Source organism: Oncorhynchus keta, chromosome 30, assembly GCF_023373465.1.
Source record: "Oncorhynchus keta strain PuntledgeMale-10-30-2019 chromosome 30, Oket_V2, whole genome shotgun sequence".
Taxonomy (NCBI): domain Eukaryota; kingdom Metazoa; phylum Chordata; class Actinopteri; order Salmoniformes; family Salmonidae; genus Oncorhynchus; species Oncorhynchus keta.
This window is the reverse complement of record NC_068450.1, coordinates 21,578,613-21,650,701: the sequence shown is the minus strand read 5'-3', so window position 1 is coordinate 21,650,701 and position 72,089 is coordinate 21,578,613. Positions and strand designations below refer to the sequence as shown.

Below are 72,089 nucleotides of genomic sequence, written 5' to 3'. Positions count from 1 at the left end.
TCTGTGAGCTCGCAATGAGTCGTCGAGCCACGGAGCGGGAGGGGAGGACCGAGCCGGCCTGGAGGATAGGGGACATAGAGAGTCAAAGGATGCAGAAAGGGAGGAGAGGAGGGTTGAGGAGGCAGAATCAGGAGAGAGGGGCAATCTGCAGGTGCTACATCCATTTATTTTACTTGATTCTTGAAGAACATAATTTATAAATGCCTCGTGAGCTTAGTTCAACCGTCGAAACCAAAATGTAAGCTTGTTTAACTCCAATGTTTGTTAACAAAGTACATTTAAACAAACACTATACAGCCTCAAAACGTGGCAAAACAGAGCAAAACCAAGACGTGAGGTCGAAGGATGTAACGATAGTCTTATGAATTAACGGGCCAAGGCTCAGCGTATGTAGAGTTCCACATGTTTATTAAATGAAACTCACAAAAACAATGAAGACCAACAAAACGTGACTTTCTGTAGAGCTCACAGGCCTCAACACAAAAACCAGATCCCACAAAACCCCAGTGGGCAAAGGCTGCCTAAATATGATCCCCAATCAGAGACAATGATAGACAGCTGCCTCTGATTGGGAACCATACCAGGCCAACATAGAAATACAAAAACTAGAGTACCCTCCCTAGTCACACCCCGGCCTAACCAAATTAGAGAATAAATGGCTCGCGTGACAGTACCCCCAAAGGTGCGGACTCCGGCCACAAACCCTCCGGGTGGGCATCTAGCCTCGGTGGCGGCTCTGGTGCGGGATGTAGACCCCGCTCCGCTCATGGATCCGTCAGCTTCGGTGGCGGCTCTGGTGCGGGGATCGTTGCCGGAAGTTCCGGACCGTGGATCGTTGCCGGAGGAACTGGACCGTGGATCGTCGGCAGAGGTTCTGGACCGTGGATCGTCGCTGGAAGCTCCGGACCGTGGATCTTCACCGGAGGAACCGGACCGTGGATCTTCGCCGGGCCTCTGGACCGTGGATCGTTGCTGGAAGAACCGGACTGTGGATCATCGCCGGAGGCTCTGGACCGGGAACCCTCGCAGGAGGCTCTGGACTGGGGACCCTCGCTGAAGTCTCTGGACTGGGAACCCCCGCAGGAGGCTCTGGACTGGGAACTTTCGCAGGAGGCTCTGGACTGTGGATCTTCGCTGGAAGAACCAGACTGTGGATCATCGCCAGAGGTTCCGGACTGGGAACCATCGCAGGAGGCTCTGGACTAAGAACCCTCACAGGAGGCTCTGGACTGGGGACCTTCGCAGGAGGCTCTGGACTAGGAACCCTCGCTGAAGTCTCTGGACTGGGAACCCCCGCAGGAGGCTCTGGACTAAGAACCCTCGCAGGAGGCTCTGGACTGGGGACCTTCGCAGGAGGCTCTGGACTAGCAACCCTCGCTGAAGTCTCTGGACTGGGAACCCTCGCAGGAGGCTCTGGACTGGGAACCTTTGCAGGAGGCTCTGGACTGGGAACCCTTGTCTCCGGTGCGTATCCACAGCCCAGTACGTCCTGTGCCAGCACCCCGCAGTTGCCGGGCTAGGGTGAGCATCCAGCCAAGAAGGGTGGTGCCAGCTCTAGTTTCCAGACCTCCAGTGCCCAGTATATCCTGCGCCGGCTCTACGCACAGTGTAGCTCCACGGACCAGGCCTCCTGTGTGTCTCCCCAGCCTGGTGAGTCCTGTGCCTGCTGCACGAACGAAGCCTCCAGTGGTGATTCATGGCACAAAGCCCCCAGTGATGATCCATGGTACGAAGCCTCCAGTGATGATCCATGGCACAAAGCCTCAAACGACGGCCTCCAGTCCGGGGCCTCAAGCAACGAGGGTCCCCAGTCCGGGGCCGGCAGCGAGGGTCCCCAGAATGGGGCCCGCAACGAGGGTCCCCAGTCTGGGGCCCGCAGCGAGGGTCCACAGTCCGGGGCCCGCAACGAGGTTCTCCAGTCTGGGGTCGGCGGTGATGGTCCCCGCACCAGAGGTGCCACCAAAGTGGTGTGAGCCAGAGGTGGAGCGGGGTCTACGTCCCGCACCAAAGCCGTCACCGCGGATAGATGCCACCCGGACCCTCCCCTATAGGTTCAGGTTTTGCGGCCGGAGTCCGCACCTTTGGGGGTGGTACTGTCACGCCCTGACCTTAGAGAGCCTTTTTATGTCTCTATTTGGTTTGGTCAGGGTGTGATTTGGGTGGGCATTCTATGTTCTTTATTTCTATGTTTTGTTTTTCTATGTTTTGGCCAGGTATGGTTCTCAATCAGGGACAGCTGTTTATTGTTGTCTCTGATTGGGAATCATACTTAGGCAGCATGTTTTGCCACCTTAGGTTGTGGGATGTTGTTTTTATTAGCTCTGTGTAGCCTTCAGAACGTGACGTTCGTTGTTCTTTTGTTGTTTTGTTTGGTGTTCGGATTAATTAAAGAATCATGAACACTTCCACGCTGCACCTTGGTCCACTTCTTCCGACGAGCGTTACATAGATGACTGAAAGATATTATTCAGGTGAATGAAAGATAACATATATTCAGATGACTGAAAGATATCATCTAAATACTCTCCTGCAACCCGCCTCACCCAATATGGCGTGGATTTTTCTTTTTTTCCTAAAGTATTTATATTTACTTCGGATCTGGAAACCCTCAACTGAAGCTAGCCAGCTAACTACCAGCTATCAGTCAGCAAACCATTGCCAGCAGTCATCAGCTAACCTTCAGCTCGGAAAGATCCCGTCAGTTCGAACAACGTGACTCTAACCAGGGCATAACGGACCTGTTATTTTTATCCCCGGATTCCTACCGCAAACTGAACATTTTCATCTGGATCTTCACAACTAGCTAACCTCAATCCCGGATGACTACTCCTGGCTAGCGTTTCCATCCCAGAGCAAGCACAAATTAGCTTGAAGCTAGCCCGACCAGAGCTCCTGGGCTACCCACCGAAGTATACTCCTGGGCTACAATATCCGGACCCCTTCTACAGCCAGTACGGGGCATGGAACCCCGCAGATCCCCTACGACTGGAATACCGACATAATCTGCCCGAGGACTCCCAACAGGCCCCTCAGGCACGACGCCCGCTGAAGGCCCATTATGCTAACCAGCTAGGCCTGCTAGCTACCTAGAGCTACTTGGAACCCTACTAATTCCACAACTGGTCTATCAACGTCACCGCACAAAGAGGCAAAACCAGACTTACCCCCATCGCGATGTCCCCCAAAGGCTAACTCTCTAGCCCCTGCTATCTGCTTGCTGGCTAACCCGGTCGGCTAACTGCTAGCTTGCCTGCCCGGTCTGCTAACTGCTAGCTCTTGCTAACTGCTTGCTTGCTAACCCGGTCTGCTAACTGCTAGCCCCTGCTAACTGCTTTCTAACCCGGCCTGCTAACTGCTAGCTTGCCCCGGTCTACTAACTGCTATTTTCCGGCCCCGGCCTGCTAACTGCTAGCTTACCTTCCCGGTCTGTAACTGCTAGCCCATGCTAACTGCTTGCTTGCTAACCCGGCCTGCTAACTGCTAGCTTGTTTAGCCCCGGCCTACAAACTGTTAGCTTGTTGGCATCGGCCTGCTAACTGTCTGAATCGCTGTGTCCCCAGCCAGCCCAACCACTCACTGGACCCATATATTCACTTGGCTAAGCATTGCCTCTCTCTAACATCAATATACCTTGTCCATTACTGTCCTGGTTAGTGATTACTGTCTTATTTCACTGTAGAGCCTCTAGCCCTGCTCAATATGCCTTAATCAACCATGTTGATGTCTTAGCCGTGTCTGAATCCTGGCTTAGGAAAACCACCAAAAACCTTGAAATTTCCATTCCAAACTATAACGTATCTAAGTCTGTACCCAAACAATTTGAGCTTTTACTTCTAAATTCACCTATCCAGAAACAAGTCTCTCACTGTTGCCGCTTGCTATAGACCTCCCTCTGCCCCCAGCTGTGCCCTCGATACCATATGTGAATTGATTGCCCCCCATCTATCTTCTGAGCTCGTGCTACTAGGTGACCAAAACTGGGACATGCTTAACACCCCGGCCATCCTACAAACTAAGCTTGATGCCCTCAATCTCACACAAATGATCAATGAACCTACCAGGTTCAACCCCAAATCAGTAAACACGGGCACCCTCATAGATGTCATCCTAACTAACTCGCCCTCCAAATGCTGTTTTCAATCAAGATCTCAGCGATCACTGCCTCATTGCCTGCATCCGTAATGGGTCTGCAACCAAAAGACCACCCCTCGTCACTGTCAAACGCTCCCTGAAACATTTCTGCGAGCAGGCCTTTCTAATCGACCTGGCCGGGGTATCCTGGAAGGACATTGACCTCACCCCGTCAGTAGATGATGCCTGACTATTCTTTAAAAGTGCCTTCCTCACCATCTTAAATAAGCATGCCCCTCTCAAAAAATGTAGAACTAGGAATAGATATAGTCCTTGGTTCACTCCAGACCTGTCTGCCCTTGACCAGCACAAAAACCTCCTGTAGCGTTCTGCATTAGCATCGAATAGACCCCATGATATGCAACTTTTCAGGGAAGTTAGAAACAAATATACACAGGCAAGCTTTTTCAAACAGAAATTTGCATCCTGTAGTACTAACTCAAAAAAGATCTGGGACACTGTAAAGTCCGTGGAGAATAAGAGCACCTCATCCCAGCTGCCCACTGCTCTGAGGCTAGGAAACACTGTCACCACCGATAAATCCACTATAATTGAGAATTTCAATAAGCATTTCTCTACGGCTGGCCATGCTTTCCACTTGGCTACCCCTACCCCGGTTAACTGCCTGGCACCCTCCACAGCAACCCGCCAAAGCCCCCACCATTTCTCCTTTACCCAAATCCAGATAGCTGATGTTCTGAAAGAGCTGCAAAATCTGGACCCCTACAAATCAGCCGGGCTAGACAATCTGGACCCTCTCTTTCTAAAAAATATCTGCTGAAATTGTTGCAACCCCTATTACTAGCCTGTTCAACCTCTCTTTCGTATCGTCTGAGATTCCCAAAGATTGGAAAGCTGCCGCTGTCATCCCCCTCTTCAAAGGGGGTGACACTCTAGACCCAAACTTCTACAGACCTATATCTATCCTACCCTGTCTTTCTAAGGTCTTCGAAAGCCAAGTTAACAAACAGATTACTGGCCATTTCGAATCCCACCATACCTTATCCGCTATTCAATCTGGTTTCAGAGCTGGTCATGGGTGCACCTCAGCCACGCTCAAGGTTCTAATCGACATCATAACCGCCATCGATAAGAGACATTACTGTGCAGCCGTATTCATTGACCTGGCCAAGGCTTTCGACTCTGTCAATCATTCTTATTGGCAGACCCGGCAGCCTTGGTTTCTCAAATGATTGCCTCACCTGGTTTACCATCTACTTCTCTGATAGAGTTCAGTGTGTCAAATCGGAGGGACTGTTGTCCGGTCCTCTGACAGTCTCTATGGGTGTGCCACAGGGTTCAATTCTTGGGCCGACTCTCTTTTCTGTATACATCAATGATGTTGCTCTTGCTGCGGGTGATTCTCTGATCCACCTCTACGCAGATGACACCATTCTGTATACTTCTGGCCCCTCCTTGGACACTGTGTTACCTAACCTCCAGATGAGCTTCAATGCCATACAACTCTCATTCCGTGGCCTCCAACTGCTCTTAAACGCAAATAAAACTAAATGCATGCTATTCAATCGATCACTGCCAGCATCTGCCTGCCCGTCCAGCATCACTACTCTGGACGGCTCTGACTTAGAATACGTGGACAACTACAAATAGCTGGGTGTCTGGTTAGACTGTAAACTCTCCTTCCAGACTCACATTAAGAATCTCCAATCCAAAATTAAATCTAGAATCGGCTTCCTATATCGCAACTAAGCATCCTTCACTCATGCTGCCAAACATACCCTCGTAAAACTGACCATCCTACCAATCCTCGACTTCGGCTATGTCATCTATAAAATAGCCCCCAACACTCTTCTACTCAACAAACTGGATGCAGTCTATCACAGTGCCATCCGTTTTGTCACCAAAGCCCCATACACTACCCACCATTGCGACCTGTACGCTCTCGTTGGTTGGCCCTCGCTTCATACTCGTCTCCAAATCCACTGGCTACAGGTTATCTACAAGTCTCTGCTAGGTAAAGCCCCGCCTTATCTCAGCTCACTGGTCACCATAGCAGCATGCGCTCCAGCAGATATATCTAATATAATAATAATATAATAATAATAATAATATCTCACTGGTCACCCCCAAAGCCAATTCCTCCTTTGGTCGTCTTTCCTTCCAGTTCTCTGCTGCCAATGACTGGAATGAATTGCAAAAATCTCTGAAGACTCACATCTCCCTCACTAGCTTTAAGCACCAGCTGTCAGAGCAGCTTACAGATCACTGCACCTGTACATAGCCCATCTGTAAACAGCCCATCTATCTACCTACCTCATCCCCATACTGGTATTATTTATTTATTTAGCTCCTTTGCACCCCAGTATCTCTACCTGCACATTCATCTTCTGCCAATCTACCATTCCAGTGTTTAATTGCTATATTGTAATTACTTCGCCACCATGGCCTATTTATTTCCTTAACTTACCTTGGCAGGGTAGCCTAGTGGTTAGAGTGTTGGACTCGTAACTGAGAGGTTGCAAATTCAAACCCCTGAGCTGACAAGGTACAAATCTGTTGTTCTGCCCCCGAACAGGCAGTTAACCCACTGTTCCTAGGCTGTCATTGAAAATAAGAATTTGTTCTTAACTGAGTTGCCTAGTTAAATAAAGGTTAAAAAAATACAATTGCACTCACTGTACATAGACTTTCTTTTGTTCTACTGTATGTTTTGTTTATTCCATGTGTAACTCTGTGTTGTATGTGTCGAATTGCTACGCTTTATCTTGGCCAGGTCGCAGTTGCAAATGAGAACTTGTTCTCAACTAGCCCACCTGGTTAAATAAATGTGAAATAAAATAAATAAAAACTAATAATGAAACATATATTTAGATGAATGAAAGATAACTGTCACGCCCTGACCTTAGAGAGCCTTTTTTATTCTTTATTTGGTTAGGTCAGGGTGTGACATGGGTGGGCAAATCTATGTGTTCTATTTCTTTGTTGGCCAGGTATGGTTTGTATGATTGGAGATCATACTTGGGCAGCCTGTTTTCCACCTGAGTTTGTGGGATCTTGATTTTGTTAGTTGCTCTATAGCCTGCAGAACTTTACTGTCGTTTTGTATTTTTTTGGGGGGGGCGGTGTTCATTTTGAATAAAAGTAAGATGTTCGTCTACCACGCTGCACCTTGGTCTAATTAATCTAACGGCTGTAACAATAACATATATTCAGATGACTGAAAGATAACATATATATTTAGATGACTGTCAAGACAACTTGTTTTGTTGATTAAATTGTTGAAATTACTCATACAATTCAAGAACCCTTGTCAGTATCCACACAATTTAAGAGCCATCATCAGTATCCACGAAAATGATCAAGAATCATGGATATCCTCGAGTGAAATGTTTGGGCCTAATTTATTTTGAAAATATGTATATTTTTGACAACTGAGATCCAATGTATTTTTATATTCTTACAAATAAATACAAATGTAAAATCATCTCAGTCTTGTTTATTTGCATCTGTGTTTTGATTCATAATTTGTTATACTTTCTTGATTTGAAAACAAGTTTTAACTGCAAAAAAAGGACGGTAGCACACAGAAACATTTTGAACCTGCATAATAAAGCTAAGCAATATATGTCTTGCTGGAGAAGTGGAAGTGTTCATAACCATAAACTGGACTAAGATTGAGAACTTTGATTCACCATGGAGTCACTTCCCACCGGGTAAAAACTGGTTGAATCAACGTTGCTTCCACGTCATTTCAAGCAGAAAAAAAGATCAATGTGCTGAGGTTGAAACAACGCGGAAAAGTGATTGGATTTGAAAAAGGAAATCAAAGTAAGGGATTTAGTATTTTTTTCACCCAACTGTCTCCCTAAATCCAATGACATGGTGACATGTTTTGTTGTCTTCACGTTTGTTGACAACTCAACCAAATGTTATTCAAAACTAGACGTTGAACTGACATGTGTGCCCAGTGGGTTCATTCACATTTGAATCTCTTGAAATGTGTAATTCGATGCTTGGTGTGGTATAGTTTCACCTTTATTTTTCTTTCCCATGGAAATCTCTAAAGAGGAAGTTACATTTGCACTTGTAAAAGGCACATCGTTCTTATTTTCTCGACTGGCAGTTTGACAGTCTGCTGCAAGTAAGTGCGAATGTTATCCAAGGCGCGTATGGTGCAGGTTTGCCAGATTTACCGCCATGTGAAAATAAGGACCACAATGGAAATAAGCTGTTAAACTTTATTGTGTTATCGTTGCTGATTTTCTTAAATTGTATGTGGAGGCGTCACCAGCTGGAAGGGCCTTATGTATGGATTTCACAAATTGTCAAATAAATGAAATCAGTCAAAGTGAACCAAATCGAGGGATCTTGCATGATAATGATTTTCACATGTTGTTACTAGGCCTACTTGTGGCTATGGGTTAGTCTGAGAGCCTTAGCCATGACATCAATGATATTCTATACTGCTGCGGTGCCACGGATGCAGAGATATGATTATTCAGTGAGGATTGGTAGACCTCGTCCGCAGGCTGGATTGGGAGAAAGTGTCTGGGCTATCATAGAATAATGTTTCACAATTTTCTACAATAATGACTTGGCTAAAGTGGTCCTTAAAGTGTACATTAATTGACATGATTTACATTCATGTTTTAGCCTAACGTTTAATGTAGCGTACGCCTTCACTTTATTCCATTCTATGAATAGCTACTTTGTTCAATTGCTGTGCCAGTCTTAAATTGAGGCATTTCAGAGGGTGAGGTTTGGTGGAGGAATATTGGTTTGCAGACCAACGCGCCGTTTTCAGGCCCATTATTCATGCTGGTTAAATCCTCTTCAGGGGGGCAATGAAGGGGGAATGGTCTTACTCCGCTGGACATTAATTGCGGGGGACGCTGCACAATGCGGTCTCCGCTGTGCTCTATCCACTTTTCATTGAAATAGAAATGGGGACCGGAGCTGCGGGGGTGCACGCTTTATGTGGGCGGGGACACACCCCTTTGCTCAAGCGCAATGCTACCAGTGCGGTTTGAATGAGATTCTTCCGGTTAACATCTGGTCGCATGGTCCCGCTTGCCTGCCTCTGTAATTAGAGTAAATGTCTCGCTCCAGCAAACGACTCCCCACCTCGTTAACTCAAGTCGTGGCAAGAGCACCACGGGGTTCCTAAACATTTAACGGGAGCAAGGCTAAATGTGTATCTTTAAACCAATGTGGGGTAAAAACTTGGAAAAGTATGTTATGGGAGAAATGACTTAAAAAATTATGTTGGGATTATATTATCAGAATTTAATTTGCCAAGCCCGGAATCCCCCATGTTTGAATGACGCGTTACCTGGCTTAAAGTGAATATATAATTGACTTTATGATCTGATTAAATAACATTTACGAATATTTTGCAACACAAACAACTGTCAGGGACCTGGAGATGGAGTCCAGCAGCATCATGATAATTTTGGCTACCATGGCAGTCAGTACACGTACAACAGTACAGTGTAACGTTTGAAATTGGCCGAAATCTGTAGCCTTTTGTAAAAAAGTATGTGCTCAATAGCTATTAAACCAACATTGGGTTTATCATTGTAGCAACTTTGAAGCTGAGGATGTTAGGGAGTCAATGGGATCAGTAGCGCCATCATGTGGCACAAAGTAGTGGTGTAGAACGCTAAAAAAGAGACTTCTATTACATGGGCATACATTATTTAGTGCCTCAACAGGCTGGGAAAACAATTTGTAAATATATGTTGCATAATAATTATTCAGTGAATTTGCATCATTCACCATTAGTTTGATTTATTTTGTCCCCAACTTCTAGACTAGCCATATTAAGTAATTCATGGAATTTGAATAGTTGCTGTGGCAAGATTTTAGCCTGGTTGACACCAGACCACGTAGCAGAACTCGAATTGTGTAATCACTGTTGTCTGGAATGATCCAGTCTGTCAATTTAGCCAGGAAAGTAACATTATCGGCTTCTGCATAAAATTCAACAAAAATATAACACATGGCCATGGCCCTGATAGCAATACATATTTCACTCACTCATCCCAGTCACACTGGCTGGCTCATGGGGCACCAACAAAGTAATCACTTCTGTCAGTCTCTGGCCATCTTCCCCACCGTGCCCCAGCTCCAATACATATATATGTTCCAAATAATGTCTAGACACTGCACTGTATTTCACTAGTGACCAGCAAAAAGACGGACAACAAAGCATTTAATCACAAAAAGAAAAACAATGTATTTATTATAATAACAGCAACAGAAGTCACACTAACAAGCAGCTGCATACAATAAGTACAAAGGACAATAAGTCATTGGATTTATGGCGACATTGTTGGGTGAGTAGTAAAGCTCTGCGGCTGGATTCAGTGCTTTTCTTTCTCCCTGTATGTGTGTGCATCCATGCCATCTGTTGGTCAGACCTTGCCCACAGCCAGGCCCTGAGCCCTCTGGTACTCTTGCTGCAGACTAGACAGGACCTCACGATGCTGATCAGACTTCTTCTCCATGTCCTTTAGTAGAGTCTCATATCTTTGACTACAGCCCAAAACAGACAGAAAAATGTTACACTTCTGGATTAAATACTTTAGGCAATAAGCGGTTGTTATTTCAGACACCTTGTGGAGTTATTAAAATGAATAAACATTATCTTTCAGACTCACATCTCCCCATTTATGTATTCTAGCCTCTTTGCCACTGTGGCTTTGGCTTCCTCCAAGTCTTGCTTCACCAGAACTGGACCTATAAGCTTGTAAACTGTGTTCTGGGTGTCCAACAAGTCCAACTCCTGAAAGACGGAAAGGAAGTGTATCAGCAACGGAATATGTACTGGGATTCATTCATACTTACTGAACATTCATTGTGAAAGGATAGAGACGTGTACTCACCTCTTTGACTATATTATTCTCTGTCACCTGAGCCTCCAGTTTCTGCCTGGCTGACATGCTCTTACTAACATCTAAAGGGAATAAAAGCAACGTTAGCAAATCAGTGTGGGTCTTGACATGCACATGTAAACAATAACAACGTTGGGTACAAGAGGACCAGTGATACTGAGTGATGTAAATAGAACATAGCTATTATCCATTTCTATGGTCATGTCTATGGTAATACTATGCTGCATAGGGTGTAGCCAACTGTACAAACGATTGATCTTACGACGACCTATCGTAAGATCCTAAGACCGATCCTATGGGATGGAAGATCAGAGGGGTATACTACAAAGCAGGTTCAAGATGTTAACCAGTTAACTTGCCTGATTATTCTGAAACTGAAATAACGTTTTTTTTTAAATAAAGATACGCTTTAAATGGGTATGGAAGATCAGGTAGCAAAAGGGCAGTTGTCTAACGTTAGATTTCAAGAATAATGCACATTTTGCAAGTTACTTGTTACTTGACCTAATAGCTAGCTGTTACAGTATAACCAGACAGATGTCAATTTCTAGCTAGCTGCTGAGGTAACAATAAATGACCATGCCAGCAGAGATGTACCATACATGTAACATTACAGCTATAGCTCACGTTAGCTAGTTAGCGAGCTAACGTTAGCTACATACCTTTTTGCATCTGCTGGTATTTTTCTAGCTCCGATTGTAATTTCTTCTGAATCGCCTCTGCCATGTCTACGGTGTTTCTTATCAAGCCTTTGTTTATTTTAAACTGAAACAAAAGCAGTTCCTTATATCTAGCAGAAACAGAATATCGTGCGTGGCTAGCTCAGGAACAACCCTTCTTCTTCGATAAGATTTAGCGGCGATTGGCATCCAATACATTTTGCATTACCGCCACCTACTAGACAGGAGTATAACTCCTTTATACTTGCTTGAAAATAAAAATAAATAAACAAATACCTTACCATCTAACAGTACACGCACTAAAAACTCACCACCCTACTCCACTATTTACATATATATAGTCATGCCTCAGGCCAAAAGCCGGAAAGGACGGGACACCACCACTCTTCTGAAGTCAAATCTCATACACCCAAATACCTATCTGCAGCTGCCACCACAACCTCAATTTTCTGCGACTTACATACAATCCCTGCAGTACAGTAACCATTTCTATAAATGCTAAAAATCCAATCTTTCTGAAGCATATATCACTATCCTTCTGTACTGGTACAGGTCTACTGCTCACACCACTCTTCTCAGGATCCCTCCCCTTGAACCATCTTCCTCTACTTTCTTCACTGCCTCAGCATAAGACAACTTCTGCACTACTCTAACCCTGGAAACCTCAACCTGCCTCTCTCACAGGTTGATCCCCAGCTCCATGGGCACCCCACCCCACCCCTACAACTAACATATACCACTACTTTCCCCATGCTACACATTCCTTTGTCTTCTGCACACTTCTCACACATAGGAACCTCCCTCCTACACACTGCTGCCACAAGCACATAAGCTTGACACCTGTAACAATGTAATTTAATGTATTTGGCAAAAAAAGTTTGTACAGGATAATTTATATATCCTAACATCACTTTTTTGGGCAAGCATCCCTTCTTCTTATTCTTCTTTGTAATTGGGTTTAGCGGTGGAACAACCCATTTTTGGAGAAAAAAAGATTAAAGTAACTACTTCCAGGTAAAAATGTTTAAAGAAACTTTAGAATAGAAGTCCTTGTTTGAAAACTGTAAAGGAAGCAAAGCTGATATGAAGGGTAGCATAATTCGATCCTAAATCAAACATATATTCAATGTGTGCTCTGTAATGGACTAAAAAGGCTGTTAATCTCTTAATCCACGAGATCAGAGAGGAAGAGGCGAAGGGTAAAGGTTTTACTCAGCCCAAAATCTTTGCATGAAAATAAACCTACGATGTGAAGGATTTTTGAATGGAGGCCATTGAGAAATTGTCGAATTTGGTCAACAAAAAAATGGAATTGCTTATTTTCTATGTGAGGCTTATTTTGTCAAATAATAAGGTTGTTAGGAATGCACTGATATAAGTAAACGCAGGTGGCATTTCAGGCAAATAAAAACAACTTTATATCTGAGTGGTGCCTGTTAGAGAAAGATAGAGGACTCGTTTTAGCATGGACATTGCCATTGAAGGCTTCCACCATTTTAAAGTAGTCAACTGGGTGGGGCTTCCTATGATTTGGGAGACATTAGCCAGTGAAAAAGAAGGCATTTGACTACTTTGGGGAAATTATCAGGGGATGTAGTATTTAATTATGGATTTCATTTCCTTCGTGAGATTAGAATATTGAGAACATTGGGTAGGTTTCGACCTTCCGTCTCTTGTCTACACTAAAGGTCCAGTTGGTTGCGGTAAAGCACCTTAAAGTTGGTTGCCATCCGACATTTTTAAAAATCCCCAGAAGAAGAAGAAGGGATCAATATTCCACTTCCGGGTTCATCTTCATCGCTTACGACATTTTGTAGCGACACTGTTCATTTCCTTTCTTTCCTCATGAAGATGGCTTCGTCTTTTTGGAAAGGTGTTGTATGTGTTGGTCTATTTGCCTTGGCTCATGCAGCTTTCTCAGCCGCTCAACGTAAGTGCGATATCAAAAAAGAAGATGATCATATCTGGGTTTTTATTTTGCTCTTTAGATCAAAATCCACATAGATATCAGCCATGCAGTGAACTGCGGCCTGTTAACTAGCGCGAGCTAGCTAGCTAATTTCCATTCCACATCAATCAAAACAGTTTAGCAAGCAATGGAAATTAGTTAATATGCCAGACATATCTAACTACTAACTAGCTATTTAGTTAGTTAACTACTTAGTATATCATATTATTGTCACTGCAAGCAGCTACAGTAGCTAACAATGGGCTTTTTCAACATTGCAGCCGATAGTGCAGGCGACTGCTGACTGATCTACAAATCACCTTGTATCATAAATAAATAGTCATTGTTTGTAGATCAGTCAATGTCTGCTTGCCAACGCGATATGTTAGTACAATGTTAGCATGAAATATATATATATATTTTAATTGACTAACTAAGCCTTCGTTAAAATGAAAACAAGGACCCTCTGCTCCCCAAGTCCAAGTACTAACAGTTATGCAAATTAGATTGCAAAATCTGGGGTGTAATCATTAGTCCACAGTTCCGTTTTGCAAATAAAAATTGGACAAATTCAGAAAGGCGTTTCGTTTGCTTCCGTTTAAAAAGGAGTGAATATACCTCTGTTATGGATGGAACGAGGCTACCAACTTGTTTTGGTCTTAACTGTAACCACATTGCTTCCAGTGTGATAAATGTTATTCTCTTCTACCACCAGATCGATCCTACATGCGTCTGACAGAAAAAGAAAATGAAACCCTACCAGTAGATGTAAGTTATTTAATACTGTTGTATAATACTGCTAGTTAATTTTATATTATTTATTATATTCGTTGATGTTTATCTATTGTATTCATTGCTCCGTTTGCCATATTTTCATTTTGTTTTGCAGATTGTCTTACAGACTTTGTTAGCGTTTGTTCTGACCATTTATGGTATAGTCCACATTGCGGGAGAGTTCAAAGAAATGGATGCCTCCTCAGAGCTGAAAAACAAGTAAGCCACCATTTCATATTAGTCATGGACTTTCCTATATGGATAACCCTATGTTGTTATTGACCCATCTCACTGAAAACATGAGTATAGTTTAAACTAGACTCAATACCCTCTTCCCATTTTTCAGGACATTTGACACGTTGAGGAACCACCCATCTTTCTACATGTTCAATCATCGGGGTAGGGTGCTCTTCCGCTCCCCTGACCAAGAGGCTTCCGCTGTCCCGAACCCACAGGCCCTGCCCAACCCCCTGCGGCTTCGCAAGCTGGATCATTTGCACTGAGACTGGCCTTCTCTGCCCACATGTCTTTATTTCTGTGCAGATGAGCTTATTGGTTAGATGGAGGGAAAAGTAATTTCTCCCACTTTTAATTTGTCTTTGTACATATATTAATATGCTGTACAAATTTGCATCTTTCCATGAATGTGGTTACCATATTTAACTCCTGACTGTGCCAACCAACCCCCCAGTTTTCAGGCATATTTGTTTGTATATAATTGTTATTGCTTAGGAGTTGTAAGGATTTGACACCTCATCCCCTACCTCTTCCTAACAGCATGGGGGAAATTTTCCCCTTTGTTGGACAAGGGGCATAATAGAATGATTTCTGTTTTGTTTACCACGCATATGTCTATCATGAGCAGCTGTCTGGAACTATTTATTTCATATTTTATCTGCAGATATGAGATTTGTTTTATGGAGTAAAAAGCCTTCACTTCAGTTAAAGAATTCATGACCATTCATTATGCCGATCTGTTGCAAAACGTTTCTTAAATGGGAGCAAATGAAGCGAGGAGGGACTAATCTGAAATTGTCCAATTGAAACACTCTTGTTTAAATGATTACACCCCTGATCTCCTGGAGTTTGAAATTAGGCTTTTGAGTTTATTCTGTATGCAATAAAGAGTTATTACAGTCGGAGTCACAAACGTCAAGCCTGAAGGGTGCAGCATGGAAAGCAGAGTAAGGCAGTGTTCCAGAAATGTTAATGATACTATGAACACTAAGTAGAGACTAATGGTACATTTATTTGAGCCTATGTGTTTTTTTTCTTCATTTTACATTTTGGTTAAGATTAACTCCCTGTTTTTAACTTAATAAAATCATACTGAGATTTTATCAATGTCCGGCTGCATGTTCTTTTGATGCATTTATCCTCAAAGGTAACTAAATGCATGTAATATCTTGCACATCCACTACAGTTTATATATATATGAAAGTATGTGGACACCCCTTCAAATGAGTGGATTTGGCTATTTCAGCCTCACCCATTGCATAAAATCTCCATAGACAAACATTGGCAGAACGGCCTTCCTGAAGAGCTCAGTGACTTTCAATGTGACACCGTCATAGGTTGCCACCTTGCCAACAAGTAAGTTCGTCATATTTCTGCCCTGGTAGTGCTGCTCTGGTCAACAAAATGTTATTTGTCATATGTGCCAAATACAAGTGTAAACGTATTTTAAATTTAACTTGGCAAGTCAGTTAAGAACAAATTCTTATTGACAATGATGGCCTACCGAGGAACAGTGGGTTAACTGCATTGTTCAGGGGCAGAACAACAGATTTTTTTTTACCTTGTCAGCTCGGGGATTTGATCCAGCAACCTTTCTGTTACTGGTCTAATGCTCTAACCACTAGGATACCTGCTGCCCGACCATACAGTGAAATGCTTACTTTACAAGCCCTTCACCAACAATGCAGTTTTAATAAAAAATCATTAAAGAGCAGCAGTAAATAACACTAGCGTGGCTATATACAGGGGGCACTGGTACAGAGTCAATGTGGAGACTATATACAGGGTGTTACGGTACAGAGTCAATGTGGAGGCTATATACAGGGGGCACTGGTACAGAGTCAATGTGGAGACTATATACAGGGTGTTACGGTACAGAGTCAACAGTGGAGACTATATACAGGGGGTACTGGTACAGAGTCAATGTGGAGGCTATATACAGGGGGCACTGGTACAGAGTCAATGTGGAGGCTATATACAGGGGGCACTGGTACAGAGTCAATGTGGAGACTATATACAGGGTGTTACGGTACAGAGTCAAAGTGGAGACTATATACAGGGTGTTTCGGGTACAGAGTCAACAGTGGAGACTATATACAGGGGTACTGGTACAGAGTCAATGTGGAGGCTATATACAGGGGGCACTAGTACACTAGTACAGAGTCAATGTGGAGGCTATATACAGGGGGCACTGGTACAGAGTCAATGTGGAGGCTATATACAGGGGGGTACTGGTACAGAGTCAATGTGGAGACTATATACAGGAGGCACTGGTACAGAGTCAAATGTGGAGACTATATACAGGAGGTTACGGATACAGAGTCAATGTGGAGACTATATACAGGGGTACTGGTACAGAGTCAATGTGGAGGCTATATAATAATAATAATAATATGCAGGGGGACACTCATGGTGCAGAGTCAAATGTGGAGACTATATACAGGGTGTTACGGTGTTACAGAGTCAACAGTGGAGACTATATACAGGGGGTACTGGTACAGAGTCAATGTGGAGGCTATATACAGGGGGCACTGGTACAGAGTCAATGTGGAGGCTATATACAGGGGGCACTGGTACAGAGTCAATGTGGAGACTATATACAGGGTGTTACGGTACAGAGTCAAAGTGGAGACTATATACAGGGTGTTTCGGGTACAGAGTCAACAGTGGAGACTATATACAGGGGGTACTGGTACAGAGTCAATGTGGAGGCTATATACAGGGGGCACTAGTACAGAGTCAATGTGGAGGCTATATACAGGGGGTACTGGTACAGAGTCAATGTGGAGGCTATATACAGGGGGTACTGGTACAGAGTCAATGTGGAGACTATATACAGGAGGCACTGGTACAGAGTCAATGTGGAGACTATATACAGGGTGTTACGGTACAGAGTCAATGTGGAGACTATATACAGGGGGTACTGGTACAGAGTCAATGTGGAGGCTATATACAGGGGGCACTGGTAGAGTCAAATGTGGAGGCTATATACAGGGGGCACTGGTACAGAGTCAAATGTGGAGACTATATACAGGAGGCACTGATACAGAGTCAATGTGGAGACTATATACAGGGGGCACTGGTACAGAGTCAATGTGGAGACTATATCCAGGGTGTTACGGTACAGAGTCAATGTGGAGACTATATACAGGGGGTACTGGTACAGAGTCAATGTGGAGACTATATACAGGGTGTTACAGTACAGAGTCAATGTGGAGACTATATACAGGGGGTACTGGTACAGAGTCAATGTGCGGGGGGCACCGGTGTCGAGGTAATTGAGGTAATATACACATGTAGGTAGAGATATTAAAGTGACTGCATAGATAATAACAGAGTAGCAGCAGCGTAGAAGGGGGGGTGCAAATAGTCTAGGTAACAATTTGATTGGCTGTTCAGGACTCTTATGGCTTGGGGGTAGAAGCTGTTTAGAAGCCTATTGGACCTAGACTTTTTGCTCCGGTACCGCTTGCTGTGCGGTAGCAGAGAGAACAGTCTATGACTAGGGTAGCTGGAGTCTTTGACAATTTCTAAGGCCTTCCTCTGACACCGCCTGTATTAGAGGTCCCAGGCAGACTAAATAACTTTTTTGCCCACTTTGAGGACAATACAGTGCCACTGACACGGCCTGCAACGAAAACATGCGGACTCTCCTTCACTGCAGCCGAGGTGAGTAAGACATTTAAACGTGTTAACCCTCGCAAGGCTGCAGGCCCAGACGGCATCCCCAGCCGCGCCCTCAGAGCATGCGCAGACCAGCTGGCCGGTGTGTTTACGGACATATTCAATCAATCCCTATACCAGTCTGCTGTTCCCACATGCTTCAAGAGGGCCACCATTGTTCCTGTTCCCAAGAAAGCTAAGGTAACTGAGCTAAACGACTTCCGTCATCATGAAGTGCTTTGAGAGACTAGTCAAGGACCATATCACCTCCACCCTACCTGACACCCTAGACCCACTCCAATTTGCTTACCGCCCAAATAGGTCCACAGACGATGCAATCTCAACCACACTGCACACTTCCCTAACCCATCTGGACAAGAGGAATACCTATGTGAGAATGCTGTTCATCGACTACAGCTCGGCATTCAACACCATAGTACCCTCCAAGCTCGTCATCAAGCTCGAGACCCTGGGTCTCGACCCCGCCCTGTGCAACTGGGTACTGGACTTCCTGACGGGCCGCCCCCAGGTGGTGAGGGTAGGCAACAACATCTCCTCCCCGCTGATCCACAACACTGGGGCCCCACAAGGGTGCGTTTTGAGCCCTCTCCTGTACTCCCTGTTCACCCACGACTGCGTGGCCATGCACGCCTCCAACTCAATCATCAAGTTTGCGGACGACACAACAGTGGTAGGCTTGATTACCAACAACGACGAGACGGCCTACAGGGAGGAGGTGAGGGCCCTCGGAGTGTGGTGTCAGGAAAATAACCTCACACTCAACGTCAACAAAACTAAGGAGATGATTGTGGACTTCAGGAAACAGCAGAGGGAACACCCCCCTATCCACATCGATGGAACAGTAGTGGAGAGGGTAGCAAGTTTTAAGTTCCTCGGCATACACATCACAGACAAACTGAATTGGTCCACTCACACAGACAGCATCGTGAAGAAGGCGCAGCAGCGCCTCTTCAACCTCAGGAGGCTGAAGAAATTTGGCTTGTCACCAAAAGCACTCACAAACTTCTACAGATGCACAATCGAGAGCATCCTGGCGGGCTGTATCACCGCCTGGTACGGCAACTGCTCCGCCCTCAACCGTAAGGCTCTCCAGACGGTAGTGAGGTCTGCACAACGCATCACCGGGGGCAAACTACCTGCCCTCCAGGACACCTACACCACCCGATGTTACAGGAAGGCCATAAAGATCATCAAGGACATCAACCACCCGAGCCACTGCCTGTTCACCCCGCTATCATCCAGAAGGCGAGGTCAGTACAGGTGCATCAAAGCTGGGACCGAGAGACTGAAAAACAGCTTCTATCTCAAGGCCATCAGACTGTTAAACAGCCACCACTAACATTGAGTGGCTGCTGCCAACACACTGACACTGACACTGACTCAACTCCAGCCACTTTAATAATGGGAATTGATGGGAAATGATGTAAATATATCACTAGCCACTTTAAACAATGCTACCTTATATAATGTTACCTACCCTACATTATTAATCTCATACGCATACGTATATACTGTACTCTATATCATCGACTGCATCATTATGTAATACATGTATCACTAGCCACTTTAACTATGCCACTTTGTTTACATACTCATCTCATATGTATATACTGTACTCGATACCATCTACTGTATCTTGCCTATGCTGCTCTGTACCATCACTCATTCATGTTTCCTTATGTACATATTCTTTATCCCCTTACACTGTGTATAAGGAATTGTTAGTTAGCTTACTTGTTGGTTATTACTGCATTGTCGGAACTAGAAGCACAAGCATTTCGCTACACTCGCATTAACATCTGCTAACCATGTGTATGTGACAAATAAAATCTGATTTGATTTGATTTGGATGGCAGAAAGCTTGGCCCGGTGATGTACTGGGCCGTACACACTACCCTCTGTAGTACCTCGCTGTCAGAGGCCGAGCAGTTGCCACACCAGGCAGTGATGCAACCCGTCAGGATGCTTTCGATGGTGCAGCTGTAAAACCTTTTGAGGATCTGAGGACCAATGCCAAATCTTTTCAGTCTCCTGAGCGGGAATAGGTTTTGTCGTGCCCTCTTCACGACTGTCTGGTGTGCTTGGACCATGTTAGTTTGTTGGTGGATGTGGACACCAAGGAACTTGAAGCTCTCAACCTGCTCCAATACAGTCCCGTTGACGAGAATGGGGGCGTGCTTGTCCTCCTTTTCCGGTAGTCCACAATCATCTCCTTTGTCTTGATCACGTTGAGGGAGCGGTTGTTGTCCTTGCACCACACGGTCAGGTTTCTGACCTCCTCCCTATAGGCTGTCTCATCACTGACGGTAATCAGGCCTACCACTTTTTGTCATCAGAAAACTTAATGATGGTGTTGGAGTCGTGCCTGGCCGTGCAGTTATGAGTGAATAGGGAGTACAAGAGGGGACTGAGAACGCACCCCTGAAGGGCCCCCGTGTTGAGGATCAGCGTGGAAGATGTGTTGTTACCTACCCTCACCACCTGGGGTCGGCCCGTCAGGAAGTTCAGGAACCAGTTGCAGAGGGAGATGTTCAGTCCCAGGGTCCTTAGCTTAGTGATGAGCTTTGAGGTCATTATGGTGTTGAACACTGAGCTGTAGTCAATGAATAGCATTCTCACATAGGGGTTCCTTTTGTCCAGGTGTGAAAGGGCAGTGTGGAGTGTAATAGAGATTGCATCATCTGTGGATCTGTTGGTACGGTGTGCAAATTGGAGTGAGTCTACGGTTTCTGGGATAATTGTGTTGATGTGAGCCATGACCAGCCACTTTCTCATGGTTTCTGGAGGGAAATGCTGTAGGAATGCTCAACCGGTGTCGCTCATCCAGCTGACAGAAACTTTCAACCGTTTTTTCCCATTAAGCAGCGAGTCGGAGTCTGAGGCCGAGCCTTCTCTTGTCTCTACTCCTCCCGTTACTGGATCTGAGACGCCGAAGCTTCCCACCATTATCTCTGACAAATTGAAAACCCTAGTCATTGGCGACTCCATTACCCGCAGTATTAGACTTAAAACGAATCATCCAGCGATCATACACTGTTTACCAGGGGGCAGGGCTACCGATGTTAAGGCTAATCTGAAGATGGTGCTGGCTAAAGCTAAAACTGGCGAGTGTAGAGTATAGAGATATTGTTATCCACGTTGGCACCAAAGATTTTAGGATGAAACAGTCAGAGGTCACCAAGTGCAACATAGCTTCAGCGTATAAATCAGCTCGAAAGATGTCTTGGCATGGAGTAATTGTCTCTGGCCCCCTCCCAGTTAGGGAGAGTGATGAGCTCTACAGCAGAGTCTCACAACTCAATCGCTGGTTGAAAACTGTTTTCTGCCCCTCCCAAAAGATAGAATTTGTAGATAAATTGGCCCTCTTTCTGGGACTCAACCACAACACAAACAGGACCAAGCCTGGCCTGCTGAGGAGTGACAGACAACATCCTAGCTGGAGGGGTGCTCTCATCTTATCAACAAACATAGACAGGGCTCTAACTCCTCTAGCTCCACAATGATGTAGGGTGCAGGCCAGGCAGCCGGCTGTTAGCCAGCCTGCCAGCTTAGTAGAGTCTGCCACTAGCACAGTCAGTGTAGTCAGCTCAGCTCAGGAGCATCAAAAGTCATGCTATAAATTCACAGACAACACAAAGATTCCTTGATGCCCTTCCAGACTCCCTCTGCCTACCCAAGGACGTCAGAAGACAAAAATCAGTTAACCACCTAACTGAGGAACTCAATTAAACCTTGCGCAATACCCTAGATCCTGTTGCACCCCTAAAAACTAAAAACATTTCTCATAAGAAACTAGCTCCCAGGTATACAGAAAATACCCAAGCTCTGAAGCAAGCTTCCAGAAAATTGGAATGGAAATGGCGCCACACCAAACTTGAAGTCTTCCGACTAGCTTGGAAAGACAGTACCATGCAGTATCGAAGAGCCCTTACTGCTGCTCGATCATCCTATTTTCCCAACTTAATTGAGGAAAATGAGAACAACCCTACATTTCTTTTTGATACTGTCGCAAAGCTAACTAAAAAGCAGCATTCCCCAAGTGAGGATGGCTTTCACTTCAGCAGTAATAAATTCATGAACTTCTTTGAGGAAAAGATCATGATTATTAGAAAGCAAATGACAGACTCCTCTTTAAATCTGCGTATTCCTTCAAAGCTCAGTTGTCCTGAGTCTACACAACTCTGCCAGGACCTAGGATCAAGAGAGACACTCAAGTGTTTTAGTACTGTATCTCTTGACTCAATGATGAAAATAATCATGGCCTCAAGCTGCATATTGGACTCTATTCCAACTAAACTACTGAAAGAGCTGCTTCCTGTGCTTGGCCCTCCTATGTTGAACATAAGAAACGGCTCTCTATCCACCGGATGTGTACCAAACTCACTAAAAGTGGCAGTAATAAAGCCTCTCTTGAAAAAGCCAAACCTTGACCCAGAAAACATTAAAAAACTATCGGCCTATATCGAATCTTCCATTCCTCTCAAAGATTTTAGAAAAGGCTGTTGCGCAGCAACTCACTGCCTTCCTGAAGACAAAAAATGTATACGAAATGCTTCAGTCTGGTTTTAGACCCTATCATAGCACTGAGACTTGTGAAGGTAGTAAATTACCTTTTAATGGCGTCAGACCGAGGCTCTGCATCTGTCATCGTGCTCCTAGACCTTAGTGCTGCTTTTGATACCATCGATCACCACATTCTTTTGGAGAGATTGGAAACCCAAATTGGTCTACACGGCAAGTTCTGGCCTGGTTTAGATCTTATCTGTCGGAAAGATATCAGTTTGTATCTGTGAATGGTTTGTCCTCTGACCAATCAACTGTACATTTTGGTGTTCCTCAAGGTTCCGTTTTAGGACCACTATTGTTTTCACTATATATTTTACCTCTTGGGGATGTCATTCGAAAACATAATGTTAACTTTCACTGCTATGCGGATGACACACAGCTGTACATTTCAATTAAACATGGTGAAGCCCCAAAATTGCCCTCGCTAGAAGCCTGTGTTTCAGACAAAAGGAAGTGGATGGCTGCAAACTTTTTACTTTTAAACTCGGACAAAACACAGATGCTTGTTCTAGGTCCCAAGAAAGAAAGAGATCTTCTGTTGAATCTGACAATTAATCTTAATGGTTGTACAGTCGTCTCAAATAAACCTGTGATGGACCTCGGCGTTACTCTGGATCCTGATCTCTCTTTTGACGAACATATCAAGACTGTTTCAAGGACAGCTTTTTTCCATCTACGTAACATTGCAAAAATCAGAAACTTTCTGTCCAAAAATGATGCAGAAAAATTAATCCACGCTTTTGTTACTTCTAGGTTAGACTACTGCAATGACCTACTTTCCAGCTACCCGGATAAAGCACTAAATGAACTTCAGTTAGTGCTAAATACGGCTGCTAGAATCCTGACTAAAACATTTTTTTTTTATCATATTACTCCAGTGCTAGCCTCCCTACACTGGCTTCCTGTCAAGGCAAGGGCTGATTTCAAGGTTTTACTGCTAACCTACAAAGCATTACATGGGCTTGCTCCTACCTATCTCTCTGATTTGGTCCTGCCGTACATACCTACACGTACGCTACGGTCACAAGACACAGGCCTCCTAATTGTCCCTAGAATTTCTAAGCAAACAGCTGGAGGCAGGGTTTTCTCCTATAGAGCTCCATTTTTATGGAATGGTCTGCCTACCCATGTGAGAGACGCAAACTCGGTCTCAACCTTTAAGTCTTTACTGAAGACTCATCTCTTCAGTGGGTCAAATGATTGAGTGTAGTCTGGTCCAGGAGTGTGAAGGTGAACGGAAAGGCTCTGGAGCAACGAACTGCCCTTGCTGTCTCTGCCTGGCCGGTTCCCCTCTTTCCACTGGGATTCTCTGCCTCTAACCCTATTACAGGGGCTGAGTCACTGGCTTACTGGTGCTCTTTTTTGCCGTCCCTAGGAGGGGTGCCTCACTTGAGTGGGTTGAGTCACTGATGTGATCTTCCTGTCTGGGTTGGCGCCCCCCCTTGGGTTGTGCCGTGGCGGAGATCATTGTGGGCGATACTCGACCTTGTCTCAGGATGGTAAGTTGGTGGTTGAAGATATCCCTCTAGTGGTGTGGGGGCTGTGCTTTGGCAAAGTGGGTGGGGTTATATCCTTCCTGTTTGGCCCTGTCCGGGGGTATCATCGGATGGGGCCACAGTGTCTCCTGACCCCTCCTGTCTCAGCCTCCAGTATTTATGCTGCAGTAGTTTATGTGTCGGGGGGCTAGGGTCAGTTTGTTATATCTGGAGTACTTCTCCTGTCTTATCCGGTGTCCTGTGTGAATTTAAGTATGCTCTCTCTAATTCTCTCTTTCTTTCTCTCTCTCGGAGGACCTGAGCCCTAGGACCATGCCTCAGGACTACCTGGCATGATGACTCCTTGCTGTCCCCAGTCCACCTGGCCGTGCTGCTGCTCCAGTTTCAACTGTTCTGCCTGCGGCTATGGAATCCTGACCTGTTCACCGGACATGTTACCTGTCCCAGACCTATTATTTGACCATGCTGGTCATTTATGAACATTTGAACATCTTGGACATGTTCTGTTATAATCTCCACCCGGCACAGCCAGAAGAGGACTGGCCACCTCTCATAGCCTGGTTCTTCTCTAGGTTTCTTCCTAGGTTTTGTCCTTTCTAGGGAGTTTTTCCTAGCCAACGTGCTTCAACACCTGCATTGCTTGCTGTTTGGGGTTTTAGGCTGGGTTTCTGTACAGCACTTTGAGATATCAGCTGATGTACAAAGGGCTATATAAATACATTTGATTTGGATTTGTTGCGCTACCGAGTTCCAAACTGCCTCTGGAAGCAGCATCAGCACAATAACTGTTCATCGGGAGCTTCACAAAATGGGTTTCCATTGCTGAGCAGCCGCACACAAGCCTAAGCTATGCTCAAAGCCAAGCGTCGGTTGGAGCTGTGTAAAGCTCGCTGCCATTGGACTCTGGAGCAGTGGAAACACGATCACTGGAGTGTTGAATCACACTTCACCATCTGGAAGTCCAGCGGACAAATCTGGGTTTGGCGGATACTCGAAGAACGCTACCTTACCAAATGCATAGTACCAACTGTAATGTTTGGTGGAGGAGGAATAATGGTCTGGGGCTGTTTTTCATGGTTCGGGCTGAGCCCCTTAGTTCCAGTGTTGAGAATTCCTATGCTACAGCATACAATGACATTCCAGACAATTCTGTGCTTCCAACTTTGTGGCAACAGTTTGGGGAAGGCCCTTTCCTGTTTCAGTATGACAATGCCACCGTGCACAAAGCGAGGTCCATACAGAAATGGTTTGTCGTGATCGGTGTGTGGAAGAACTTGACTGGCCTGCATAGAGCCCTGACTTGAACTCCATTGAACACTTTTGGGATGAATGGGAATGTCGACAGAGAGCCAGGCTTAATCGGCCAACATCCGTGCCTGACCTCATTAATGCTCTTGTGGCTGAATGGAAGCAAGTTCCCACAGTAATGTTCCAACATCTAGTGGAAAGCCTTCCCAGAAGAGTGGAGGCTGTTCTAGCAGGAAAAAGTGGACCAACTCCATATGATTATGGAATGTAATGTAATGTAAATGAATGAGATGTTTGAGGAGCAGGTGTCCACATACATTTGGTCATGTAGTGTATATCTGTGAATCAGGATGCAGTTGTTAGGTTACAGATTGATACTTCAGGGCTCTCAGTCAAGGCTGTAATACATGTACATCCCAAATTGCACCATATTCCCTATATAGTGCAATACTTTAGACCAGAGCTGTATGGTCCCTTGACAAAAAGGGTGACATTTTGGATGTAGACATGATTAGATGTATAGGTTTAAAATCAGTAACTTTCCAGACTGAAATCTCAATGATAACCCAGACGACCGAGTTTGTATATACTTCTAGTATATTCCACTAAAAGCTAAAAGTGGGCTACATTTAGACTGTTATCTCATTTGACATTTCCAACAAGCAATTGTACATGACACAATTTCACTTACTAAGTGCACAACATATCTAATAATACACTTCATAGTACATTTAGTCATTTGTTTGTTTTATTTTTTGTTTATTTAAAAAAGAATTGTACATTTTCAATGTTATATATATAACAGTTAACAAAATGGCCTTTATACAACTTTTACTCTCAAAATATTCTCTTTTTTTATGTTCTGGTATGAACACCATCCAAAAATAGTTTAGATTTATGAACAATAAAATACAATCTTTCATTTTAAAAAGAAACTTTGGGGGGGGGAAGACAAAAGGGAAATGGGTAGCTTGTGTTTGTTCTCTGAAATACAGAAGGTTGGTTGTTCCCAAGCTGTGCTAGTCCAGAAAAAGGTGACCGACGAACGGGGAGCAGAGATTTTGGTTGACCACACAGTTCTTCCAGGGGAGAATCAATGGGGAGACTGTGACACTTGGGGCGCTTCCAAAATGGCACCCTATTCCGTATATAGTGCACTAGAGTGCCGAGGAGAAGGCAGGGAGAGAGAGAGTGGAGACAGCAGGCCAGGCTCCAGTCCCTCAAGATGGACCCCAACAGCTAGCGTCCTCTCAGTGAATGCACCAATGTTTTACTGAACCAAGTCCACACGTTACTGAACATAACCTACATGAAGTGTGCTATTGCTTTGAGAACAGCTCCCATGCTGGGACAGTTGATCCATGGAGGGCATCTTAGGTCAGTATGTGATTTGACATGGTATTATTGTCCTGCAGGCCCATGCAGCACAAAATACCCACAGCACTCCAACACCTAGAAGACTTGAGGTAGATCAGATTTCTCATGTGAGCCACAACGCCTATGTAGTTAGTACACAGTGTGTTTCTTACATCAAACATAAATAGGCTAATGTTAAACCTTCTGATCAGTCGGCAGATATCCTTATTGCTCTAAACTGTAATGTGAGCACAGTTGTCCTACAGCTGTATGGTCAATAGTCATTACCAGTATTACTAGTAATTACATGTAAAATTGCTGTAATAAGAGTTCCATTATTACATGCCTCACATGAAAAATCCTTCCTGTCTTATAATGACTAATCAGAACTGCACTAAGACCTGGTTTAAAAGGTGCGTGTGTGTGAGTGTGTGTGTCATAGAGAAATATAGAGAACTAGTGCCCAAAAGCCAGTTTGAGCATGGGCAGCGCCATTAAGGACTTTCACCATTTTGAAGTAGTCAGCTGGGTGGGACTTCCTATGGGTTCAGGAAGGATCACATGAAGGGACAAGCCAAATAATTACACTTGTGAGCAAAACCTTGGCTTTATACCTGTTCAAACAACACATTCTAGAGGACAGTATGCGCCCTTTCAGTTTGTTTACCAACTCATAGAAGTAGTAGAATAAGAAAATGGGCTACTTCAAAATGGAGATGGCCTCAATGGCACTGCCCATGCTCTCACAGACAGCATAAAGAGACAGATACAATGATGCGATGTCTATCTAAGTCTATGGTGTGTGTGAATTAATCAATGTCTGTGGACAAACCGAATTAGCCATATGGTCAGCAATGGCATCAGTCACTATTGGAGTGGATTACATCCAGAGTCTCTTAACTTATCTCCACATTGGTCTGGCTCTGGCACTACCCTCCTCCTCCCTCCCGAATTATAACCCCTGACCCTTCCATCTCCATGTGTGAGTGCTGTTGAGGCACAATGTCACAACACATAGATAGGGAGGGATCTCAGCCCTCTGTCGTCTCCTCTCTTGCCTCCTTCTTTCAACTTTACATCCTATGGGGTGTTGTTGGACCATGTGTAAGTCATATCTTATTAAGGAGAGTACCCTGTTCCTGTCCATGTCTTGTTAAGGAGAGTATCCTGTTCCTGTCCATGTCTTGTTAAGGAGAGTACCCTGTTCCTGTCCATGTCTTGTTAAGGAGAGTACCCTGTTCCTGTCCATGTCTTGTTAAGGAGAGTACCCTGTTCCTGTCCATGTCTTGTTAAGGAGAGTACCCTGTTCCTGTCCATGTCTTGTTAAGGAGAGTATCCTGTTCCTGTCCATGTCTTGTTAAGGAGAGTACCCTGTTCCTGTCCATGTCTTGTTAAGGAGAGTATCCTGTTCCTGTCCATGTCTTGTTAAGGAGAGTACCCTGTTCCTGTCCATGTCTTGTTAAGGAGAGTACCCTGTTCCTGTCCATGTCTTGTTAAGGAGAGTACCCTGTTCCTGTCCATGTCTTGTTAAGGAGAGTATCCTGTTCCTGTCCATGTCTTGTTAAGGAGAGTACCCTGTTCCTGTCCATGTCTTGTTAAGGAGAGTACCTGTTCCTGTCCATGTCTTGTTAAGGAGAGTACCCTGTTCCTGTCCATGTCTTGTTAAGGAGAGTACCCTTGTTAAGGAGAGTACCCTGTTCTGTCCATGTCTTGTTAAGGAGAGTACCCTGTTCCTGTCCATGTCTTGTTAAGGAGAGTACCCTGTTCCTGTCCATGTCTTGTTAAGGAGAGTACCCTGTTCCTGTCCATGTCTTGTTAAGGAGAGTACCCTGTTCCTGTCCATGTCTTGTTAAGGAGAGTACCCTGTTCCTGTCCATGTCTTGTTAAGGAGAGTACCCTGTTCCTGTCCATGTCTTGTTAAGGAGAGTACCCTGTTCCTGTCCATGTCTTGTTAAGGAGAGTACCCTGTTCCTGTCCATGTCTTGTTAAGGAGAGTATGTCTTGTTAAGGAGAGTATCCTGTTCCTGTCCATGTCTTGTTAAGGAGAGTACCCTGTTCCTGTCCATGTCTTGTTAAGGAGAGTACCCTGTTCCTGTCCATGTCTTGTTAAGGAGAGTACCCTGTTCCTGTCCATGTCTTGTTAAGGAGAGTACCCTGTTCCTGTCCATGTCTTGTTAAGGAGAGTATCCTGTTCCTGTCCATGTCTTGTTAAGGAGAGTACCCTGTTCCTGTACATATCTTTGTGATTCTGAGCAGGGACCCCTGCAGGCCACTTCTTCACTATCTACCATGGTCGTTGTTGAGGCGGACAGCAGGGAGCTGCAGCTCCTTCTCCTCAATCAACTCCAGAGCTGTCTCCAACTGCTGGATCAGCACCCGCTTCTTAAACCTGGGAGGAGAGGAAAGAGAGAGAGAAAGAGAGAGAAAGAGAGGGGGGAAAAGGGATGGAAAGAAAAAAGAACAGATGAAAAATGGAAGGAAACAGAGGCCATGAGGTTTGCAACTGCATTGCAGTGGAGGTGTTATACGACCGGATGCAACGACTGCTTTGACGAAGCAGAATAATGACTGCAATGTACTTATGGCCAACCATTTATGTCTGCAGTGTACAGTGTACTGACAGCACTAAACCTGGGGAGGAATCGCAGTTAGAGCTCTAAATGGGTAACAGCAGTGAAGTAAGTAGCTTACTATGCTTTCAAATGAAGAATTACTATGCTTTCTAATCAAAAACAGTGTCCTTATCTTAAGTTGCATTTTTTATTGCATTTCTTAACTTGCATTTTGTATTTCCAAATATCATACAGACCGGTGTAACCACCCTTGCTGAAAATTAATATAATGAATGAATGATGAAAGCAAGATTGCAGCAATATTCTCCTACACAGTGGAGCTTAGTTACACTGTGTTGTTTTCATTGTTCTCAGTCTGTACTGTGGGTAGTCTGGTGTAAACAGACAGATGGTGTGTCAGTCTGTACTGTGGGTAGTCTGGTGTAAACAGACAGATGGTGTGTCAGTCTGTACTGTGGGTAGTCTGGTGTAAACAGACAGATGGTGTGTCAGTCTGTACTGTGGGTAGTCTGGTGTAAACAGACAGATGGTGTGTCAGTCTGTACTGTGGGTAGTCTGGTGTAAACAGTCCATATGGTGTGTCAGTCTGTACTGTGGGTAGTCTGGTGTAAACAGACAGATGGTGTGTCAGTCTGTACTGTGGGTAGTCTGGTGTAAACAGACAGATGGTGTGTCAGTCTGTACTGTGGGTAGTCTGGTGTAAACAGACAGATGGTGTGTCAGTCTGTACTGTGGGTAGTCTGGTTTAAACAGACAGATGGTGTGTCAGTCTGTACTGTGGGTAGTCTGGTGTAAACAGACAGATGGTGTGTCAGTCTGTACTGTGGGTAGTCTGGTGTAAACAGACAGATGGTGTGTCAGTCTGTACTGTGGGTAGTCTGGTGTAAACAGACAGATGGTGTGTCAGTCTGTACTGTGGGTAGTCTGGTGTAAACAGACAGATGGTGTGTCAGTCTGTACTGTGGGTAGTCTGGTGTAAACAGACAGATGGTGTGTCAGTCTGTACTGTGGGTAGTCTGGTGTAAACAGACAGATGGTGTGTCAGTCTGTACTGTGGGTAGTCTGGTGTAAACAGACAGATGGTGTGTCAGTCTGTACTGTGGGTAGTCTGGTGTAAACAGACAGATGGTGTGTCAGTCTGTACTGTGGGTAGTCTGGTGTAAACAGACAGATGGTGTGTCAGTCTGTACTGTGGGTAGTCTGGTGTAAACAGACAGATGGTGTGTCAGTCTGTACTGTGGGTAGTCTGGTGTAAACAGACAGATGGTGTGTCAGTCTGTACTGTGGGTAGTCTGGTGTAAACAGACAGATGGTGTGTCAGTCTGTACTGTGGGTAGTCTGGTGTAAACAGACAGATGGTGTGTCAGTCTGTACTGTGGGTAGTCTGGTGTAAACAGACAGATGGTGTGTCAGTCTGTACTGTGGGTAGTCTGGTGTAAACAGACAGATGGTGTGTCAGTCTGTACTGTGGGTAGTCTGGTGTAAACAGACAGATGGTGTGTCAGTCTGTACTGTGGGTAGTCTGGTGTAAACAGACAGATGGTGTGTCAGTCTGTACTGTGGGTAGTCTGGTGTAAACAGACAGATGGTGTGTCAGTCTGTACTGTGGGTAGTCTGGTGTAAACAGACAGATGGTGTGTCAGTCTGTACTGTGGGTAGTCTGGTGTGAACAGACAGACAGACAGACAGACAGACAGACAGACAGACAGACAGACAGACAGACAGACAGAGGGTCTCACCTGGCAGCCTCCTTGATCGCGTGATGGATGAAGTACCTCTGGACCGTCACAGACCCCTTCACCTCCTCCAACAGCCTGAATATGGTCTCATAGTCTGGGAACAAGGACAGGCACAGTCAGGGATCAGTGGAGGTGGTCCAGCAGATGGAAGATAAGGGACTTTTCTAGTTTTGTCCAGAGCCCTACACTATAAAGGGAATAGGGTTCCGTTTGGGACACGACTCAGCACTTTTCTAAGTAGTATGTGTATCACGACTCAGTACTCTTCTAAGTAGTATGTGTATCACGACTCAGTACTCTTCTAAGTAGTATGTGTATCACGACTCAGTACTCTTCTAAGAAGTATGTGTATCACGACTCAGTACTCTTCTAAGTAGTATGTGTATCACGACTCAGTACTCTTCTAAGCAGTATGTGTATCACGACTCAGTACTCTTCTAAGTAGTATGTGTATCACGACTCAGTACTCTTCTAAGAAGTATGTGTATCACGACTCAGTACTCTTCTAAGTAGTATGTGTATCACGACTCAGTACTCTTCTAAGAAGTATGTGTATCACGACTCAGTACTCTTCTAAGTAGTATGTGTATCACGACTCAGTACTCTTCTAAGTAGTATGTGTATCACAACTCAGTACTCTTCTAAGTAGTATGTGTATCACGACTCAGTACTCTTCTAAGCAGTATGTGTATCACAACTCAGTACTCTTCTAAGTAGTATGTGTATCACGACTCAGTACTCTTCTAAGTAGTATGTGTATCACGACTCAGTACTCTTCTAAGTAGTATGTGTATCACGACTCAGTACTCTTCTAAGTAGTATGTGTATCACGACTCAGTACTCTTCTAAGTAGTATGTGTATCACGACTCAGTACTCTTCTAAGTAGTATGTGTATCACTACTCACTGCGGCCAGGTTTGCGGACCTCCTTGATGACCCGTGTGCGCAGCTCAGCATTGCTGCCATCTAGTGGGGCTATGGTGACCGCCTCAGGCTCAGCTTGGTCTGCTCCATTTTCATCTCCCTCCAGCTCTCTCTCCTGGTCCCCCTCACAGCTTTGCTGCTGTCTCTCTGATGGGGGATGCTCATCCAGGCCACCCTCCCCTAACCTGTCCTCCTCCACGCCACTGTCCTCCCCACTGTCCCCCGCACACATCCCAGGCCTCTCACTCTCTCTCTCCTCCAGGATGAGTGCATTTGTGCCCCCTCCCACACCGTCCACCACCACTCCAGGCCAGCCGTCCCCTGATTCAGGCCCCACACCCCCCTCCCCGTTATTCTCTGTGCCCAGCATGCTGTTCCCCTCTGCTCCTGTGGGGGGCAGAAGAGCACATTTCATGACATTATCAAGATGATGAACACCCACACCAGAGAAACTGTCTTAAATGAAGATCCATTTAATATTGAGGTTAAAGTTTTATGTCTGCATGTCATTTTCTGACCACTAACTAACACTTTCAGTAGAATGAGATCCGCCATTTCCATACTGTATGTGTCCAGTTCTATTACACTCATATAGCAATCAATACAAACTGAAATCCATGAGCATACTACATATCATTAAAAACATTATTTAAACAAAAACAAATGTTTAAGTATCAGTCAGGATGGAAGGGAATTTCTCTGGGAGTTGAGAGAAGAGGAAGTGTTGATGGTCTCGGAGGGATCCAGTCAGTCGGCGTCAGAGAGACAGTCAGGCCCGAAGCCTCCGCAACTCACCCCTACCTTTGTGCAGTGGGATGGGCTTGATGCCAGGCTGGCCCTGGACCCCGTTCCCATTGGACCCCTTCCCCACTACATGGTTGGTGATGATTGGTGGAGTCTGGGGCCGACGCAGTAAAGGGGACATGCTCCGCCTTCTCTTCAGAGCAGCCCCCGAGTTGGGGTCCCCAGTAACGCCTCTCTTCTTGCTTTGGGGACCCGTTACAAACTCATCTGCCTCATCAATCATCATCCCCTGGGATCAAGAACAAAGAAACCAAGGGGTTGTAGGCAAAAGTCTTGCAAACAATCATTATGATGTCATACTATTATCACTGTTGTTTTTGCTGATCTCTGCCGTGTGTGTATGTTTGTACCTTCTTGTCCTGTTTGAATGGGTTGCCGAAGGTGTGCAAGCGTTTGGGTTGGTCAGGGTCGATCTCTCTCAGAGGAGAGGGCATCATCTTTAGATACTCCTGATAGTTGCCCATCTGAACCATGGGTATACTGTGAAGGTAGTCTAACAACCAGCACATAGTCAATGTCAAAACAAATTCATTTAATTTCAATCAGCATAAAAGCCCACTGTTGTATTCATTAAAACATTCTTAGGATGGCTAGTATCAACAGTTTATGTGACATTTTTCCACTTCTTACATAATCTTTTCATACTGTAGTCAATAGACTGACAAGAATAATCTAACTGATGATTCATTCTTTAGATTCAAAGCCTTTGGGGAAGGGGGCACTAAGCTGACATATGGAATTTTACTATGGATCATTTAGCTGTTTGATTTTGAATTTTAGGACCTCTTTAGGTATAAATAATAATATAAAACAATGTTTTGATAAAATATAGATGTTCGCCTTTACTACTATAGCCCATAGAAACACATTGAATAACACATTCATTAATTTCAAAAAGACAGTCACAAAATAAATCATAAGAAACAAGGTTTTGAAGTGTCTGTCCTACATCTTTTTATCAGGAGATATATATATATATATATATATATTTTTTTTTTTTTTTTTTTTTTTTTTTTTTTTTTTTCTCACATATTTAAGCCCTTTTTTTGGGTTGGCACAAAACTACCTTCATACTTCCATTTCTTTTTTTAAAACGGAACCGGTTCATTTCAGACCCATGACACGTGTGGGGGTCGTAGAGCAAAAACAGAGAACACCATCATGTTCATGAGAATCTCCCCTTTCCACAATGGGGTTTGTAGTCCAAATGGTTCGGACGCTACCTAACAGAAGGTGGCACATCGTCGGTACCGACAAGTCTCCTGACACCTGGTGGGGACCGTAGAGTAAAGGTTTGTAGGTCAAACCATTCGGACACTACAGACGATTACACAAAAAAAAACTGATTTTCAGGATGTCTCATGGTCTGACAAACACCGCTCTCGCTCTGTCACCTTTCACCACAGATGGGATGTCTCATGGTCTGACAAACACCGCTCTCGCTCTGTCACCTTTCACCACAGATGGGATGTCTCATGGTCTGACAAACACCGCTCTCGCTCCGTCACCTTTCACCACAGATGGGATGTCTCATGGTCTGACAAACACCGCTCTCGCTCTGTCACCTTTCACCACAGATGGGATGTCTCATGGTCTGACAAACACCGCTCTCGCTCTGTCTCCTTTCACCACAGATGGGATGTCTCATGGTCTGACAAACACCGCTCTCGCTCTGTCTCCTTTCACCACAGATGGGATGTCTCATGGTCTGACAAACACCGCTCTCGCTCTGTCTCCTTTCACCACAGATGGGATGTCTCATGGTCTGACAAACACCGCTCTCGCTCTGTCTCCTTTCACCACAGATGGGATGTCTCATGGTCTGACAAACACCGCTCTAGCTCTGTCACCTTTCACCACAGATGCAGAAGTGCGACACCGGCGGGCAGATGCGGTGGATTGAGAAGCATCCAATGCAAAAAAACTGATATCTCTCGCTTAAACTGATGGATTTTGATGGGGATTTTTTTTGTTATGTAACTTTGATTGACGCACCAGTGCATCAACCGGCTCTAGGGGGTTAAGCAGCTTTCACGCCTGCCTACCTTCATCTTGTCCTCTGATAAGTTTCTGAGTAGTCCTCAGAAGGTTGGAGCGCATCCGTGTCAGCTGATCCAGAAGGTTCCTCCTTGGGATGTCATAGGCGTTTCGATACGCCTGAGGCTTTAGATCCTGAAGAGATCGGAAGTAATGAGATACAGAAACCCTGTCTGCCACTTCAATCTAGGAACATCGTCTGTGTCCCAAATGGAACCCTATTCACTGGGCTCTGGTCAAAAGTTGTACACTATATATGGCATAGGGTGCCATTTGGGATACAGTTATCCTCTCAGGCATCTCAGCGTTTCACCCTGCCAGTTCTGTACCTTATTGAGCAGTGCAATCTGAAAGCCGGCAAACTCCTTGAAGTTGATGTCTGCAAGGCGGAGGGACATCTCTCCAGTGATACCCTGCAGCAGCTGCTTGAAGTCTTTGCGGTGGGCCAGGGACAGGGTGTTGGAGTGGTTCTTCACCTTTATCCCAGTCTCTTGGGGAGCCTTCTTCCCTACAGACACGATCAGGCGATCCGACTCCATCTTTGCCTGCAGACAGGGAAAGAGACAAAGACAGGTTCTTTATTCACTAATTCACACCAGCTGGGTGTGCTCCTAACGTGTATTCAGACCTACATAAGTGACCCTTATAAGTTAAACACATATCACGTTGTACAAACTTTGAAATCTATAGATATATACTAAGTCTAGGTGTGCGTCCCAAAAGGCACCCTATTCCCTATATAGTGTACTACTTTGGGCCCTGGTCAAAGTAGTGCACTACATAGAGAATATGGTGCCATTTGGGATGCTACCCAGGTGAAGGGAAGCCACACCTGCTGGCTAAGCTTCTTTAGGTAGGAGATGACACTGTAGCTGAGGCCACAGTCCATGTTGTCGGAGATGAGGTTGGGCGCTCCCATCATTCGCAGTGCCTTCTTCAATGGCTGTATGGAAACACAGACAGAGCCCATAGAGAAAGTGCATCACCATCAAACAAACATGAAATACATAAAGCACATATGGATACAAATATATATTTACATATATGACATTGACCAAGAACAGTACATTACCAAGAGAAAGTAAGGAGGCATGGTCTTCAGGTAGATCTCAAAGGCCTGACGCCACTTTAGGTTTGGCTTCAGTTTGTGCACTTTAAACAGGTCATCTGTGAAGACAGCAGGGTTGGGGGTTGGGAAGAGGAAAAAGACCTGAGACAAGCATAATCATCCAAGAACACCCAGAGATGGGCAATCAGAAAGTATCTTGTTACAAAATACCCTTAAGACCAATGTATCAAAATAATCTACACAAAACTGTATATTTTTTATTTATTTAATTGAAATACATACATTTGCACATAGCAACCTTAAATAAGTCATAAAACAACCTGTGACCTTCGGCTTACACGAACAGTACCAATAGCCAAGTTCATATATTGTTAGTCTTCAGAGCTTTGTGGACCCTATTACTCAACATACATTGGTGTCAGAAATGAGATTCCATACCTTACCATGAGTATCACGTAATCAGAGGTGCAGATGGAGGCATAAAGGGGTTTGATATAAAGTTGAGGTACAGGACTCACTTCCCAAATGACAGAGAGTGTAGTGATAGTATGGCAATATCAAAAAACAAGAGTTCACTTCCACCTTTGGGACCATATTCACGGCATTATCCTCACTCCTCCTCTACCAACACCTCTCAGGGCAACACGATAGTGACCTAACATTTCTTAAACAAATGTAGCAAATTTGGGGTAATATGGGGTCAAAATTCTGAAGCATTATAATATTTACATTTACATTTAAGTCATTTAGCAGACGCTCTTATCCAGAGCGACTATATATTTTGAAAATAAAAAATACCATTCTCCGAAGTATGTTCTTCCAAATACATGGGGATATTGGTCAGGTACTCAGGCCTTCCAAATACATGGGGATATTGGTCAGGTACTCAGGCCTTCCAAATACATGGGGATATTGGTCAGGTACTCAGGCCTTCCAAATACATGGGGATATTGGTCAGGTACTCAGGCCTTCCAAATACATGGGGATATTGGTCAGGTACTGAGCCCTTCCAAATACATGGGGATATTGGTCAGGTACTCAGGCCTTCCAAATACATGGGGATATTGGTCAGGTTATCAGGCCTTCCAAATACATGGGGATATTGGTCAGGTACTCAGGCCTTCCAAATACATGGGGATATTGGTCAGGTACTCAGGCCTTCCAAATACATGGGGATATTGGTCAGGTACTCAGGCCTTCCAAATACATGGGGATATTGGTCAGGTACTCAGGCCTTCCAAATACATGGGGATATTGGTCAGGTACTCAGGCCTTCCAAATACATGGGGATATTGGTCAGGTACTGAGGCCTTCCAAATACATGGGGATATTGGTCAGGTTCTCAGGCCTTCCAAATACATGGGGATATTGGTCAGGTTCTCAGGCCTTCCAAATACATGGGGATATTGGCCAGGTACTCAGGCCTTCCAAATACATGGGGATATTGGTCAGGTACTCAGGCCTTCCAAATACATGGGGATATTGGTCAGGTACTCAGGCCTTCCAAATACATGGGGATATTGGTCAGGTACTGAGGCCTTCCAAATACATGGGGATATTGGTCAGGTTCTCAGGCCTTCCAAATACATGGGGATATTGGTCAGGTTCTCAGGCCTTCCAAATACATGGGGATATTGGTCAGGTTCTCAGGCCTTCCAAATACATGGGGATATTGGTCAGGTACTCAGGCCTTCCAAATACATGGGGATATTGGTCAGGTTCTCAGGCCTTCCAAATACATGGGGATATTGGTCAGGTTCTCAGGCCTTCCAAATACATGGGGATATTGGTCAGGTACTCAGGCCTTCCAAATACATGGGGATATTGGTCAGGTACTCAGGCCTTCCAAATACATGGGGATATTGGTCAGGTACTCAGGCCTTCCAAATACATGGGGATATTGGTCAGGTACTCAGGCCTTCCAAATACATGGGGATATTGGTCAGGTACTCAGGCCTTCCAAATACATGGGGATATTGGTCAGGTACTCAGGCCTTCCAAATACATGGGGATATTGGTCAGGTACTCAGGCCTTCCAAATACATGGGGATATTGGTCAGGTACTCAGGCCTTCCAAATACATGGGGATATTGGTCAGGTACTCAGACCTTTCAAATACATGGGGATATTGGTCAGGTACTCAGGCCTTCCAAATACATGGGGATATTGGTCAGGTTCTCAGGCCTTCCAAATACATGGGGATATTGGTCAGGTTCTCAGGCCTTCCAAATACATGGGGATATTGGTCAGGTACTCAGGCCTTCCAAATACATGGGGATATTGGTCAGGTACTCAGGCCTTCCAAATACATGGGGATATTGGTCAGGTACTCAGGCCTTCCAAATACATGGGGATATTGGTCAGGTACTCAGGCCTTCCAAATACATGGGGATATTGGTCAGGTACTCAGGCCTTCCAAATACATGGGGATATTGGTCAGGTACTCAGGCCTTCCAAATACATGGGGATATTGGTCAGGTACTCAGGCCTTCCAAATACATGGGGATATTGGTCAGGTACTCAGGCCTTCCAAATACATGGGGATATTGGTCAGGTACTCAGGCCTTCCAAATACATGGGGATATTGGTCAGGTACTCAGGCCTTCCAAATACATGGGGATATTGGTCAGGTACTCAGGCCTTCCAAATACATGGGATATTGGTCAGGTTCTCAGGCCTTCCAAATACATGGGGATATTGGTCAGGTTCTCAGGCCTTCCAAATACATGGGGATATTGGTCAGGTTCTCAGGCCTTCCAAATACATGGGGATTTTGGTCAGGTTCTCAGGCCTTCCAAATACATGGGGATTTTGGTCAGGTTCTCAGGCCTTCCAAATACATGGGGATATTGGTCAGGTTCTCAGGCCTTCCAAATACATGGGGATATTGGTCAGGTTCTCAGGCCTTCCAAATACATGGGGATTTTGGTCAGGTACTCAGGCCTTCCAAATACATGGGGATATTGGTCAGGTACTCAGGCCTTCCAAATACATGGGGATATTGGTCAGGTTCTCAGGCCTTCCAAATACATGGGGATATTGGTCAGGTTCTCAGGCCTTCCAAATACATGGGGATATTGGTCAGGTTCTCAGGCCTTCCAAATACATGGGGATATTGGTCAGGTTCTCAGGCCTTCCAAATACATGGGGATATTGGTCAGGTTCTCAGGCCTTCCAAATACATGGGGATATTGGTCAGGTTCTCAGGCCTTCCAAATACATGGGGATATTGGTCAGGTTCTCAGGCCTTCCAAATACATGGGGATATTGGTCAGGTTCTCAGGCCTTCCAAATACATGGGGATATTGGTCAGGTACTCAGGCCTTCCAAATACATGGGGATATTGGTCAGGTACTCAGGCCTTCCAAATACATGGGGATATTGGTCAGGTACTCAGGCCTTCCAAATACATGGGGATATTGGTCAGGTACTCAGGCCTTCCAAATACATGGGGATATTGGTCAGGTTCTCAGGCCTTCCAAATACATGGGGATATTGGTCAGGTTCTCAGGCCTTCCAAATACATGGGGATATTGGTCAGGTTCTCAGGCCTTCCAAATACATTGTGATTTTAGTCAGGTACTCAGGCCTTCCAAATACATGGGGATATTGGTCAGGTTCTCAGGCCTTCCAAATACATGGGGATTTTGGACAGCTACTCAGGCCTTCCAAATACATGGGGATATTGGTCAGGTTCTCAGGCCTTCCAAATACATGGGGATATTGGTCAGGTTCTCAGGCCTTCCAAATACATGGGGATTTTGGACAGCTACTCAGGCCTTCCAAATACATGGGGATATTGGTCAGGTTCTCAGGCCTTCCAAATACATGGGGATATTGGTCAGGTTCTCAGGCCTTCCAAATACATGGGGATTTTGGTCAGGTACTCAGGCCTTCCAAATACATGGGGATATTGGTCAGGTTCTCAGGCCTTCCAAATACATGGTGATTTTAGTCAGAACCTAAGGCCTTCCAAATACATGGGGATTTTAGTCAGGTATTTAGACTTTCCAAATACGTGGGGATTTTGGTCAGGTACGCAGGCCTTCCAAATACATGGGGATTTTAGTAAGGTACTTCCAAAAACATGGTGATTTTGGTCAGGTACTCAGGTCTTCCAAATACATGGTGATTTTAGTCAGGTTCTCAGGCCTTCCAAATACACAGTGATTTTGGTCAGGTTCTCAGGCCTTCCAAATAGATGGGGATTTTGGTCAAGTACTCAGGCCTTCCAAATACTTGGGGATTTTAGCCAGGGACTCAGGCCTTCCAAATACATGATGATTTTAGTTAGGTTCTCAGGCCTTCCAAATACATGGGGATTTTATTTAGGTACTGAGGCCTTCCAAATACATGGGGATTTTAGTCAGGTTCTCAGGCCTTCCAAATACATGGGGATTTTGGTCAGGTTCTCAGGCCTTCCAAATAGATGGGGATTTTGGTCAAGTACTCAGGCCTTCCAAATAGATGGGGATTTTGGTCAGGTACTCAGGCCTTCCAAATACATGAGGATTTTAGTTAGGTTCTCAGGCCTTCCAAATACATGGGGATTTTATTTAGGTACTGAGGCCTCCCAAATACATGGGGATTTTAGTCAGGTTCTCAGGCCTTCCAAATACATGGGGATTTTAGTCAGGTACTCCGGCCTTCCAAATACATGGGGATTTTGGTCAGGTACTCAGGCCTTCCAAATACATGGGGATATTGGTCAGGTTCTCAGGCCTTCCAAATACATGGGGATATTGGTCAGGTTCTCAGGCCTTCCAAATACATGGGGATTTTGGTCAGGTACTCAGGCCTTCCAAATACATGGGGATATTGGTCAGGTACTCAGGCCTTCCAAATACATGGGGATATTGGTCAGGTACTCAGGCCTTCCAAATACATGGGGATATTGGTCAGGTTCTCAGGCCTTCCAAATACATGGGGATATTGGTCAGGTTCTCAGGCCTTCCAAATACATGGGGATATTGGTCAGGTTCTCAGGCCTTCCAAATACATGGGGATATTGGTCAGGTTCTCAGGCCTTCCAAATACATGGGGATTTTGGTCAGGTACTCAGGCCTTCCAAATACATGGGGATATTGGTCAGGTTCTCAGGCCTTCCAAATACATGGGGATATTGGTCAGGTTCTCAGGCCTTCCAAATACATGGGGATTTTGGTCAGGTACTCAGGCCTTCCAAATACATGGGGATATTGGTCAGGTACTCAGGCCTTCCAAATACATGGGGATATTGGTCAGGTACTCAGGCCTTCCAAATACATGGGGATATTGGTCAGGTACTCAGGCCTTCCAAATACATGGGGATATTGGTCAGGTACTCAGGCCTTCCAAATACATGGGGATATTGGTCAGGTACTCAGGCCTTCCAAATACATGGGGATATTGGTCAGGTACTCAGGCCTTCCAAATACATGGGGATATTGGTCAGGTTCTCAGGCCTTCCAAATACATGGGGATATTGGTCAGGTTCTCAGGCCTTCCAAATACATGGGGATATTGGTCAGGTTCTCAGGCCTTCCAAATACATTGTGATTTTAGTCAGGTACTCAGGCCTTCCAAATACATGGGGATATTGGTCAGGTTCTCAGGCCTTCCAAATACATGGGGATATTGGTCAGGTTCTCAGGCCTTCCAAATACATGGGGATATTGGTCAGGTTCTCAGGCCTTCCAAATACATGGGGATATTGGTCAGGTTCTCAGGCCTTCCAAATACATGGGGATATTGGTCAGGTTCTCAGGCCTTCCAAATACATGGGGATTTTGGACAGCTACTCAGGCCTTCCAAATACATGGGGATATTGGTCAGGTTCTCAGGCCTTCCAAATACATGGGGATATTCGTCAGGTTCTCAGGCCTTCCAAATACATGGGGATTTTGGACAGCTACTCAGGCCTTCCAAATACATGGGGATATTGGTCAGGTTCTCAGGCCTTCCAAATACATGGGGATATTGGTCAGGTTCTCAGGCCTTCCAAATACATGGGGATTTTGGTCAGGTACTCAGGCCTTCCAAATACATGGGGATATTGGTCAGGTACTCAGGCCTTCCAAATACATGGTGATTTTAGTCAGAACCTAAGGCCTTCCAAATACATGGGGATTTTAGTCAGGTATTTAGACTTTCCAAATACGTTGGGATTTTGGTCAGGTACGCAGACCTTCCAAATACATGGGGATTTTAGTAAGGTACTTCCAAAAACATGGTGATTTTGGTCAGGTACTCAGGTCTTCCAAATACATGGGGATATTGGGCCTTCCAAATACATGGGGATATTGGTTCTCAGGCCTTCCAAATACATGGGGATATTGGTCAGGTTCTCAGGCCTTCCAAATACATGGGGATATTGGTCAAGGCCTTCCAAATACATGGGGATATTGGTCAGGTTCTCAGGCCTTCCAAATACATGGGGATATTGGTCAGGTTCTCAGGCCTTCCAAATACATGGGGATATTGGTCAGGTTCTCAGGCCTTCCAAATACATGGGGATATTGGTCAGGTTCTCAGGCCTTCCAAATACATGGGGATATTGGTCAGGTTCTCAGGCCTTCCAAATACATGGGGATATTCGTCAGGTTCTCAGGCCTTCCAAATACATGGGGATTTTGGACAGCTACTCAGGCCTTCCAAATACATGGGGATATTGGTCAGGTTCTCAGGCCTTCCAAATACATGGGGATATTGGTCAGGTTCTCAGGCCTTCCAAATACATGGGGATTTTGGTCAGGTACTCAGGCCTTCCAAATACATGGGGATATTGGTCAGGTTCTCAGGCCTTCCAAATACATGGTGATTTTAGTCAGAACCTAAGGCCTTCCAAATACATGGGGATTTTAGTCAGGTATTTAGACTTTCCAAATACGTGGGGATTTTGGTCAGGTACGCAGGCCTTCCAAATACATGGGGATTTTAGTAAGGTACTTCCAAAAACATGGTGATTTTGGTCAGGTACTCAGGTCTTCCAAATACATGGGGATATTGGTCAGGTTCTCAGGCCTTCCAAATACATGGGGATATTGGTCAGGTTCTCAGGCCTTCCAAATACATGGGGATATTGGTCAGGTTCTCAGGCCTTCCAAATACATGGGGATATTGGTCAGGTTCTCAGGCCTTCCAAATACATGGGGATTTTGGACAGCTACTCAGGCCTTCCAAATACATTGTGATTTTAGTCAGGTACTCAGGCCTTCCAAATACATGGGGATATTGGTCAGGTTCTCAGGCCTTCCAAATACATGGGGATATTGGTCAGGTTCTCAGGCCTTCCAAATACATGGGGATATTGGTCAGGTTCTCAGGCCTTCCAAATACATGGGGATATTGGTCAGGTTCTCAGGCCTTCCAAATACATGGGGATATTGGTCAGGTTCTCAGGCCTTCCAAATACATGGGGATTTTGGACAGCTACTCAGGCCTTCCAAATACATGGGGATATTGGTCAGGTTCTCAGGCCTTCCAAATACATGGGGATATTCGTCAGGTTCTCAGGCCTTCCAAATACATGGGGATTTTGGACAGCTACTCAGGCCTTCCAAATACATGGGGATATTGGTCAGGTTCTCAGGCCTTCCAAATACATGGGGATTTTGGTCAGGTACTCAGGCCTTCCAAATACATGGTGATTTTGGTCATGTACTCAGGCCTTCTAATACATGGTGATTTTAGTCAGAACCTCAGGCCTTCCAAATACATGGGGATTTTGGTCAGGTACTCAGGCCTTCCAAATACGTGGGGATTTTATTTAAATTTTAAATGTTTAATTTATTTAACCAGGCAAGTCAGTTAAGAACATATTCTTATTTTCAATGAGGGCCTGGGAACAGTGGGTTAACTGCTTATTCAGGGGCAGAACGGGGGTTTGAACTCGCAACCTTCCGGTTACTAGTCCAACGCTCTAACCATGGGGATTTTATTTAGGTACTCAGGCCTTCCAAATACAGGGTGATTTTAGTCAGAACCTCATGCCTTCCAAATACATGCGGATTTTAGTCAGGTACTCAGGCCTCCAAACACAAATGACAAAATACTCAAAAGTAATTTAAATACCTATTTCAAATACATGTAACAGAAACACCCCACAAATGTCGCTAATGTATGACTGTTACAGCTTCAGCATAGAAGACATCCACAATCTCACTTACCAAGGAGTGGCAAAACAACTGGGTAGTTGTAAGGCATGACGAAGAGGTTGACACAGGAGAGAGTGGTGCTGGCCTTCAGGTAGCCAAAGGGCTGGGCTAGGTCACTGTGCTTTCCACTACTGTTCACAAAGACCTGCAGGGAAAGAGACAGAGAGAGAGAGAATTGGGGGAGACAGCAAGAGAGAGAGACAGACAGAGAGAGAGACAGAGAGAGGGGAGGGGAGACAGCGAGAGTGGAGAAACAGGAAGAAAGAGAGACAGAGAGACAGGGGGGGGCAGTGAGGAGGGTAGAGAAAGAGAGAAAGACAGAGAGAGAGAGGGGAGCGAGAGACAGAGAGAAAATGAGAAAGAGAGAGAGACAGAGAGAGAAAGAGAGAGCATGAGAGAGAGGGGGTGGCGAGCGAGAGACAGAGAGAAAGAGAGTGTGAGAGAGAGAGAGAGAGAGAGAGAGAGAGAGAGAGAGAGAGAGAGAGAGAGAGAGAGAGAGGGGGAGCGAGAGAGAGGAACAGAGAAGGAAAAAGAGAGAGGCAGAGAGAGAGAGCAAGTGAGAGAGAGAAAGAGAGAGGGCTCAGCACAAATAACATCCCGCAGCATAACTAGAAATACAAACACCATAACTCCTTGAGGTTGTGTGTGGGAGCATTTCTCCTACCTGCCAGCACATGTGTGGGGACTTCCTCTCCAGGATATACTGGGTGAGTGGCGAGGGCTCCAGTTCGTACTTGTCAAAGGGCAGCTTGTCAATCACCATGGGCTCACAGTCCACACAGGTGAAACGCACCATGGGGTGGGCAGAGCGAGGAGGCTATTGGTGGGCAAAGGGAGAGAATGACAGAGAACATTTAGAGCATTTCATACAATGTTGTCCTTGTTGAGGAGAGATAAACATCCTGAAACTATACCAATGCCATGCCGACACCACAGGAACTACTGTGTGTGTGTGGGGGGTGGGGGGTGAAAAAGGGAGTAGAGACAGAACATTAAACAGTAGGATGGAGCTGGCAGACTCTAGTCAGTCAGCATCCACCCTGACCCTCTGTCCTCGGCACTGCCCCAGTAACACTACAGATAGTCAATATACAGAGGGAAAGAAAAACAGAGAGAGAGTCCTAGGCAAACTTCACCCCCAGTTTTTGGCAATAAAGACACAGTGAGGAGCAATCATTCACAGGATGCCAAGGGCCAGGACTACAGGTCTCAGAGGCCAGGACTACAGGTCCCAGAGGCCAGGACTACAGGTCCCAGAGGACCAGGACAATGTCAGGTCTCAGAGGCCATGACTACAGGTCCCAGAAGGCAGGACAACTATAGGTCCCAGAGGGCCAGGACAACTATAGGTCCCAGAGGGCCAGGACAGCTATAGGTCCCAGAGGGCCAGGACAACTATAGGTCCCAGAGTCCAGGACAACTACAGGTCCCAGAGGGCAGGACAACTACAGGTCCCAGAGGCCAGGACAACTAAAGGTTCCAGAGGGCCAGGACAACTACAGGTCCCAGAGGCCAGGACAACTACAGGTCCCAGGGGGCAACAGTGCAGAGCCACATTTAACACCAAGTACTGGATTTAAGAGGAGCATAATGCTTAACTCTCATCCTCTTTCACATGACCCATTAACTGACTGCTTAATAATCACACAAACAATATCTTAGTATTTCAAAATGGAACGACTAATGAGCTTGCGTTAGTGTTACTGCATCAGTAACTGTGGGGTTAATGGCATCCTCTCACCAGAGCGGGGGAGTTCTGGTCCGGCCAGAAGGACTCGGGGATGGGCCAGTGGCCTACAGGCACCCCTGTCTTGGGGTTGGGTCGCACGTAGATGAGCTTGTGGCAGCTGTGCCAGGGCTGTGGGCTGAAGGACAACACGGGCCGGCTCGGGTCAACCATACCATCTGTAGAACCAAACAACAACAACATGCGGTGTCCATTTCTCAACCGAACACAAACAGAAGAACAGCCACAGGTCCGAAGCAGCTGTTCGGAACACATCAGTCAAGCACTGTCAGAGAGAGACACCTTGAGACCATCAGAGGACACTTCATCAGTGACACACATAGTCTTACACAAGAAGTTAGAGCGCGTTCCTGTTAACACATACCTTCGCCTACCAGAGGCGGATCTGGCCCTGTCTTTTCAAAGTTAATAACGACACCACTCAGAACCTTCTGGACCAGAGAGTCCAGACACTGGTTCAGCATCCTCTGAGTCCGTACACAGTATGACCGACCTGGAGAAAGAAAGAGTAGGAGGGATGAAGAACAAAGACAGAGGGATGGAGAAGACCTGTTATTAAGGGCTATAATGATACCAGTATTGCAATATCTTTTCCATGACAAAAATTAAAACAAGAAGCAGTTAATTTGTCCTCTAAAAACCGTCTGTATGTAAATTATTGTGTGACTCTAGATGACAACATAACGATGTTGTTTCCAACATTAGAGCTGTTTTCCTAAAGAGGTTAAGTCCGCTTTGTGTTTTGTTTCCTTGCCATGATACTAAGGAGTATGGTGATACCGGTATCGTCCCGGCATTAGTGTTATTCTGCATGTACACTCGCAGTCAAAAGTTTGGACACCTAGTCATTCAAGGGTTTTTCTTTATTTTGACTATTTTCTACATTGTAGAATAATAGTGAAGACATCAAAACTATGAGATAACACATGGAATCATGTAGTAACCAAAAAAGTGCTTAACAAATCAAAGTTTATTTTAGATTTTATATTCTTCAAATTAGACACCCTTTGCCTTGATGACAGCTTTGCACACTCTTGGCATTCTCTCAACCAGCTTCACCTGGAATACTTTTCAAACAGTCTTGAAGGAGTTCCCACATATGCTGAGCACTTTTTGGCTGCTTTTCATTCACTCTGCGGTCCAACTCATCCCAAACCATCTCAATTGGGTTGAGGTTGGGTGATTGCGGAGGCCAGGTCATCTGATGCAGCACTCCATCACACTCTTTCTTGGTCAAATAGCCCATACACAGCCTGGGGGTGTGTTGGGTCATTATCCTGTTGAAAAACAAATGATAGTCCCACTAAGCCCAAACCAGCTGGGATGATGTATAGCTGCAGAATGCTATGGTAGCCATGCTGGTTAAGTGTGCCTTGAATTCTAAATAAGTCACAGACAGTGTCATCAGCAAAGCACCCCCACGCCATCACGAGATCATCCGTTCACCTTGAGTCTCACAAAGACATGGCGGTCGGAACCAAAAATCTCAAATTTGGACGCATCAGACCAAATGAAAGATATCCACCGGTCTAATGTCCATTGCTCGTGTTTCTTGGCCCAAGCAAATCTCGTCTTCTTATTGGTGTCCTTTAGTAGTGGTTTCTTTGCAGCAATTCCACCATGAAGGCCTGATTCACGCAGTGAGATGTGTCTCTTTCTTGAACTCTGTGAAGCATATATTTGGGCTGCAATATCTGAGGCTTGTAACTCTAATGACCTTATCCTCTGCAGCAGAGGTAACTCTGTGTCTTCTTTTCCTGTAGCAGTCCCCATGAGAGCCAGTTTCATCATAGCGCTTGATGGTTTTTGAGACTGCACTTGAAGAAACTTTCAAAGTTCTTTACATTTTCCGGATTGACTAACCTTCATGTCTTAAAGTAATGATGGACTGTTGTTTCTCTTTGCTTATTTGAGCTGTTCTTGCCATAATATGGACTTGGTCTTTTACCAAATAGGGCTATCTTCTCTATACCACCCCTACCTTGTCACAACACAACTGACTGGCTCAAACGCATTAAGAATGACAGAAATTCCACAAATTAACTTTTAACAAGGTTAATTGAAATACATTCCAGGTGACTACCTCATGAAGCTGGTTGAGAGAATGCCGAGGGTGTGCAAAGCTGTCATCAAGGCAAAGGGTGGTTACTTTGAAGAATCTCAAATATAAAATATATTTAGATTTGTTTAACACTTTTTGGTTACTACATGATTCCATGTGTGTTATTTCATAGTTGTGATGTCTTCACTATTATTCACCAATTTAGAAAATAGCAAAAATAAAGAAAAACCCTGGAATGAGTAGGTGTGTCCAAACTTTTGACTAGTACTCTATATCTTCCAGAAAGTAGTTGCAGATTTAATTTCCAGTCTCTAGAAACATTGCAAATGTTAAATGATACATAGCCTGGACCCTGAAGAAGGTACTCTGTGCCCAAATGTTGGTTGACCCATTAAATTGTTGAGAGCATATATAGACTGTGACCTTGTGTCTGTGTTTTTATACATTACACATTTTGACATCACAACAGACACAGTCCCACCCCAGAGCCAGTTAGAATGAGTACAATGGGCGTCTCCTTTGAAGTCAATGATGCCATAATATTTGAACTGGCAGACATTTGTCAGTGTACCCATAGGGCAAGAAGTAAAAGCAGGATGTTAACTATTTCTATGGGGGGCATCCTACCTCCAGTGACCTCACACATCTGGGTGATGGCAGACTCGTCGTTGGGGACGCTGCCCAGCTGCTCGCTGTCGGGCGTGGCTGCCCCAGGGAGACGCAGCACCAGGGCGAAGAGCCGCTGGTCCCACCGAAATGGCTCCTTGGTCAGCTCACTGCCTGGCAGTGGAGAGGTCAGGGGCAGGTGAAGCTGGAGACAGGGAGAGAGGAGCACAAAGGAGGGAGAGGGGCGTGGTAGAGGTGGCAGCAATTAGCCTAGCAGTTATGAGCATTGGGCCAGTAACAGAAAGGTTGCTGGTTCAAATCCCTGAGCCGACTACAGTAGGCAACAACAAAAAAATGGACAACGTGCCCTTGAGCAAGGTACTTAACCCTAATTGCTTCTGTAAGTCACTCTGGATAAGAGCGTCTGCTAAATGACTAAAATGTAGAGGTGGGGAAGATTTGAAAATTGGATTAGCATTTAATTTGTCTTGTTATTAGACTCTGGCTGGACATCTTAATTGGGCCCAGTTGAGTAGTATTCTTCTTATACAGTGTAATAACGATTTAGACAATGTGAGTCATCGGAATAACATGCAGCTCATAAAGAATCATATGTCCTGAAATTCTTTGCCTGCTTCAAATGTGGGCTCTCTTTAACAGCCTCACTTACTAGCCAGGACCATAGTAGAACTCTACTGGCTGGAGAGTGAAACTGTTCCTTCTTCATTAGACCTAGCCAGGACCACAGTCCACTGCTTTTAAACCTGGGCCCATATGTATCAAGCTTCTCAGAGTAGAAGTGCTAACTCAGGATCAGTTTTTCCTTAATAAGATCACATGGACAGGGGGACCTGATCCGAGATCAGAACTTTTACTTTGAGACGCTTTATGAGCACGGCCTCTGACTTACAGTTAACCAGTCAGAGGAATGACCATTGTCCTCGCTCACCTCATCCGGCACCCCAGAGGTGTGAGTCAGCTTGTTCCCATCCGTGATGGTGATGATCACCGAAGGCTCCAGAAAGAACGGGTTACGGCCCTGAGGATAGACAGGGAAGTTCATGGGTTAAAAAACTGTTTGCTGTTGGTCAGGCTGAGAGATGATTGTCGTTTTGGTACTCTGTGAGGACAGAGGCTCCTTCCCTGGACTACATACAACAGTGGAGGCTGCTGAGGGGAGGACAGCTCATACTAATGGCTGGAATGGAGCCAATGGAATGGCATCAAACACATGAAAACTATGCTTTTGATATATTTGATACCATTCCACAAATTCCACTCCAGCCATTACCACAAACCCGTCCTCCCCAATTAAGGTGCCATCAACCTTCTGTGATATACAATACAACTTTATTGTCCAGATGTTCCAGAGAACCACTAAATATTGTCTTGTGTTCTCAGCCCCCCACCACCAGACACCAAACAGACAGTTGAGACGAGTACAGGGTTGTGGGGTTAAGTGCCTTGCTCAAAGGCCCAACAGTAGGGGAATGTCTTGAGGGTGTGAACCCAGAGTAGCCCTCAAGTTGCCAGATTAATTTAGCCCTTTCTCTAGTGCCCGGCCTGGGAATCGAACCGGACACCTTGAGGCTACAGGTCCAACTCCTTAGCTGCTGCGCTTCCTACCGCCAGCGTTCTCTTATTTACACACAAACACACACACTATCAGCGAGATTTTTTAGATATATATGTTTTATTTATTTAACCTTTATTTAATTAAGAACAAATTCTTATTTACAATGACAGCCTACCGAGGAACAGTAGGTTAACTGCCTTGTTCAGGGGCAGAATGGCAGATTTTTACTTTGTCAGCTCTGGGATTCGATCCAGCAACCTTTCAGTTACTGGCCCACCGCTCTAACCACTATGCTACCTGCATAGAAAGACTAAGAAGATTTACATACTCCCGATGTTCACCGCAAGCCTAGCCCTAATGGTCTAATACTGCTCATATTGGCTGATTGGCTGATATACACAAATACATACACAAATGGAATATTCCTCAAATATATATGCACTGTATTGCATGCTATTGTACACAATGCTTGTGCATAATAATATGTTTAAAAAAGTTAACTATTGCCTGATATTCCATAGGATATTTTTGGGGAAATACATGCTATTTCTATGACCTGGGTGATGTACTTTATACTAAAGTATGTTATATTTAAAGGTGTAGAGGGTTGAGTGTCAGGAATACCTGTCCATAGTTGTCGATGCCAGAGACAAGGCGGTTTAGGTTGAGTAGGTCAAAGGCCGCGCGGAGAGCGTGACCCAGAGTCGTCAGTCCAGACGCCTGCAGATTCTTCAGTTCACTCATAAACGTGGCATGGTTCTCCTTCCAGCCCGCCTGAAATACACACAGAGATAGTGTGTCAAACACACACACACACACACACACACACACACACACACACACACACACACACACACACACACACACACACACACACACACACACACACACACACACACACACACACACACACACACACACACACACACACACACACATGAAGGGAATGCAGTACATTGCATACTCGGGCAGACAGAGGGAGTCTTGCGTCATCACAATACACTGCATGATCAACCCACATAGACACCAGTCATGAAAGTGGACACAACATCCACACGCTCACTCTTACACACACATACACAGACAGTATTAAATTACATTGACCCCAGAGCACAGAGGCATGTTTGCACGCACAAACAAACACGCTGACTCATATTAAACATATTAGTGCTGGGTTAAAGACAACCACACACTGACTCATATTAAACATATTAGTGCTGGTTTAAAGACAACCACACACTGACTCATATTAAACATATTAGTGCTGGGTTAAAGACAACCACACACTGACTCATATTAAACATATTAGTGCTGGGTTAAAGACAACCACACACTGACTCATATTAAACATATTAGTGCTGGGTTAAAGACAACCACACACTGACTCATATTAAACATATTAGTGCTGGTTTAAAGACAACCACACACTGACTCATATTAAACATATTAGTGCTGGTTTAAAGACAACCACACACTGACTCATATTAAACATATTAGTGCTGGGTTAAAGACAACCACACACTGACTCATATTAAACATATTAGTGCTGGTTTAAAGACAACCACACACTGACTCATATTAAACATATTAGTGCTGGGTTAAAGACAACCACACACTGACTCATATTAAACATATTAGTGCTGGGTTAAAGACAACCACACACTGACTCATATTAAACATATTAGTGCTGGGTTAAAGACAACCACACACTGACTCATATTAAACATATTAGTGCTGGGTTAAAGACAACCACACACTGACTCATATTAAACATATTAGTGCTGGGTTAAAGACAACCACACACTGACTCATATTAAACATATTAGTGCTGGGTTAAAGACAACCACACACTGACTCATATTAAACATATTAGTGCTGGGTTAAAGACAACCACACACTGACTCATATTAAAAGACATATTAGTGCTGGGTTAAAGACAACCACACACTGACTCATATTAAACATATTAGTGCTGGGTTAAAGACAACCACACACTGACTCATATTAAACATATTAGTGCTGGGTTAAAGACAACCACACACTGACTCATATTAAACATATTAGTGCTGGGTTAAAGACAACCACACACTGACTCATATTAAACATATTAGTGCTGGGTTAAAGACAACCACACACTGACTCATATTAAACATATTAGTGCTGGGTTAAAGACAACCACACACTGACTCATATTAAACATATTAGTGCTGGGTTAAAGACAACCACACACTGACTCATATTAAACATATTAGTGCTGGGTTAAAGACAACCACACACTGACTCATATTAAACATATTAGTGCTGGGTTAAAGACAACCACACACTGACTCATATTAAACATATTAGTGCTGGGTTAAAGACAACCACACACACTGACAACCACACACTGACTCATATTAAACATATTAGTGCTTGGTTAAAACATATTAGTGCTGGGTTAAAGACAACCACACACTGACTCATATTAAACATATTAGTGCTGGGTTAAAGACAACCACACACTGACTCATATTAAACATATTAGTGCTGGGTTAAAGACAACCACACACTGACTCATATTAAACATATTAGTGCTGGGTTAAAGACAACCAAACACTGACTCACATTAAACATATTAGTGCTGGTTTAAAGACAACCACACACTGACTCATATTAAACATATTAGTGCTGGGTTAAAGACAACCACACACTGACTCATATTAAACATATTAGTGCTGGTTTAAAGACAACCACACACTGACTCATATTAAACATATTAGTGCTGGGTTAAAGACAACCACACACTGACTCATATTAAACATATTAGTGCTGGGTTAAAGACAACCACACACTGACTCATATTAAACATATTAGTGCTGGGTTAAAGACAACCACACACTGACTCATATTAAACATATTAGTGCTGGGTTAAAGACAACCACACACTGACTCATATTAAACATATTAGTGCTGGGTTAAAGACAACCACACACTGACTCATATTAAACATATTAGTGCAACCACACACTGACTCATATTAAACATATTAGTGCTTAAAGACAACCACACACTGACTCATATTAAACATATTAGTGCTGGGTTAAAGACAACCACACACTGACTCATATTAAACATATTAGTGCTGGGTTAAAGACAACCACACACTGACTCATATTAAAAAGACATATTAGTGCTGGGTTAAAGACAACCACACACTGACTCATATTAAACATATTAGTGCTGGGTTAAAGACAACCACACACTGACTCATATTAAACATATTAGTGCTCATATTAAACATATTAGTTAAAGACAACCACACACTGACTCATATTAAACATATTAGTGCAGGGTTAAAGACAACCAAACACTGACTCACATTAAACATATTAGTGCTGGTTTAAAGACAACCACACACTGACTCATATTAAACATATTAGTGCTGGGTTAAAGACAACCACACACTGACTCATATTAAACATATTAGTGCTGGGTTAAAGACAACCACACACTGACTCACATTAAACATATTAGTGCTTGGTTAAAGACAACCACACACTGACTCATATTAAACATATTAGTGCTTGGTTAAAGACAACCACACACTGACTCATATTAAACATATTAGTGCTGGGTTAAAGACAACCACACACTGACTCATATTAAACATATTAGTGCTGGGTTAAAGACAACCACACACTGACTCATATTAAACATATTAGTGCTTGGTTAAAGACAACCACACACTGACTCATATTAAACATATTAGTGCTGGGTTAAAGACATACAGTAAAAGCTCCATACTCATATAGGCTAAAGAAAATATGTATTATCACAACAGATGAAATATATTTATCATACATTAGGCTCTATATTAAAGGGTTAGATCACCCAAATGACAAAACACTAATTGGTACCTTACCCTGCAAGCAGTCTATGGACAAGGTATGACAGCAATACATGCTTTGGTTTAGTTTTAGCTGGCACGGTTTCAACATGCTCACGTTTAAGCATTTGTGGCACAAATCCCATTCAAATCATGGGACCAAAATTAGCATTTTTCACGGACCATGTTAAAATCATCTATAAGTGACTTTGCTGAGCTTCACAATCAATGTTAAATACTTTTAGCTAATTTGGTTATGATGGGCAAAAAATGCTAATATCGGTCCCTTGACATAAATGGGATTTGTGCCAAAAATGCTAAAACGTTAGCATGTGGAAACAGTGCCAGGGAAACTAAATCAAAGCATGGAGTGCTGTCATACCATGTCCATAGAATACTTACACGGTAAGGAAACCAGTGAGTAATTTAGTAATTTAGGTAAACTATCCCTTTAAATAATATGTTTATGATACTATGAAGCTACGAGATTACATCTTCCTTAGGTTATGCCTTTAGAGTGCTTGGTTTGAAAATGGTAGGTCTATTTGTAATGTAGAAAATATCTCAGAAAACACAAAGTAATGGCCACTATTGGCTCTTGCTGAAGCACTTCCTGAAGCTGCTCATCCCATGAGACCAGGCCTTTCCTATGAGACCAGGGCTTTCCCGCGAGACCAGGGCTTTCCCACGAGACCGGGGCTTTCCCGTAGGAGAGCAGCCTAGTAGGGGAGTGTGAGTGAGTGGCTGCTTTCGCTCTTTCCTCCACTGAGGTCAAGTACCTTACTGTTACAGCATTATGCTTAATCTACGGATGACCTGCAGGCTTACCAGCCCCACCGTAAGCGGTACCATGCTTCCTAAAGCGAGAGAGGAGGAGAAGGAGGAAGAGAGACATAGAGGGTGGGAGTTTGGAGATGACATGGACACTGAGCAGGAAATACAACAGGACAGAGTTGGCTTAACTTTTAAGTGTTTGTAGTCCTTGGATACAAGGCATAAGTTATTATATCTAACCTCTAGATTGTGTTTACTCCAATGTACTTATGAAGTAGTGAAAAATAGCATAAAACAATGCTAAAGCAATTGTATATGTGAAGTAGCATGTTGCATTCCTTCACTGTAGAAGAAATGCAATTGGCCCAGCATCCTCCGGGTTTGGCCGCTGTAGGCCATCATTGTCAATAAGAATTTGTTCTTAACAGACTTGCCTAGTTAAATAAAGGTTGAACAAAAATAAATAAATAAAGAAGGCTGTAGAAGTGAAGACAAAATCCTACTGGCAGGCTGTAGAACTGAAGACAAAGCCCTACTGGTAGGCTGTAGAACTGAAGACAAAGCCCTACTGGTAGGCTGTAGAACTGAAGACAAAGCCCTACTGGTAGGCTGTAGAACTGAAGACAAAGCCCTACTGGTAGGCTGTAGAACTGAAGACAAAGCCCTACTGGTAGGCTGTAGAACTGAAGACAAAGCCCTACTGGTAGGCTGTAGAACTGAAGACAAAGCCCTACTGGTAGACAAAGCCCTACTGGCAGGCTGTAGAACTGAAGACAAACTCCCTACTGGTAGGCTGTAGAACTGAAGACAAAGCCCTACTGGCAGGCTGTAGAACTGAAGACAAAGCCCTACTGGCAGGCTGTAGAACTGAAGACAAAGCCCTACTGGTAAGCTGTAGAACTGAAGACAAAGCCCTACTGGCAGGCTGTAGAACTGAAGACAAAGTCCTACTGGTAGACTGTAGAACTGAAGACAAAGTCCTACTGGCAGGCTGTAGAACTGAAGACAAAGCCCTACTGGTAGGCTGTAGAACTGAAGACAAAGTCCTACTGGCAGGCTGTAGAACTGAAGACAAAGCCCTACTGGTAGGCTGTAGAACTGAAGACAAAGTCCTACTGGCAGGCCGTAGAACTGAAGACAAAGTCCTACTGGCAGGCCGTAGAACTCTTAACTCACACTCAATAATTCAAACGAAAGAGTAATTCAATTTTACCTATCCAACCTTCTTTCCCCCCACTCCAAATCAACTATTCATTATAGGCTGTATAAGTGTGCAACCAGAGTCCCTTGTTTTAAGACAACCTTGTCTGGTGGGTGGGGTGGGAAAGGGAGGGAAAACAGGTGGAGGGAGACATGAAAAAGAGTGAGAGGCTCAATGCATTAGAAAAAAATGTGCTCCACTATGCTGATGTTGTGGCGTTTGGGGAAGGGTTAGGATATTGAGACTGAATTGTCAACATTATATTGTGCTAGGCTATTTATTTGTGGGCTGCGCTTCATGCCATGTGGTGAAACAGGAATACAACATGACACAAGACATAGAGCTATCCTACAGCACTGACATCATCGTCTTCAAATGTCTCTCGGCAACCCAGACACCGAGTTAGAGTGCCAAGAAAAAGACAACATCAAATTCACAATGAAAAAAGTGATTACATCATCATGAATGATTTATTATCAAAAACTGTTATATGTACTTGTGTCTGTATATAGCTAAGCCCCCCACCCCAAATTTAACAGTGGTAGTCTATGAGCCAGGGTATAGCAGCTGAATATAGCTAGGTCCCCCCACCCCCGATAGAACAGTGGCAGTCTATAAGCCAGGATACAGCAGCTGGGGCCTAGGCTAAGTCATGCTGGGTTCCTGCACATACTGACTGCAGGACAGGAGACCGCTTTCCATAAACAGACAGATAACAACTTGTTCCACGCAAAAGCCCCAGTTATGGGAAAGCAGACTCCTACAAATAAAAAACATTAAGTTCCCATGATCCTTTAGTTAAGGAGCAGAACCAAAATGTGCCAGGTTGAAGGCACGTGATGAGGTCTTGATTCATGGAACTTGAGCAGGCAAGACAGCACCACCAGAAAGCACCAATACCCATTCAGTAGAATGGAAAAAGAAAGCATCATGTCATTGTGCATTTCTGACTCAGAAGGGTGGTGATGAACTAACTGGTCATGAGAGCAGGAGATGAGAGCAGCGTGAGCATGGTAGAAATCAGAGCTATCACTGCAGTGAAAGCTAGGCTGCTTAACAAGCCCAAAGAGCTGTGATCATATGGAAGGCAAAGGGAAGGGGTCACAGACTCACAGCCAGTGAAGCGGAGTAGGTTTCAGGCACGAGTACAGACCCCGCAACAGAACGCTTCAGACCCCGCTACAGGCCCCGCTACAGACCTCGCTACAGACCCCGCAACAGACCTCGCTACAGACCCCGCTACAGAGACCGCTACAGACCTCGCTACAGACCTCGCTACAGATCCTGCTACAGACCTCGCTACAGACCCCGAACGCTTCAGACCCCACTACAGGCCCCGCTACAGACCTCAGACCCCGCTACAGACCCCGCTACAGAACCGCTACAGACCCCTACTACAGACCCCGCAAGGCAGAACGCTCGCTACAGACCCCGCTACAGACACCGCTACAGGCCCCGCCTCACAGACCTCGCTACAGACCCCGCTACAGAGACCGCTACAGACCTACAGCCCCGCTACAGAACGCTTCAGACCCCGCTACAGGCCTCGCTACAGACCCCTACAGACCGCTAGACCCCGCTAGACCTCGCTACAGACCCCGCTACAGACCCCGCTACAGAGACCGCTACAGACCTCGCTACAGACCTCGCTACAGACCCGTTTCAGAACGCTACAGATCCCGAGATCCCGCTACAGACCCCGCCAGACCGCTACAGACCTCGCTACAGACCCCGCTACAGAGAGATCCGCTTCAGATCCCCCCCGCTACAGACCTCGCTACAGACCTCGCTACAGATCCCGCTACAGACCCCGCTACAGACCCCGCTACAGAACGCTTCAGACCCCGCTACAGACCCCGCTACAGACCTCTACAGACCTCGCTACAGACCGCTACAGACCTCGCTCGCTACAGATCCCGCTACAGACCTCGCTACAGACCCCGCTACAGAGACCGCTACAGACCTCGCTACAGACTACAGACCTCGCTACAGACCCCGCTACAGACCTCGCCCTGCTACAGACCTCGCTAGACAGACCTCGCTACAGACCCCGCTACAGACCCCGACAGAGACCGCTACAGACCTCGCTACAGGCCCCCCGCTACAGACCCCCCCGCTACAGGCCCTGCTACAGACCTCGCTACAGACCTCGCTACAGACCCCCCCGCTACAGACCTCGCTACAGACCCCGCTACAGCTACAGACCTCGAGACCCCGCTACAGACCTCGCTACAGACCCCGCTCAGCCTCAGACCCCGCTACAGGCCTCGACCTCGCTACAGACCCCGCTACCCCTCTACAGACCCCGCTACCGAACGCTTCAGACCCCACTACAGGCCCTGCTACAGACCTCGCTACAGACCCCGCTACAGACCCCGCTACAGACCCCGACAGAACGCTACAGACCTCGCTACAGACCTCGCTACAGATCCCGCTACAGAAACAGACCCCGCTCAGACCTCCCAGACCCCGCTACAGACCTCCTACAGACCCCGCTACAGACCCCGCTACAGACCCCGCTACAGATCCCGCTACAGGCCTCGCTACAGACCCCGCTACCGAACGCTTCAGACCCCACTACAGGCCCTGCTACAGACCTCGCTACAGACCCCGCTACAGACCCCGCTACAGAGACCCCGCTACAGACTTCAGACCTCGCTACAGACCTCGCTACAGAGACCGCTACAGACCTCCCGCTACAGACCTCAGACCTACAGACCGCTTCAGAACGCTTCAGACCCGCTACAGACCCCGCTACAGACCCCGCTACAGAGACCGCTACAGACCTCGCTACAGACCTCGCTACAGATCCCGCTACAGACCTCGCTACAGAACGCTTCAGATCCCGCTTCAGATCCCGCTACAGACCCCGCTACAGACCCCGCTACAGACCTCGCTACAGACCCCGCTACAGACCTCGCTACAGAACGCTTCAGATCCCGCTACAGATCCCGCTACAGACCCCGCTACAGACCCCGCTACAGAACGCTTCAGACCCCGCTACAGGCCCCGCTACAGACCCCGCTACAGACCTCTCTACAGACCCCGCTACAGAGAACCGCTACAGACCTCGCTACAGACCTCGCTACAGATCCCGCTACAGACCTCGCTACAGACCCCGCTACAGAGACCGCTACAGACCTCGCTACAGGCCCCCCTACAGACCTCGCTACAGACCTCGCTACAGACCCCGACAGGCCCCACTACAGAGACCGCTACAGACAGACCTCGCTACAGGCCCAGACCCCGCCTACAGGCCCCGCTACAGACCTCGCTACAGACCCCGCTACAGACCCCGCTACAGACCCCGCTACAGAGCTACAGACCCCGCTACAGACCCCGCTACAGACCTCGCTACAGGCCCCGCTACAGACCTCAGACGACAGACCCCGCTACAGACCTCAGACCCCGCTACAGACCCCACTACAGACCTCCAGACTACAGACCCCAGACCTACAGACCTCGCTACAGACCCCGCTACAGACCTCGCTACAGACCTCAGACCCCGCTACAGAACCCCCCGCTACAGACCTCTAAAGACCCCGCTACAGACCTCGCTACAGACCTACAGACCCGCTACAGACCTCGCTACAGACCCCGCTACAGACCCCGCTACAGACCCCACTCCCCGCTACAGACCCCGCTACAGAACGCCTCAGACCCCACTACAGACCCCGCTACAGACCCCGCTACAGAACGCTAGACAGACCCCGCTACAGAGACCGCTACAGACCTCGCTACAGACCTCGCTACATACCCCGCTAGACCTCGCTACAGACCCCGCTACAGAACGACTCGCTACAGACCTCCCCGCTACAGACCTCGCTACAGACCCCGCTACAGACCTCGCTACAGACCCCTACAGACCTCGCTACAGACCCCGCTACAGACCCCGCTACAGAACGCTTCAGACCCGCTTCAGACAGACCCCTTCACAGACCCGCTACAGACCCCGCTACAGACCCCGCTACAGAACGCTTCAGACCCCGCTCAGCCCCGCTACAGACCTACAGACCTCGCTACAGACCCCGCTACAGAGACCGCTACAGACCTCGACCTCGCTACAGACCTCGCTACAGACCCCGCTACAGACCTACAGACCCCGCAGACCCCGCTACAGAATGCTTCAGACCCCGCTCGCTACAGACCCCGCTACAGAGACCACTACAGACCTCGCTACAGATCCCAGACTACAGACCCCGCAGACCCCGCTACAGGCCCCGAACGCTTCAGACCCCGCTACAGACCCCGCTACAGACCTCGCTACAGACCCCGCTACAGACCCCGCTACAGACCCCGCTACAGACCCCGCTACAGACCCGCTACAGACCTCGCTACAGACCCGCTACAGACCCCGCTACAGACCTCGCTACAGACCCCGCTACAGAACGCTTCAGACCCCGCTACAGACCTCGCTACAGACCCCGCTACAGACCTCGCTACAGACCCCGCTACAGACCCCGCTACAGACCCCGCTACAGACCTGCTTCAGACCCGCTACAGATCCCGCTACAGACCCCTCGCTACAGACCTCGCCCCGCTACAGAACGCTTACAGATCCCAGACCTCGACCCGCTACAGACCCCGCTACAGGCCCCGCTACAGACCCCGCTACAGAACGCTTCAGACCCCGCTACAGGCCCCGCTACAGACCCCGCTACAGACCTCTCTACAGACCCCGCTACAGAGAACCGCTACAGACCTCGCTACAGACCTCGCTACAGACCCCGCTACAGACCTCGCTACAGACCCCGCTACAGAGACCGCTACAGACCTCGCTACAGACCTCGCTACAGACCCCGCCCCCGCTACAGACCTCGCTACAGACCCCGCTACAGAGACCGCTACAGACCTCGCTACAGACCCCGCTACAGGCCCCGCTACAGACCTCGCTACAGACCCCGCTACAGGCCCCGCTACAGAGACCGCTACAGGCCCCGCTACAGACCTCGCTACAGGCCCCGCTACAGACCTCGCGACAGACCCCGCTACAGACCTCGCTACAGGCCCCGCTACAGACCTCCCTACAGACCCCGCTACAGACCTCGCTACAGACCCCGCTACAGACCTCGCTACAGACCCCGCTACAGACCTCGCTACAGACCCCGCTACAGAACGCTTCAGACCCCGCCACAGACCCCGCTACAGACCTCGCTACAGACCCCGCTACAGAACGCTACAGACCCCACTACAGACCCCGCTACAGACCTCGCTACAGACCCCGCTACAGAACGCTTCAGACCCCGCTACAGACCGCTACAGACCTCGCTACAGACCCCGCTACAGACCTCGCTACAGACCTCGCTACAGACCCCGCTACAGAACGCTTCAGACCTCGCTACAGACCTTGCTACAGACCCCGCTACAGACCTCGCTACAGACCCCGCTACAGAGACCGCTACAGACCTCGCCCCGCTACAGACCTCGCTACAGACCCCGCTACAGACCTCGCTACAGACCCCGCTACAGACCCCGCTACAGACCCCGCTACAGAACGCCTCAGACCCCGCTACAGACCTCGCTACAGACCCCGCTACAGAACGCTCCAGACCTCGCTACAGACCCCGCTACAGAGACCGCTACAGACCTCGCTACAGACCTCGCTACATACCCCGCTATAGACCTCGCTACAGACCCCGCTACAGAATGCTTCAGACCTCGCTACAGACCCCGCTACAGACCTCGCTACAGACCTCGCTACAGACCCCGCTACAGAGACCGCTACAGACCTCGCTACAGACCTCGCTACAGGCCCCACTACAGTCCCCGCTACAGGCCCCAGTGGGAGTAAAGTCCTTAGTAGACAGGGTCAAGGAATGACTATTAGGATGTGTGGCCCTAAACCAGAATCCCATAAGAAGAGGGCAGAAGTCTTCCTTATATGCACATTGAATTACTGAATGACAACCCTGGATGTACCGGTCAGGTATGTGTAAACACAAGCCTGAATGATTATAACACAATGTTAAACATTTGGAGTCATTTCACAAAAAGACTGCCTTTTGCATCCCTTTGTTATTTAATTTTAAAAGCCTGTTATATTAAATGAAGTGGCCTGTAATATAGACCACATGGATAATTCAATTAATCAGATTTTTAAAATATGAATAACGACTTGCTAAAATGCCAAAATTCAGCATATTGACATGTCCCCCCATGCACCTTCTGTGACTTCCAGGAAAATTGTAACCCACTTAACCCTAACATTTCCAAAGGTTTTCACTATCATTATAAAGCCCTAGTTATCTTGTTGCTTTGACAAAGTCTTTCCTGAACATTATATCTATTTCATGTGATTAGTGATTCATTTGCGTCTGTCCTATTACATGAAGTGAACTCTCGTTTTAACGTGGTGAAACTATTCCTTTTGCAAAATGTTTTTTCAAAAGAAACATTGAACATCTAATAGTCAAATCATAGTGTAAAAGCAGGTACTTTTTTTGGCCATTTTGTGATGGAAAACTGAGTGGGTTGAGTATAACACGTCAACCCTGTTACCCATAGATAGACAAGCTAGAAATGTTTTAACAATGAACTCAATTGCCACTCCTTGTTGAACACAACAAGACAACAAGACTCCATTCCTCCTGTAACAAGGGGATTTATAGCTGATTTAAGATGAAATTGTCAACCCTTTTACGGTTAACCCTGTCACGTTTGTTTATGAAGTTGAACATGTGCTCTTTATGACAGAACGTGGATGAACTGCTTTAGCATGCATAGCGTACACACAGTACACATCTCCTGCCTAATAACATGTCAAGCTAGAGAGGAAAGGAGTGTGAAAGAGAAAAAAATCCAAGTGAGAGAAGTAATGTCAGCGCTGGGGCAGGAGGAGGAAGAGGAAGAGAAGAATGACCTTCCTCTCGACGGCCCAGGAACGGGACAACAAGTGAACTCAGGGGGAGGAGGAAAAGACAGCATTGTCTTTATCCAGCAGCGTCTCCATGGAACTCCTCTCTTATTGGTGGCTGAATAGCTTATGAATAATAAAACAGGGCTAAACAGCCACACTGCTCAGTAGAAGTGCAGAAGTTCAGTATTCAGATTCCATATTGCACCAGGCAATGTAGGCAAGACATCACAGGGTTATTGTTGGGCAAAATCTGTTCGTCTGGTTGTCAAAACCTAACACAGGGAGGAGCTTTCTCTCCAAAGTGCCTAGAAAAAGATTCAGTAGACATGCAGTTAGCTAGTTATTTCCCAGAACGCTTAGCACTTCTGCTTTTGAATAGTTTCATCAAAAGTCCCTTGATAATAATCCATTAATATGCAACAAATCAGGAAAAATGCCCTCAAGGAAAATTCTGAAGACAATTAAGCTTTATAGGCCTATCTGGTAATTTAATACAGAAACAGAACCTGAACAAGCTCTGACACCAAGGAATGTGAAATGGAATAGCTAATGAACCACCACCTATCCTTGGATGGAGAGGAAGAAGACCTAGAGAAGGAGGAGGCGATATGTGTATGCATTGGAGGGAGGGGGGTGTAGAAAAGCCCTGGGAGGATGTCTGGCCACCTGCCAGAGAGACAAAGCTAATGAAGTGCCAGGGAATAAGCCACTCTACAGTACTGTCACTGTCAAACCACAAAACTACAGCAGCATACACTGATGCAGGCACACCTTCTGCACATCGGCAACGTTGCACATGAAAGAAGCAACAATGTAGTTTCATACACTTGGCCTTTACACATTCATTATAACATAGGCTACATGCAATGCACTTCAGCACTACTCATTTGACTATTATACAAAATATGTGCCCATCCCCAACAAGAGTGCATGAATAGACATGTGACAGTGAATTCATATAGGATTAATACATGGTTATCTTAAGATGAATGCACTAACTGTAAGTCACTCTGGATAAGAGTGTCTGCTAAAAGACTCAAATGTACAAATGCTGTCAGATACTTGACAGCAAGTTAGCCCCAACTGCTTATTCATGTTCCTAAGTCTGGTGTAATGTTACACTGACATCCCAATGATAAAGCTAGCTGCTGCAGTGACTGCATGATTCATATGGGTTCATTCGAACAGTCACATCTAATTGTTTTGTAAACTGAGAGAACTTGTCATTGAAATATTATTTCCATGTTTGAGAGCGTTGGTGTTAGCTGCCACTCACATACACTAAAACGAAGAACATATTTCACTCCATCTTTTCCTGCTTTGGGGCAGATTTGAATTGGATACCAAAACAAATCAAATTGTATTTATCACATGCCTTATAAACAACATGTGTAAACTAACAGTGAAATGTTAATTTACGGGCCGTTCCCAAATTGCAGAGTGAAAAAAATTGAGAAATAATAGAAAAGGTAAAACATGTAATAATAAAAGTAATAATAAATACACAATGAGTAACGATAGCTTGGTTATATACACAGGGTACCAGCGCCAAGTCAATGTGCAGGGGTACAAGGTAATTTAGGTAGATATGTACATATAGGTAGGGATAAAGTAACTAGGCAACAAGATAGATAACAAACAGTAGTAACAGCAGCATATGTGATGAGTCAAAAAGAGTTAGTGCAAAAAGAGTCAATGCAGATAGTCCGGGTAGCTATTGGTCAACTATTTTTACTAACGATTTAGTAGTCTTATGGGGGTAGAAGCTGTTCAGGGTCCTGTTGGTTCCAGACTTAGTGCACCGGTACTGCTTGCACGGTGGTGGCAGAAACAACAGTCTATAACTACCCATAAGGAGTCATATGTGCTTATGTGCCTATGCCACATTATTACATGAAATTTGATTTGATAAAATTTGATTTGATTATGTAAACATTACTACCTGCTGCCTCTGCCTGTTGCTTAATTATTGGCATGGGTTAGGATGTTTTATTTTTATATAAGAAAAGGGACCCTGTTTATACTACGAGTGCAAGGCTGAGGGTGGGGGCATTGGGAAATGGTCATCTCTATCCTGATCCTTGAGACCTCCCTATCCTAACCTTTAACCTTCACATTAACCATTTTAATGATGATGGTGTGTGTATAGACTGGGGGAGGTTATGATGTTGACACTTCATAAGGGCATTTGATCATTATGAAGTTATGATAGTGTAAACTACAGAATGGGCACCTTACGGTGTAAACTCAGATTTAGATGAAAATATTGAGTGTCGTGTGAACATTATCATGTTATATGATAAAGGAGGTTTTGTCAAATCAAATAAGTTTGAGTCGCCCAGTCCACATTGGCCAATGCGAGTGCATAGAGTTCAGCCACAGAACGAATGCAACAGGAGGACTCGTGAAGAGGTGCAGGCCAGTTGACCAATCCAGGATGAGTTAGCCCACAGAAATAGAGACGTCACGATAGATAATATATCTCTCCGCCTCCATCTCAGCGCCCGAGAGCTCTCCCAACACAAAAGCAAAATGTCCGCCATGTTCAGAGGCAGCGCTGCACCGGTCTGCGGATATTTTTTACAAAAATTTGCCGTTTTCGCCACCGGGAGGCCGCCCAACCCGCAGCTACAAACCAGAGGGACAGTAAAGTCTCACTGCCAGCAAAATATCCGCGCCTTAATCACATATAAAACATTTTAACAGTATTTATTTACCTTAACTCCGTATGGTGGATCATCGAATGTAACTAGCATGTACCTGTCGCCTCTACTAGCCGGGTCTCGGGCACGCAGCTGTTAAAGAAAACGACACAATACATGTTAATTTCGACTGAATATGTCAAAGGGACCCTCAACACTATCAAGGCAAATAGTAAGCTGAAAAAAATTGGGGTAAAATTATTCTTTACCTTCATAAAGATCTCAACCGCGCCTTTAGCAATGTCCAGATACGTCGTACCCAAATAAGTGCGCTGATTCATAGAAGCGGACGTGTCTATCAGGAAAAGTAAAATAGGCATCTTAAATGTATAGATATATAGCTATATGCTTTCTAAAATACCTATTATCGTCATATGACCTATCTTGCGGCCGGGGCATGCATATATGTGTGTATATTTTTTTGTAATAATCAGACCCCCCCCAAAAGAGGGTCGTACAGCCACCCCTTGCCGCTGCCTGACTCTATCTGTCTTTCCTAAGCACTGCTGGGTTAGCGCTGTTAGAGAAGTTATCTTCCGAACAGAGTGAAACGCCTTCCTTTCACCGCTGCGATCGTATTGGTTGAGCCTGACCACAGTGGCCACTCCCTGCCGTGCATAAATATGTAATAATGAGGTCGAGATGGTTTCTCGGTTCTTGTTCTGCTAAGCAGAGGATCATTCAGAGAGGGGATACATGTACTGTTGCAAGAAGATACATTAATACAAATATTGATGATATGGCCACTCTATTCTGCATAGTATAACGTTGTAATGACTTCACATATATACAACATATACTAAAAAAGCAATATGACCTCATAATTTGCGAGTATTAATATGGGATAGATTAATATGGTATGGGATAGTTGAGCATAAAGGACGACGACCCCCCATCCCTCGTTCCCGTTTTGCTGTCTTGGTGGGGGAGGGTGCGAGAGAGTCGCATCACCGTACGATTTTGATAATAATCGTGCCTTCCCTCACCTTCCCCTCCATGTTAAATCTCCTCTGTGCAAGCAGCACCTCGAAGCGCCATATTGCAAAATGCAAAAGCTCCAGTGCGAATGCGTGCTTGCACGAAGGTGAATGTTCTGCTGCTGCCTCATCATGGCTCCTTATTTTATGTTTCTGCTACTTGGGAATCGTTGTGTAATTTCTGTAGAACACGTTTTAAAGACAGTAGGAGCCACACTGTTTACCAAAACCTTTTAGTTTTTTTGGTCAGGGACATATGCAACGACCGCCCCTCTGCCTGTTTGGGTCATCACTAGTTAACACAACCACAAAGTCATAATTATGGCTAAACCCCGCCCATTTCTACCATTTATCTTCTTGCAATTCGATTTACCTAACCTTACCACACTGCTAATAAGCTTATTTTGTCGTTGCCAATTTTGACTTTGTGGCTGTCTTAACTAGAGACTAGTGTACTTGGCTGAATATGACGGAGAGGGAGGGTTGTCGACTTGCTGTCCTTAACCTAAACGTAGCAGGCAGTAAAAGAAACTGCTGTGATAGCTGCCAGTACATTTACATGCAGATTTACGATAGATCCTTTTATCGGTTACAGGAAGTGAGCAATCTTGCATAATAATCACTGATGACACAACACACAAACATTGCTTTATGGGCTACAGAGTTTATGAACAGTTTATGCATTATGCAAGCCTGGTGTTTCAATAGGTCTCAATTAATAAACATGTTGACATTTGTTGACTCTATATTGTTGAACACAAATGTTGAATGTTTTCAACCTTGGCCTATAAAACGTGTATAATACAGTACAGCAGAACATGTTAAAGGTGGTATTACCAGGCTACCACTTGCCTACTATTTATTATTTTGCCTAACTATTATTTAATCAACATTTACATATCAATGCAGGCACATTGACAGGTGCATGGGCCTGTCACCTGTTCAGAATCATTTGTGCACTGCACAAGTGGTCTAGAGTGTAATAACCTATATATATATATATATATATAAAGGTTGTTATTAAAGCAAATAATATGTGACTTTAAGATACCATTATTTGTAGTATTCGTATTATAATTGCACCAGTACTGAGTATGCTTTCAATCAAGGCCTGCTCTGAGACTCTAAGTAGAACATGTGGTCCAGCCACATGACAGCATGCAACAAAAGAATGCAATGAACTAACTCAATCATGAAAAATAGTGCTTGACAAGGAATCAAGTCTTGCCCAGTTGACACATTTTATTTAAAGTGACTTTAACAGCAGGTAAGTACAGTGTCCATACTCCATATTATAATGTCACCGTAGGAACACTGATGACGTAATGAATCTACTCTGGCGGAATTCCTTCTCCCTCTGATATCCCAGAATTCACAGCGTGACCTGCAGTATTGACAAAGAAAAGAACGACAGAAAACTGGGTGGGCTCTGCAAAACAATACCCCCAAAATTTGACGACAATAAGGTAAAACACTACTATTTGCAACAATTCCTATGAATTATTCAGATACAGATGCCATTTTTTGGAATGACATTGCTTGTGTCAGCTAGCCTGTCACCAAAATAGCTACGGTTGCCAGTGAGGTTCGTTTGCTAGCTAACGTTAATGCGTCTTTGTTTTGATGGCTAACGACGTTATTTGGTGTTCGTAACGTTAGCTATATAAACATCTGGTGTACAGTCAAGTTGGAAAGCGTTCACCCCCCAATCACTCAGCTAGCTAAGTTACCTAACCACTTTGTTATGTTGATAGCTAACTAGCTTGTTATTGTTATGAAATCCGTGTAATTAGTTAGCAAGCCAAACATTATTTGGCATTAATCAGCAACACGTCACTTGGGGAGCAATATATTTAGTCTCAGATATGTAGCTAGATCGTATAATGTCGTATGTAACGTTACCTTTGGATTTGTAAAGTAACTAGTGAACTCGCTAAGATTACCGTTTAAAATTTTGAAGGGATGAAATATGGATTATAAATATTTACCATCATCATATACAGACAGTACCAGTCAAAACGTATTCCAGGGTTTTTCTTTATTTTTACTATTTTCTAAATTGCTGAATAATAATGAAGACATCACAACTATGAAATAACACATGTGGAATCCTGTAATAACCAAAAAAGTGTTAAACAAATCAAAAAATATTTTATATTTGAGATTCTTCAAAGCCACCCTTTGCCTTGATGACAGCTTTGCACACTTGGCATTCCTTCAACCAGCTTCATGAGGTAGTCACCTGGAATATATTTCAATTAACAGGTGTACCCTGTTAAAAGTTCATTTGTGGAATTTATTTCCTTCTTAATACATTTGAGCCAATCAGTTGTGTGGTGATAAAGGTATTATTATTTTTAATAAAAAAATGTTTTTCACCTTCTCATTTACAACTGCGATCTGGCCAAGATAAAGCAAAGCAATGTGACACAAACAACACAGAGTTACACATGGGATAAACAAACGTACAGTCAATAACACAATAGAAATGTCTATATACAGTGTGTGCAAATGTAGTAAGATTAGGGAGGTAAGGCAATAAATAGGCCATAGTGGCAAAATAATAGGGGTTTTAGGGGTGGTATACAGAAGATATCCCTGTTTGGTAAAAGACCAAGTGCATATTATGGCAAGAACATCTCAAATAAGCAAAGATAAACAACAGTCCATCATTACTTTAAGACATGAAGTTCAGTCAATGCAGAACATTTCAAGAACTTTGAAAGTTTCAAGTGCAGTCGCAAAAACCATCAAGCGCTATGATGAAACTGGCTCTCATGAGGTCCGCCACAGGAAAGGAAGACCCAGCGCTACCTCCTGCTGCAGAGGATAAGTTCATTAGAATTAACTGCACCTTAGATTGCAGCCCAAATAAATACTTCAGAGTTCAAGTAACAGGCACATCTCAACATCAACTATTCAGAGAAAACTGCGTGAATAAGGCTTTATGGTCGAATTGCTGCAAAGAAACCACGACTAAAGGACACCAATAAGAAGAAGAGACTTGCTTGGGCCAAGAAACACGAGAAATGGACATTATACCGGTGGAAATCTGTCCTTTGCTGGTGACGCTGTCTGTGATTTATTTAGAATTCAAGGCACACTTAACCAGGATGGCTCCCACAGCATTCTGCAGCTATATGCCATCCCATCTGGTTTGCGCTTAGTGGAACTATCATTTTGTTTTTCAACAGGACAATGACCCAACACACCTCCAGGCTGTGTAAGGGCTATTTGACCAAGAAGGAGAGTGATGGAGTGCTGCATCAGATGACCTGGCCTCCACAATCATCCGACCTCAAACCAGTTGAGATGGTTTGGGATGACTTGGACCACAGAGTGAAGGAAAAGCAGCCAACCAGTGCTCAGCATATGTGGGAACTCCTTCAAGACTGTTGGAAAAGCATTCCACATGAAGCTGGTTGATAGAATGCCCCAAGAGTGTGTAAAGCTGTCATCAAGGCAAAGGGTGGCTACTTTGAAGGGTCTGAAATATAAAATATATTTTGATTAGTTTTTTTGGTTACTACGTGATTTCATATGTGTTATTTCATGGTGTTGATGTTACTTTATAACTATACACAATTAGTCATTAATATGTGGTGTACTTGGTTGGAATGAAGTCTCACCACTGAGACTGTTGTTGTTTACCAGGGTGCAGCATTACGTTATCCTGCTAAGAAGCTGAGGGTGAGTGGGAAGGGCCATCTGCACGTGAGGGGAGGTTACAAACCTGCAGAGCTTCCAGAGAGAGGGCCCTGACAGACACCTCTTCAGAGCTTCCAGAGAGGGGGCCCTGCCAGACACACCTGCAGAGCTTCCAGAGAGAGGGCCCTGCCAGACACCTCTTCAGAGCTTCCAGAGAGAGGGCCCTGCCAGACACACCTGCAGAGCTTCCAGAGAGAGGGCCCTGCCAGACACACCTGCAGAGCTTCCATAGAGAGGGCCCTGCCAGACACCTCTTCAGAGCTTCCAGAGAGAGGGCCCTGCCAGACACACCTGCAGAGCTTCCAGAGAGAGGGCCCTGCCAGACACATAGGACGAGAGAAAGGGACTGGGGAGTGAGCTCAGCTGGAGCCAATGCAGCAGCAGAGTGGACAGCCTGAGCTAGTGGAAGGAAGCCTTCCCGTGTTCGTGTTCCCCACAGAGCTTGTCTTCTACGCGGACGAGCAGACCTCCCACAAGCAGGTTCTCACCCTCTACAACCCCTATGAGTTCGCCCTCAAGTTCAAAGGTAAATAAAGCATTGGGTTTCAAGATAACTAGGTATTGATATAAGAACCATTTTAGCCATTAATTAAGGATTCAAGAGAACCACATTGATACTGTAGAGTATACACTACTCATTCAGTTTATTTTCTCGGTCAGTGCTATGCACAGCGCCCAACAAGTATACCGTGGTGGATGCCACCGGAGCCGTCAAACCACAGTGCTGTGTTGACATGTGAGTAATAAGCTTACTATTACATGTCGTAACTAGGACCATCAGTTACCCACCTTTAAGGCATATTAATGAAGGACATGATATTCATGATGTGCCCCTACAAGCCTGAGTGCAATTTATGAAATAGCAAGCAATAATAGAGAATTATTTAATTGGAAGCAAGCTTCTGCTTTAAAAAAAATGCAGTCATTCCAGTCAAATATTCTTATCGTTCACCGTGTATTTTCCTCTGTGTGTCTGTCTGTTCTCAGAGTGATTCGACACAAAGATGTGCGGGCCTGTCACTATGGGGTGTCTGATAAGTTCCGGCTGCAGGTGTCTGAGCAGAGCCAGAGGAAGGCCCTGGGCCGGAAGGAAGTGACGGCCACTCTGAGGCCCTCGGCTGCCCAGGAGCCCCCCAGCCCCCGGCCCCAGGAGGAGGAGCGACAGATGAGGGAACAGCTAGCAGACAGCGTCTTCTTTGAGCAGACCACCTTCCAGACAGGTAGGAGTATGACTCGCCGCTGAAAAGGGATATCTCGTCCAAACTTAGCTATCAATACCTATTAAGTGTGTTATGTACCATGAGACCAAAAATATATTAGCCAACATTATGCAGGCTACATTTGTTGTTTAGGTGAACTAACTGAAATGGAGGCACTGCATGTCATTATATTGTCCTGACACTAGGTGGTGCCAGACACCAATACAATATGGGAGTGATCAAGTGAGAGCAGTGGATTGTTATGGTGTGTGTGTTGTACAGAGAGCCGCTCTCAGTCTGGGGGCCCAAGCCTGCTGACGGTGCTGTTGGGGTTGGTGTGTATGGCTGCCCTCATGCTGCCCACCCTGGGGGAGCAAGAATCCACTGTGCCTGTCTACCTCCACTTAAGTGTTACCAAGAAACTTGTAGCTGCTTACGTTCTAGGTGAGCCAGAGAGCAAACCCTTGATGAACAATTGCATGCTCTTTATGTTTTATTCTATCACCAATTTCAATGCATATGAATTGATAATACTTCATGGGAGTCACTCAGCCCACA

At 45.2% G+C, this 72,089-nt stretch overlaps 4 protein-coding genes across 6 annotated transcripts in view; 2 read left to right on the top strand and 2 right to left on the bottom strand.

The window, feature by feature from the left end:
- Positions 1-10,305: 10,305 nt before the first annotated feature.
- Positions 10,306-11,881, bottom strand: pfdn6 (prefoldin subunit 6). Its single transcript, XM_035743803.2, has 4 exons — positions 11,651-11,881; positions 10,980-11,050; positions 10,755-10,879; positions 10,306-10,629 (listed from the first exon to the last, which is right to left on the bottom strand). Exons 1-4 carry the CDS (start codon positions 11,712-11,714, stop codon positions 10,509-10,511), a joined length of 381 nt encoding a protein of 126 aa, XP_035599696.1. The 5' UTR covers positions 11,715-11,881; the 3' UTR covers positions 10,306-10,508.
- A 1,550-nt stretch (positions 11,882-13,431) lies between these two features.
- Positions 13,432-15,730, top strand: mmgt1 (membrane magnesium transporter 1). Its single transcript, XM_035743984.2, has 4 exons — positions 13,432-13,598; positions 14,332-14,384; positions 14,506-14,609; positions 14,737-15,730. Exons 1-4 carry the CDS (start codon positions 13,514-13,516, stop codon positions 14,891-14,893), a joined length of 399 nt encoding a protein of 132 aa, XP_035599877.1. The 5' UTR covers positions 13,432-13,513; the 3' UTR covers positions 14,894-15,730.
- Positions 15,731-26,544: 10,814 nt separating this feature from the next.
- ints6l (integrator complex subunit 6 like) lies at positions 26,545-66,315 on the bottom strand. 3 transcript variants are annotated; one of them, XM_052488012.1, is made up of 19 exons: positions 65,857-66,315; positions 65,663-65,740; positions 50,874-51,023; positions 49,623-49,712; positions 48,695-48,878; positions 46,370-46,498; positions 46,000-46,163; positions 44,923-45,075; positions 44,271-44,403; positions 36,127-36,221; positions 35,887-35,997; positions 35,384-35,599; positions 35,063-35,189; positions 33,368-33,510; positions 33,015-33,246; positions 32,196-32,600; positions 31,290-31,383; positions 29,097-29,366; positions 26,545-28,585 (listed from the first exon to the last, which is right to left on the bottom strand). In XM_052488012.1, exons 1-18 carry the CDS (start codon positions 65,965-65,967, stop codon positions 29,258-29,260), a joined length of 2,724 nt encoding a protein of 907 aa, XP_052343972.1. In that variant the 5' UTR covers positions 65,968-66,315; the 3' UTR covers positions 26,545-28,585; positions 29,097-29,257. The 3 variants fall into 3 exon arrangements, with proteins under 3 accessions (XP_052343972.1, XP_052343973.1, XP_052343974.1); XM_052488013.1 differs by having other exon boundaries at positions 29,131-29,366; XM_052488014.1 differs by having other exon boundaries at positions 29,199-29,366.
- A 4,106-nt stretch (positions 66,316-70,421) lies between these two features.
- Positions 70,422-72,089, top strand: part of mospd1 (motile sperm domain containing 1) — a 2,229-nt gene continuing 561 nt past the window's right edge. Inside the window, exons 1-4 of the mRNA XM_035743982.2 lie at positions 70,422-70,858; positions 70,993-71,068; positions 71,320-71,552; positions 71,814-71,975. Coding sequence (XP_035599875.1) covers positions 70,705-70,858; positions 70,993-71,068; positions 71,320-71,552; positions 71,814-71,975 — 625 coding nt within the window. The 5' untranslated portion in view covers positions 70,422-70,704. The remainder of the gene's footprint in view (positions 70,859-70,992; positions 71,069-71,319; positions 71,553-71,813; positions 71,976-72,089) is intronic.

Bases quoted from the DNA above. Each gene is read 5' to 3' on its own strand.
- pfdn6 (XM_035743803.2), bottom strand. From the start codon at position 11,714: ATGGCAGAGGCGATTCAGAAGAAATTACAATCGGAGCTAGAAAAATAC. The intron at 10,880-10,979 runs GTGAGTACACGT...TCCGTCTTTCAG, and splicing joins AGAATAATATAGTCAAAGAG to GAGTTGGACTTGTTGGACAC. The intron at 10,630-10,754 runs GTGAGTCTGAAA...TTTGGGCTGTAG, and splicing joins GAATACATAAATGGGGAGAT to TCAAAGATATGAGACTCTAC.
- mmgt1 (XM_035743984.2), top strand. From the start codon at position 13,514: ATGAAGATGGCTTCGTCTTTTTGGAAAGGTGTTGTATGTGTTGGTCTA. The intron at 14,385-14,505 runs GTAAGTTATTTA...TTTGTTTTGCAG, and splicing joins ATGAAACCCTACCAGTAGAT to ATTGTCTTACAGACTTTGTT. The intron at 14,610-14,736 runs GTAAGCCACCAT...CCCATTTTTCAG, and splicing joins TCCTCAGAGCTGAAAAACAA to GACATTTGACACGTTGAGGA.
- ints6l (XM_052488012.1), bottom strand. From the start codon at position 65,967: ATGCCTATTTTACTTTTCCTGATAGACACGTCCGCTTCTATGAATCAG. The intron at 49,713-50,873 runs GTATTCCTGACA...GTCTATCCTCAG, and splicing joins GCATCGACAACTATGGACAG to GGCCGTAACCCGTTCTTTCT. The intron at 29,367-31,289 runs GTGAGACCCTCT...CTCTCCTCCCAG, and splicing joins GCGATCAAGGAGGCTGCCAG to GTTTAAGAAGCGGGTGCTGA.